The sequence below is a fragment of the Magnolia sinica genome, chromosome 6, assembly GCF_029962835.1.
Source record: "Magnolia sinica isolate HGM2019 chromosome 6, MsV1, whole genome shotgun sequence".
Lineage (NCBI taxonomy): Eukaryota > Viridiplantae > Streptophyta > Magnoliopsida > Magnoliales > Magnoliaceae > Magnolia > Magnolia sinica.
Genome location: NC_080578.1, coordinates 32,616,846 through 32,688,934, shown reverse-complemented (window position 1 = coordinate 32,688,934; position 72,089 = coordinate 32,616,846). Strand labels below are relative to the sequence as shown.

The window sequence follows — 72,089 nt, the reverse complement described above, 5'->3', positions numbered from 1 at the left end:
TCTTCCGGATCCTTAGACTTTTTGACCCTTACTAGAATGGATTGTTAATTGTCTTTCCGCTCTTAAGAATGGTGATAGACTTAGCTTGCTCTATTTGATTTGAAGAGCTTGTGTCACAATTTCATATTGCTATTTTGGATTTGGTAGAAGTTGGGCTAGAAGAATCCCTTTCTCTCCAATTGTTAAGTGTGATTCAATCCGTTGAATGACCTTAGTAAGGTCTTCAAAGGCTTATAATGTGCCTTGATTCAAAAGCTCTTGGTTTTGGATATGTTTTAAAACTGGATCCTTATGAGGGCTATTTTGATTTAAGAGTTGAGTCAGAGCCTCTTGAGGGTTAGTCTCATTTATCCATTCCTCCAACTGAAATTTGGATGGTTCCTTGTAAAGGCCGAGCTAAAAGTCCTAGAGGGGGGAGGGGGGCGGTGAATAGAACTATGCCAAATTAAAAAATTAACAGCGAAATTTAAACAAATAAATAGAGATAACGCATAAACAATTCCACAATACTAAAATGAATAACAACCTCAAATGTACAAATATTGAGAGGTTGATACAGAAGTTATTCTAAGGACAACCTTACACCAAAAACCAAAGGTTTATGGTAGGACAACCTGATTCCTAGAATGGTTTGTGTATCAAAAACTCAAACTAATACAGAGGAATAAAGAAATAAATAGCAAAGAAAATAACTAAGCTATTACAATTTTCCTACACTTGCATAAAAGAAATTACAACATTCTCCACACATGCATAAACAAAAATTATAACATCCACAAAATGAAATAAACAATCAATCACCACAAGACCAGAAGTTTTAGTGGTTCGTTTATGTGTACACCAACTGTTTTAGAAAAACAGCCACACAACTACTCCACTCCTAATATCTTCACACAGTGGATATTAGCGTTCACTATGAAATAGGTTTTTCATGGTTCACCTAAAACCCTCACAATTGTGTCTTTCAAGTGGGCTTACACAATTCAAAAACCCCACACTCTAAGTTTTCTGGATCACCTCAAATAAACCAAAACAGAGATTTTCCTGGCACAATCTCAAAAACCAAAACAAAAATTTATAAAAAAAGTAAATAAACTTATCTGGATATTCTCCTTTGATGTAGCCCGGTAGAATCAAATTGGAGTAGAAGTTCCATGTTCACACTCACTTGTGAAATGGTTCTAAGTTTTAAATTGATTTCAAATTAAATCACCTTAGGCTAGCTTGATTTGATTTTGATTCCAAGAAATGAGAAAACTTAAATACCTCTTTCAAATAAGATTGGAATGCAGAATACAAAATCAAATGTGGAAAGCAAATTAAAGAGAATATAAAATGAGCACTAAATAGCTTAAGAATATTACTAACTTATCTCTCAGAGTGTTGTCTTGAATTTCCTTGAATTGGATATCAAACTCTGAAATTCATGCTCTATTTATAAGTGCAGAAATCTTATCTTCGACTGGTCCTGAAGTCAGCACGACAGTCGTAGGATCAACAAACTTTTGAAAATTTGGGCACAATAAGGTAGGGCCGTTCCACGACTGATCGAAGGACGTGTTCGACCGGTCGAGTCTTGTCTACGACTAATCATGTGGGACTCATTTTAGTTATTGGACTTTGAGTCGAGCCTGCAGGACTGGTCGAGCATAGGTCGAGCACTGTTCATACGACCGATCGAGCAGTCTCCAGGACTGGACGAGGTAATAACAAAAAATCCTGAAAATAAGAAACAAACTTAGGACTGATCAAGCTAGTACTAGGACTAGTCGAACTTAGTCCAAGACTAGTCGAGAAATAGTCTATGTACTTATAAAGTGACCCAATTTAAATTATGTATTTAAAACGACCTGCCTTATAGTCAATCTAGGGTCATTCATACCTTATACATGATGTATGAACATTAAATCTTCTTTTGCTTCAGTTGATAGTTGATCTTTAAAGTTCATGAAGCTTGATATCTAGTCTTATGATGAAGCTTGAACTTGAGACTTCTGAATCTTGAATTTGAGGTTCAAAGTATAGGAACTTTGTCTTGACTTGGATGAAGCTTTGAAAACTTGAACTATTGAACCTTGAACGATTGAATTCACACTTGATGTTGTACTTGAACATGAACATGTAATCTTTCATTTGAAGTTCTTGAAGTAAAGACCTTTATCCTTGTACATGAGATGCACTATCTTGTATATGTAGATGCGATACACAAGACATAGATTCCAAGTGATTTTGGCACTACAAGATTTGATAATCATAGGAGCTAGATACCATAGCACTTACATTCCTCCAACTAGAATTGTATGTATTTGAGGTGGGTCTATTGAAATGTCTTTGGTAGTTGTTCAAGGCATTCGATTACTCATTTAATATTTCTTGAAAAGCAGGCATTGTTCAACAATTTTCAGTTGTATTTATGTTGCAACCACAAATACCACAAACAACTTCCTTAGTCTTATCCTTCTTAAGTTCTATGGCCTCAATTTTCCTTGTGAGATTGACCAATTTAGCATTTATATCATCTTCCTCTTTCAAAATATATATTCCTCCCCTCTCCTTTGATTGAGTACGCTTAGAAGTGGTGTTAGGTCTTAGGGAAATGTCCCACGATTGTGCGTTTTCAGCAAGTTTTTCAAAGTAATCCCACACATCCTTGATGTCTTTGTTCATGAGTTCTCCATTGCACATCATCTCGACCAATTGGCGCATGGAAGATGTAAGTCCATCGTAGAAGAAATTCATTATGAGCCACATTTCAAAGCCATGTTGTGGGCATAAACTGACAAGATCCTTGAATCGCTTCCAACATTGGAAGAATGTCTCATATTCCTTTTGGGTGAAATTCATGGTCGACTTCTTGATGGTATTCGTCTTATGTTATGAGAAGAATTTCTTTATGAACTCTTTTGTCACGTTGTTCCATCTACTAATGGATCGTGGTTGTAGTGATGTAACTTAGTCTTGGCCTTTTCTTTAAGGAGAAGGGAACGAGTTTCAACCTGATCATATCCTCAGACACATTAGGAAAGTGTAAAGTGGCTATTATCTTATTAAACTTTTTCATGTGTAGATATGGACTTTCAGATTCAAGTCCATGAAACTTCGGAAGGAGTTGGATCACCCCAGGTTTAATATTAATATTTCCTGCATTGTCTGGAAAAATCATGCAGGAAGGTGTGGTCACCCTCGCCGGTTGTAAATAATCTCATAGAGTACGAGGTGGGGGTGCATGATGCACTTCATTCTCATCATGAGCTTCCTCAATTGGGTGTTGAGGTTGATATGTAGCCATCACTTCTATTGATTGAGAGGATCTCAAGTGGCATTTAATCTGGTAATGGATAGGTAACCCTTTGACTAATCCTCCTTCACTTAAGAGATGAAGAGTGTTATCACGAATCCACTTGGGCATGAAACACTCTCAGCCCTCAAGTAACTAAACAATTAAATCTAAAAATAAAACTAGAAAAACTAAAACATAAGAGATCTAGAAAAGATAAGAGAGAGGGTTGGAGCAAAATTACCGAATAAGAGTTACTATGTTAGGATCCTACAAAATAAAAAACAATGTTGGTTTTAAAAAAAATAAAAAAATCATAACTTAAAAACAAAGCAAAAAGTTAACCCTAATCTTAACCTAATTTTATTACCAATTAATTCCAAAAAAATGTACCCGTAGTCCTGGGTAGCAGCGCCAAAAACTTGTTCACAACCCTAAGTATAGGGTCGCAATGTAGTACTAACTCGATAAGACCGAGGTCGAATTCACAGGGACTAAACTTGTACATATTCTGAAATAACTAGAAGTAGAACTAGAAAAAGATCTAAATCTAAATTCGGAATAAAGGAGAGTAATTGTGAATGAAATTGATTAAAACTTGTGAATTTAAAGGTGAAAACTAGGGTGCCAAGGATCCACTTGTAGCTATCAAGGTGATACCTTACTTGATTCAAAGACACAATTGGAATTGGAGTCCTATCCTATCCAATTGAAGATAAAACAATTAAATCAAATCTGAACTTTTCATTAGCCTAATTCTCAATGGAAGAGAATTGTGATAAATGGAAGGGATTTCGTCACCCTACCATGTCCAAGAGACAGTGGTGAACAACAGGATTTACCAATCTCACAATCTCAGAATGGAAAAGAAGATACTCAAAGCTATCACACCATTTATTATAATTTGAGTCACAGTAAATGATAGAAAACTAAAAATATTCCTTAAATTCAAACTAGAAGTTAATGAAGTTCAACGTAAAAAAGAATCAAAGCAAAATAAATATCCAAACACGCTACAAGCTTCACTTCTTAACCTTAGCTAAGAGGTTTAGCCAACCAAAGACATGATTGAATTAAAAAACTCTTAAACAAAACATAAAAAACTAGAAGAAGAAGATTGAGGAAGAAGGAAGGACTTCTTGAAGTTCTCCAACACTTTGCTCCACTATTCCAACCCTAATTCATGCTTAGAAACAATTAAAAGACCCATATTTATAGTATTTGTTTGGAATGACTTTGAAACCGCCTCAAATTTGCATAAAAAGTTACGCTTCGGTTGGATCGAATTAAAGCTGAAAATCACACTTTCTCGTTGGACAAAACTATGTGATCTCGGTCGGACCAAACTAAGGCTAAAAATTATGTTTCTCTTTGGACTATTTCGCCCGATTTCGGTTGGACCAATATTGCACTTCGGTCAGACTGAAAGTCTGTTTTAAGAAAATTCTGCTTTAAACTCAGAATTTTAGAATATGTTTTTTTAGGATAATTTTCAGGAATCTTCTTTTTTTAGGACAATTTTCAGGATTGCTTTTCTTTTCTTCAAATCTTCGATTCTCTTCATTCCTTGGTTTTCTTGGATCTTTGGCATGTGAATTCTTTATTAATGACTTTCAAATCTCCAAATCTTCATTTAGTAATCTTTTGAGCATAAATCTTCCTTTTGGCATAAATTTCACCTTAAGCTCTCGAAATCACCTCGCACATGAAAACGTGGATAATTATATCGATTAAGCACTATCATGTTTATAAAACTAAAGTATAAATAGAAAAAAATATACAATATTTCACACTCGACACTTACTATAAATAGTAAACTTACTATTTATAGAGGGTTGCGATGTCTACTAATGTGCAAGGTTTTCGGCCAAAAATAGTAAGTTTCCTATTTGGCTTCACCAAGCTGTTCTCCTAATTATTTTAAGCACTTCTTGCGTTGGGCATAACTCCTAAAGCCCAACGGATGAAGAGTTATAATCAAATTAAAACTTATTATTTATAGTAAAAATGAAATTAAAATAGGGAAACGATCATTGATCTGGTGGATTTCATAAATCTAGCTTCTGTAACATGGTATAGAGGGATTAAGTGGCTAAAGTAGCTCGTCCTACCCTAAAATTATATATTTTACATCCGATAACTCATTCCGGTTTGCGAGATACGCTCGATTTAAGATCCGACAGTCCGGATCACTTCTGTCATTGACCGGGCCTTTTTTGATCCATCTTGGCCATGAAACTGTCTGCGAACTACTCTACATCAGTCCCCTCCACTTTAAAAGAACTCGTCTTGCTCTGGTTCATGATACTCGGTCAGGTCCGTGACGTTGAAAGTCTGTGAGATTGCCATATCATCTGGAAGATCAACAACGTAAGCATTGTCATTAATGTTTTGGATGATTGGTACCGGTCCAATCTTCTTATTCTTTAATTTTTTGTACATCCTGATAAGAAATCTTTCTTTGCACAGATAGACCATAACGTGGTCACCCACCTTAAACACTTTTTATCGCCGATCCTTATCCTCTTTTGAGGCATGTAGCTTGGTGTGCACCTCTGCATGAATGCCCATGATCCTATCTGCGATATGTTTTGCTGCAATGCTTATGCTTGGAAGTTTAGGAAAAGGGACCAAGTGAAGTCTGTGGCGAGGCACTCGTCCATAAATAATTTAAAATGGGGATTTCTCTGTCGAGCGGTTTACCATGTTGTTGAGTGCAAACTCCGCTTGAGACAAGGCCAAATCCCACTACTTCGATTTTTCTCCTAAAATACATCGAGGAAGGTTTCCTAACATGTGATTCACAACCTCGATCTGCCCATCAGTCTGTGGGTGGTAGGTGCTATTGAATTAAAGTCGTGTATTGAATTGAGTCCATAAAGTCCACCAAAAGTGGTTAATGACTTCGTGTTACATCGAGAGTCTTCTTACATAAGATAAAGTGCTCCATCTTGGAGAAACGATCTACCATCACGAATACTGAATTCATTCCACATTGTGTTCATGGTAGACCAAGCACGAAGTCCATAGATAAATTCTCCCAAGGGCCGTCAAGCATAGGTCACGGGGTGTAGAGGCCCGTATTCTGAGATTGCCCCTTAGAGGTCTGACAAATGATAATGTTGTACTGCTTTTCTTACATCATGTACCAATTGTGGCTAATAATATTGCTCTTCTATAAGAGCTCGTGTCTTGTCTCGCCCAAGGTGTCTGCCAAGGTCACTTCCATGTAGCTCTTGAATAATCTACTCCCTCAGAGAACTTTCGGGGATGCACAATCGATTCCCTTTGAAGAGGAAACTGTCTTGTATATGTATGACATTAGATAACCTTCTTGATACTTCATCTAAGAATCTTTGAAGTCTTCATCCTCGACATACAACTCCTTGAGACATTCGAAGCCGACCACTTCATTGCTCATTGTAACAAGTAGTGATGCACGATAGCTAAGTGCATTAGCCACCTTGTTTTGCTGCCCTGACTTGTGCTTCAGAATGAACGTGAATTCATGTAAAAATGCAACCCGTCTAGCGTACATACGATTCACGTTAGTCTGACTATTAATAAACTTGAATGCTTGATAGTCAGTGTATAGAATAAACTCTCTTTGAATCAGATAATACAGCTAAAATTATAGCGCCGAAATAACCACATATAATTCAAGCTCATACGTCGACCACTTCTTTTGAGCTTCACTGAGCTTCTCGATGTAGAAGGCTACGGGCCTGCCTTCTTGTGATAATACTCCTCTAATTTCGACATATGAAGCGTCACACTTAACTTCAACAACTTGCCAAAATTAGGAAGAACTAAGACCGGTGTTGTAGATAACTAATGCTTGATATCATGAAAGCTCATGTCAGCCTCATCGGTCCACTAAAACGGCCTTTTTTTCATGCAATCCGTAATAGGTGCGACTATCGTGCTAAAATTTCACACGAATCGACAATAGAAGGTCGCTAACCCATGGAAACTCCTTAGTTCATGAATTTTTGTTGGGATTAGCCATTGCCTAATGGCTCGCACCTTTTCATCGTCCACATAGATGCTCATGGATGTTACAACAAATCCTACGAATAACAGGTTGTCCATTAAAAAACTATACTTTTTAAAGTTGAGGTACAACTTGTTAACTTGTAGGACATGCAAAACCTACCTAAGATGTTCTCGTGCTTTGTCTTATTTTAGCTATATATCCGGATGTCATTAAAATATACTTCGACAAATTGCTTAGTGGACGGTTTTAGTACTTGATTCATTAAACACATAAAAGTACTTGGTGCGTTCGATAGACCGAAGGGCATGACTAGCCACTCATACAACCCTTCCCTGGTCTTAAATGTTGTCTTTCACTCGTCACTGGGTCAGATGCAAATCTAATGGTGCTTGTTCCTCAAGTCTAGCTTAGAGAACACCTTGACCCCTTCTAACATATCGAGAATGTCATCCAACCATGGTATTGGGAACGATATTTGATGGTAATTTTGTTGGTTGTCTGGCTATCGACACATATGCGCCAGCTCCCATTTTTTTGGCGTTAATAATGCTGATATGACACACGGGCTCATGCTTTCTCTCAAAAGACCCTCACGAATCAATTCCTCCACTTGCCCATGAAGTATCTCGCTCCTTCGGACTTATCCGATAATGAGGGCGATTATGCAGGCTAGCCCTAGGGATGAGGTCTATGTGATGTTGGATGTCCCTCATGGGAGCAGTCCATTAGGTAAATCTTTAGGCCAGACTTCTTTAAATTCATTTAGCAATCGTCTTAAACCTGGATGAAAGTTTGAGGGCTCTAATTCCTCACCATTCACCACTACAATGTATACTTCGCTTGTTTCCTTGGATTCCTCCATGAAATTTCGAATGATCAAGAGGGAACTCCCCTTCACTTTAGAGGCTTTAGGGTAGTTATCTGGTGCCATAGGGGCAAGGATTATTTTTTGACTATTCTTGATGAAGACGTAAATATTGTCGCATCCCCTGTGGGTCGTATCATGGTCTGATTGCCATAGTCGACTGAGTAACATATGACATGCTTACATGTCGACCACGTCACAAAGTATTCGATTCTTATAATTTTTCCCAATTAAAAATAAGACAGTGCATTGTTCAATTACCTTGGTCTCATTCTCCTTTTTTATCTAGCCAATTAAGTATAGGGAAGGATGTTTGTCATTGGTAGATGCAACTTGTCCACCATCACTCTTGAAACGATGTTCTCGCTACTGCCACTGTCTATGATTACATCACAGACTTTTCCATTGACGGTGCACTGCATACAAAATATATTGTGTTGTAGATGTAATTCCTTCTGTGAGGTGTACAGTAATCGCCTCACAACTAGAGATTCGCCACGATCCTCGCTTGTCCATTCATCATCATCTGCTCTTTCTTCAGTGGCTTGTTCATGTTTATCAGAGCCAGTATCTTCTTCTACGGCCTTACATTCAGTAACCCCTTCATTTATGGTCAAGTGTGCTGCGGGACGTTGAGGACAAATGTTTGATAAGTGGACCAGTTAGCCACAACAGTAACACCTTGGCTGAACATAAGGATTTGAAATCCTACTCGGGCCTTTTGTTGCGAGTGCTATACGTTGAGGCCTAAATGAGTCGTTCCCCATAATATGGTTTACGGTTGCAAGAGGTTGAGGATGTTCTCCTACTGGTTTTGTTCTTCATGCTAGCACTAGATCCTGTATAAGATCCATCATAAGAGGTCGAGTTGAAGGATAAGACCGATTAGAGACTCTCGCAAGTTGCATTTCTGCCCTACCTACCAACTGAACTGCTTCATTCATGGTCCTGACTGAGTGCATCTGAACTCGATTTTGAATTGTCGAACATAACCCACCTATAAACTGTGCTACCTTCTGTAATTCAAATTCTGATATATTATTTCGTGTTGCCAACCACTAGAATTCTTCAGTGTAATTTGTGATGGTTTGATTTCCTTGTCGGCAATTCTGGTATTGCTAGAATAATATTTTCTCATAATCACTAGGGAGGAATCGTGATCAAAGAAGGCGTCTCATCTATGGCCATGAAGAGATGGGCACCTTGTTTTGTCGGGCATATGAGAGTTGTAATTACTTCTACTATGCAGAAGCACCAGATTTTAATTTAAATGCTACCAATTTCACCTTTTTATAATTTGCCACATATATGTAATCAAAATATCTCTCTACTTTGGTTAGCCAATCGAGGAAATCTTCTTTGCGTAATAAACCATTAAAAATAGGAAGTTCGGCCTTACTTTAATAGTATCTTTTAGCACAATCTAGATGATTGCCTTCATGAATTGGTTGTCGGGCAAAGTCTTCATTAAGATCCTCATCGCTAGAACTTGAATCATTTGGTGTAGCCCTACGATTTACCACTGGTAGTGCTCTATGAAAATTGGAGTTGTGCCATACAGCAACCATGGGCGGTGGAGCAACCAGAGGCGGTGGAGTATCGCTTAAGGCTCGGGATGGAAGTAGCACATTTACAAGATAGTCGAGGGTTGCCTGCAACCCTTGCATGGTCAACTGACTCTCTCGGTGGAAAGTTTCAATTCTTTCCGAAAGATAGCGAATCCCTAGATCACTGTCCACAGGATTTTGATTCATACCTTTGTTTTTTGCCATCGGCCCGAGGAGAATCTTCGATATGATACCAATTGACGCAAGGATGAACGTGATGAGGTCGATCACCGTGTTCCTCAAGGATAAGTACTTCGAATCCATGGAGCTTCTCTTGACTCCTCACAGAGACTTCTTGAGTCCAAGAGGAAAGAAAACAAGAAATTAGAAATAAATTCTAATAAATTCGTAAATTGATTGATGAATGAAAACACAAGTTCACAACCCTTTAAATAGGGACACCAAGCAACGGGAGAGAAATTAGAATCAAAGTACAACTAAAACTCCTAGAATTCATAACTTACTATAAATGGCAAACTTACTATTTATAGACAGTCATAATGTCTACAAGTGCACAAGGATTTTGGCTAAAAATAGTAAGTTTCCTATTTGTCTTTACCAAGCTGTTCTCCTAATTATTCTAAGAACTTCTCGCGTTGGGCGCAACTCCTAAAGCCCAACGGATGAAGATTTATAATCAAACTAAAACTTATTATTTATAGTAAAAATAGAATTAAAATAGGGAAACGACCGTTGATATGGTTGTATTCATAAATACGGCTTACGTAACTTCACATAGAGAGTTTGGGTGGCTAAAGTAGCTCGTCCTACCCAAAAATTTTATATTTTACGTCCGATAACTCATTCTGGTTTGCGAGATACGCCCGATTTAAGGTTCGATGGTTCGGATCACTTTTGTCGTTGACATGGCCTTTTTGGATCCATCTTGTTAGAGTTTATGCTCGTGCCCGAGAAAACCGGGTGTTAATAATGTATAAATTGGATGCTTTAAGAATCGTACCTTATTTTTTTTTCCATTTGGATCATATCCAGATACATTCATGAAGGTAACGTTCATGAGAATAAAATTGACTATATTGATTATTTCTTCAGAGTAAAAGAATAATCAAATGCTGTCACGCCCCAAACCCGGAGATCGGACTCATAGGAATCCCGATCATCGAAATCTGGTGCCGATAGCCTCCATAATACCCCATTCTCGGTTCCCAGCGCCTATATGCTAGATTCCAATCCTGGGATCCTATAAGGAGGATTTTCCAACGTACATTTATCTCGTAAGAAGCATAACCATGAGTTTACCCAAATCGTAAAGGCAACATCATCATCACAAATCCACTAATATAAACATTTAAATATAATGTTGAAAGGGAAATACATATGTCGAAAATTAAAGCTCCAGAGGTCTGCTGCATGGTCCAAGCTCAACGCTACTACAACCTAATGCCACTTGCATGCATCTATCGTGCATAAGCTTATAGAAAGCTTAGTGGGTGGTGAAAGTGTGTGCACAAGGTAAGTGCCAAGTAAGCAATATCAGAGTAATTAGAGTAAGCGGAAGTACTGACAAGTCCATGAGTCATACAATATCAGGGTATGCATAAATATACTGATATGCTCATAAATACCACCAGCCTTATTCAGGCTATGCGATGCAGAAATATAATAAAAATAGTATCATATACTGATAAGTCTATGAGTGTCATCAGCCGTACCAAGGCTATGCGATGCAAGGCATGAATGTTAACGTCCATATCAATGCAGAAACATAGCCACCCAAAATGCTAAGTACTGCGGATGCAATGTAATTTGCGGTGTGAATGAAATGACCAAGCTGGAGTGAAGTCAGGATGATAGTACATAGTATCGCAGGCTATAGCGTCCATCATAAGGGACTTCTATCCAAACCAGTCCCATACCTAAATTTGGATAACCAGACTCAATGTAGTAGACTCTTGATCTTAGATTAGTCGCGCGCCCAACCGAAATCCTGGCCATGCCAAGGTACACGTAACAAATAATTGCGCACCACCAGCCCGAGTGGATAGTGAATGAATGAATGAATAAGTATGCAATTCCTGCTCAATAAGTCCACAAATCAGTATGGTTCCTCTCTGAAAAATCATCGAGGTCTATTATACTCCAAACCAGATTGCCGCCCCATGGCGCGCAACAAAGTGAGTGGAGGAGACCTCACTATTCGCCTGCCAATATTAGGCCCGGCTCGTCGATAGCGGACCCAGTCCTTGAGTTGGTCAGACTTAGCCTAGAATTGTCCCCTCCTCTCGGGCAGGTAAGGTCGTACCCCTTTCCAATTGACCACGACACAGTGGGAGATGTGGCCTAACGGTATGCTGTCCTTATGCCCTCATGCATCCACTCGGTCTAGAAGTTGGAGTAACCTCTGCAACCAAGAGGGTTTAAGGACTTTCAACTAGAGATATCTATACCACCCCATGTAGAACAGATTTCCTATGTCCCATCTGGCCATTCACGAAATACATGTGGAGGCTATGACCCTGATGTCGCTAGGGCATACAGTAATCATAACACGTAATGTAAGATGCATGAGTCATATAATCCAGTCATGCATCAATCCTGCGCATACCTTGTACTCATGTGAGACAATCTTCGCCTATCAGGGAGTCTCATAACAACTTGCTCAATGACATATGCAATGATCAACAACATCTCATAACAAACATGTATATGATGCGTATGGGCATGTATTGTGATGTTATGCTGTCACATACTCATAATTGGTATGAATAACCAGCACCGACAATAGGCATCGACAATCGGCCTCGACAATGTGGACATTTAACCAACATTGCCCCCAACAAGTGGCCCACATAGGGTCAAACATATAATGGACCTGTGGCCTCATAAAGGGCCTGATATATAACACCATGGGCCTCACTCAAGAGCTTAATACACATCACGATGGGCCTAACATACATCACAATGGGCTCCATCGCCTAGCCCTCAAATGCCTCATAATGGGCCTCATCACATAGGCCTCGACAATTGGCCTCAACAATCAAAATCGGCCTTGACAAACGAAATCAGCCTCAACAATCGAAATCGACACTCAAAATCGGCCTCGACACTCGGTCTCGACAATCGGCCTCGACAAATCAGAATCGGCCTCGATTCTTAGCCTCGACAATCGGAATCGGCCTATACAATTGGCCTCAAAAATCAGAATCGGCCCTGATACTAGGCCTTGACAATTGGAATCTGTATCGACAATTGAAATCGGCCTTGACAATTGGAATCTGTATCGACAATTGGAATCGGCCTTGATAATCAGAATCGGCCTCAATTATCGAAATCGATCGATAATTGGAATCGGCAAATCGGTTATGATAATCAGCCTCGATAGCTAATCGGCAATCAGCTACGACAATCGAAATCGATCGATAATCAGAATCGGTAAATTGGTCACGTCAATCAGAATTGGAAATCGGTCACAACAATCAGGATCAATCGATAATCAGAATCAGCAAATTGGTCACGTTAATCGGAATCGACAATCGGTCAGGACAATCGGAATCGATTGATAATCAGAATCGGCAAATCGGTTACGTCAATCAGAATCGGTAATTAGTCATGACAATCGAAATCGGTTGATAATCGGAATCGATAATCAGTTACGTCAATCAGAATCACAATCGATCATGACAAACGGAATCTGTCGATAATTAGAATCGGTAAATCGGTTACGTCAATCAGAATCGGCAATCGGTCATGAAAATCAAAAGCAGTCGATAATCAAAATTGGCAAATCGATTACGTCAATTAGAATCGGCAATCGATCATGACAATCGGAATCAGTTGATAATTAGAATCGACAAATTAGTTTGTTAATCAGAATCGACAATCGATCATGATAATTGGAATCGGTCAATAATCCAAATCGACAAATCGGTTACGTTAATCAGAATTGGTAGTCGGTCATGACAATCGAAATTGGTAAGAATGGGCTTAATAAGGCTTAAGGGAAGGTCAAAATGAGGACATCTAACCATCATTGCCTATCAATGTGGACATCTAACCAACATTGCTCCCAAGGAGTGGCCCACATAAGGGATTCAAACGCAACATAACGTCCCTGCATACATCACATCAGGCCTCACCTATGGGCCTTAAATATATCACAATGGGCCACAACCCATTGGCCTCGAATACACAATAGGTGGGCCCTACACCTGGGTCTCATATGCATCAAATGGGCCACGTATCTAGGTCTCGAATACATCAAATGGGCCACGAGTCATGGGCCTAATACACGTCACAATGGGCCGCACAATAAGGGCCCAATACACATCATAATGGGCCTCATGTATATCAAGTCGGGCCTCATCAATAGGCCTCATATACGCCAAGTGGGCCGCATCAATGGGCCACACTAATGGGCCTCATACACATCAAGTGGGCTGCATCAATGGGCCGCACTAATGGGCCACAAATACATCAAGTGAGCTGCATCAATGGGCCACAACAATTGGCCTCATATACATCAAGTGGGCCACATCAATGGGGCTCATACACATCAAGTGGGCTGCATCAATGGGTCGCACTAATGGGCCTCATAAACATCAAGTGGGCCGCATTAATGGGTCACACCAATGGGCCTCAAATACATCAAGGTGGGCCTCGTAAATGGGCTACAAATACATTAAGGTGGGCCTCGTAAATGGGCTATAAATACATCAAGGTGGGCCTCATTAATGGGCTACAAATACATCAAGGTGGGCCTCGTTAATGGGCTACAAATACATCAAGGTGGGCCTCGTTAATGGACCTCACGACAGGTGGACCCACACCTTCCAAATGGGCCCATTATATGAACAACATGGATGTTCAACACATACATCAAGTGGGCCACATGTCCAGCGAACTGGACGGCGTGGTTAAAACATACATCATGGGCTGGCCTCACACAAAGGCCTCATCACCATGTGGGGTTCGCCGATTGGATGGTGCGGATGAAACTCACACATCATGCCGGGGCCACGAGGAAGGATGGTGTGAATATATAATGCACCACAAGGCAAGCCCCACCCATCCAGCCTATGGATGGTATAAATAGTGCACATACATCATGGTGCATCCCACTCAACTGGCAGGTAGATGGCGTGTATAAGACACATACCTCACAGTTGGCCCCCACATGCATGGACGGTGTGGGGACAAAATATATACAGTAAGGTGGGCTCCCCACCCCACACGTGCCATACGTGCGGCGTGGGCCCACGTCTAAGATAAATAGACGGTGTGTATATAAACACATACACGAAAGTAGGGTCCACCATCCCAAAACGGGCGAACGGTCTGGATGGAATACATACATCAAAGTGGGTTCCCACCCCACACGTCTGACACGTGTGGGTGGGTCTCACATTCAATGCAGATGGTTGGACGGTGTGGTATAATACATACCTCATGGGGACCACAGAACTTGGCGACGTCAATTGTTGGTGGGACCCACGGAGCTTGCTGTGTCAAAGCAGCAGTTGCAGCTGCTGGCACACAGCCAAGTGGATGGATGGATGTAACATATACGTCATATAGGTCCCACACACGTGTGGCCTACACCATGGTGATAAAACACCTACATCACTGTGCGTCCCTCACATATGGACGGCGCGGATTCTGCACACGTGCATGATGGTGGGCCTTGTAAATGGAGGCGTGGATGAAATACAAACATCATGTGGACCACGTCCATAGAACTTGTTGTCATAGTACAACATCTTTGCTACTGGGATCCACCGTCCCTCCAACGGACAGTGTGGATACAGAATGCATACATTGATGTGGACCCCACCTCCACATGTGCAGCACGTGTGGAGTGGGTCCCACGGCAACAAAAAATGGACGGATGGTATAGATATAACATATGCATCATGGTGGGGTCCAGACACGTGGACAGGATGGCATTAGCTAAGCACATATATCATGGTGAGGCTCCACACACGTGGCCACACCTGATATACATATATGTATCTATATATATATATATAATTTTATTATCTTTCTTTTCTTTGCAAAAACAACATCCAGCGTCCTTCCAGGTTTGGATGCTGGATGCACACATACATCATGGCGGGTTCCACCATTCTCAAACGGTTGGACGGTAGGGTACAAGGTGGACCCCACGTGTACGGAATACATACATCTGAGGTGGGTCTACTCGTGTGGACCCACAAGCTTTGGAGGAAGCTAATGTTTGTGTTTTACCCATCCACACATCAGGTGGGTATTGTCCAATGGACGGACGGTGATGGATGATACACCCATCGAGGTGGGCCATTATTCATAGGGAACGAGAGGGAGAAGGAAAGAGAGAATTTGAGAGATTTGATGGCGGAGGGGCCCCGCCACTATGGGCCCCTCTTTAATGCAAAGCATATATCAAGGTGGGTCCCATTACATGTGGGCCCTTAAATTACAAAACTAAAATAGAATAAAATGACAAAGATGTAGATCCAAGATCACCCACCTTTGATCTCCTCTTCCTTCTTTCGCCAACATGATCTAGAGCTCCCAGGGGTGCGATTCAACGGTCAAGATGGACTTTAGATGGTGGAGATGGGAGGTACGAAGGTGGACCACACCAAGCTTCTCTCTTGGAGCTTGGAAGCTCATATGTTGGAGCTTGGTTTGCTTGAAAAATGGAGAAAATGAGAGAGATAAGAGAGATGAGAGAGAGAGGTGTAAGAGCGAGAGGCATGGGTGAGTGATGGGGTGTGATGGGTGAGAGATGGGTGATGGGTGATGGATGTGTACTTATGTAAGAGAGAGTGTTGACTTTTGGGGAGGGTGGTTGTACTTGGGATAGAATGGAGTGATAGGTTGTACTTTGATTGATTGATGTGACGTGTCATAGAGATTCTTTAGGAATTGCAATGCGCTGTATTTTTCTCGAACTAAACGCGGGCCCACATCTACTGGCCCGGGTATCGCGTTGGCGTGCGAGATGGGGCATCGGAACTGCGGCGATGATGCGGTCGCAGGAGTATAACTCTCGGGTCACACCGACTCTGATATACGGGACACAACTCAGGATCACGCGCAAATGTCGGTAACTGGGTCGTCGGAATTCGACCGGGAGGACCGCAGAATCCTACGGAACAGTACGGTATAGGATACGAGCCTTATAGCTCTCCCCATCTAATAAAAATTTCATCCTCAAAATTTGCAGAACAAAAAAAGGGAGAGGAAACATCATCAAGTATATAAGTTAAGGCACAATCAATCTACCAAAGTATAAAGATAGCGCTCTCTAATCTCGACCTCGCCCTCCCAAGATGAATCATCATCATTATGGTGACTCTACTAAACCTTGAATCCTTGATCAGAAATGATTGAAGCTGGATTACTATGCACCCTCATAATCTCAACATTAGGGAGCTATATCTTAAAATCTCTAAGTTATTCGAATTCGGGGATCTAACTATTCTAAGTTCTCAACAATCATATAGTGAAGGGTAGCTATCAGCAGATATGTGATGTTATCTTCAGGTATTCCCAAGTTATGCTCTGACACCAACTTATGTCACACCCCAAACCTGGAGATCAGACTCATAGGAATCCCGATTGTCTAAATGCGGTGCCGACAGCCTCCGTAATACCCCATTCTCTGCTCCCAGCACCTATACGCTAGATTCCGATCCTGGGATCCTACAAGGAGGATTTTCCAACGTACATTTATCTCGTAAGAAGCATAACCATGAGTTTACCCAAATCACAAAGGCAACATTATAATCATAAATCCACTAATATAAACATTTAAATATAATGTTAAAAGGGAAATACATATGTCGAAAATTAAAGCTCTAGAGGTCCACTGCATGCTCCAAGCTCTATGCTGCTATAACCTAACGCCACCTACACGCATCTATTGTGCATAAGCTTATAGAAACCTTAGTGGGTGGTAAAAGTGTGTGCATAAGGTAAGTGCCAAGTAAGCAATATCAGAGTAATCAGAGTAAGCGGAAGTACTGACAAGTCCATTAGTCATACAATATCAGGGTACGCAATGCAAATCAGCTATGCAAATGAGGAGTCAAAGAGAGCAAAATATTAGATGTCGAGGATACAATGTCATGAATTATACATTATCGAAATAAGCGAAAATATACCGATAAATCTATGAGTGTCATCAGCCATACCAAGGCTATGCGATGTAAGGCATGGATGCTAACGGGCATATCAATGCAGAAACATGGCAACCTAAAATGCTAAGTACTGCGGATACAATGTAATATGCGGTGCAAATGAAATGGCTAAGCTGGAGTGAAGTCGGGATGATAGTATGTAGTATTGCAGGCTATGGGTCCATCACAAGGGAATTCTATCCAGACTAGTCCCATACCTAAATTTGGATAGCCAGACTCAATGTAGTAGACTCCTAATCTCAAGTTAGTCGCGTGCCCAACCGAAATCCTGGCCATGCGAAGGTACACGTAATAAATAGTTGTGCACCACTAGCCCGAGTGGATAGTGAATGAATGAATGAATGAGTATGCAATTCCTACTCAATAAGTCCACATATCAGTATGGTTCCTCTCTGGGAAATCACTGGGGTTTATTACAGTACAAACTAGATTGCCGCCCCATCGTGCGCAACAAGGTGAGTGGAAGAGACCGCACTATCCGCCGGCCAATATCGGGCCTAACTCGTCGATAATGGACCCATTCCTCGAGCTGGTCAGACTCAGCCGAGCATTGTCCCCTCCTCTCGGGTAGGTAAAGTTGCACCCCCTTCCAACCGACCACGACATAGTGGGAGACGCGGCCTAACAGTTTGCGGCCCTCATGCGCTCATGCATCCACTCGGTCTAGATGTTGGAGTAACCTCTGGAACCAAGAGAGTTTAAGGACTTTCACCCAGGGTTATCTATAGCACCCCATGTAGAATAGATTTTCGGTGTCCCATTTGACCATCTATGAAATACTTGTAGAGGCTACGATCCTGATGCTGCTAGGGCGTATAGTAATCACAACACACAATGTAAAATGCATGAGTCATACAATCCAGTCATGCATCAATCCTGCGCATACCGTGTACTCATGTGAGACAATCTCCGTGTAACGCCTTAAAATTTAGGGGTCAAGCATAACTCAGCTCCCAAGTTTCAAAACATCACTTATGTAACATATGCAATGATGGATGTATGTTGTCTGTATGAGTGCATAAAACATGGAGTAGATTAAGCCAAACTGCAAACATAATCCAAGTATAGGTGAAATATGCAAGCGGAAGACTGAAGAAACACATGTGTATAGCTATATAAGTCCCTGAGATATGTGTGCTTTGCCAAGTCATAATTACAAGTGTTTGTTTCAAAATATAAGTATCAAAATGAAATCATCCATTACAAAATAAATCCAGAATCCCCATAGCTCAGGATACGGCTCACATGAACCCGCCTGAGAACTGCATAAAAGAAAACGCGTCCTCGGCATCCTCATACTCCTGCTCTGCCTCGGGGGTCGCATCATCATCTACATCTAAGACAGAGTCTGGTTGGTGTTGAAACACCATCCCAGAATGTGGGAGTGAGTGATCAACTCAGTGAAACTATACAGTAAAAGTTAACATATTATCAATTCAATCAAGCAGTAGTGATAAGGCAATACAATCAAACACGTCCTAATTAATCTTGGTAATGCAAGGATGTATGCAGAAATGATGCATGCTCTCGCCTCCACTCCCTTAACGTCTTCATCTTACGATACGTATGACAAACTCCCGCAGTGCTCCACGATGCCAAAGCACATGCAATGCGGTGCATGAACATGATTACCAAGTTGTTATTAGTCCTTTTCATATAGCAGGATTGGGAAGCTAAGGTACCTTCCTCATATCAATTCCCAAACGGTGATCCATTCTAGGGTCGTCAGTCCTAGACAATCTCATACGATATTGTGGTTCTAGGTTGCTGCAAAGGGCTCATCACCAATCAATGCATGCCTATCATACCTTAGTTACTACCCTAAGGCTCGTCGCCTCAACGCAGTATTAAGGTATGCTCGAGGTCACTACAAAGGGCTCGTCACTAGTCAATGTAGGCCGACAGCATGAATATAGTGTCCCATACCACTATAATCAGCTCACGAGTCTGAATTACTCACTAGTCACTACGGGGAGGCTCGTCACCCTAGTGTAGGTAGACAGCTCGACCACGGTATCCCATACCACCATGCCCGGCTCATGAGTCTTAGCGGATCGAGGTACCATAGTTTACGGGATTGCACTGGTAAGTTTGGTACCCTAGATTCAAACAATAACGTCCATACATGGTGCACATCCACCGGGACAATCAGGTTACTTGACGATCTTGATTAGCACGAGTGCACGTTGAGTTGAACGACATGAAGTACGTAAACGCCCCGTGTGGCCAAACCACTGCCGACAACCTTAATACGACTCGGGTTCGTCAAACACGTCCTACGTGGCGAAAACAACCTCGACCACGAACTCAAGGTTTGTTACCGATTCCTTGGACTATTTCATGGTCCCAAACACATTCAATATAATAGATATTCATACCAGCAATTCAGAACAGTAATGGATCAACAATTCTAATCATACAAGTATGTGAGCATTTGTTGAATATCAACTTAACATGAATTTACATGTAAGTAACGTCTAAGTTAAACAGACAAAGAATATAGATTGTGTGGAGGAAATCATACACATCATTAAGATAGTTGAGAATCTCTTCTCAATGCCCATAAAAGTACAATATATGACACACTTATTTATTCAGACATTTCTACAAATACTTAGGCTACATATTCCAACATACATGACGTATGTTGGTGATAGCTCACCTTAGGACAATTCCTCTTGCCAAGGAGTTGCTACACATACAACTAGCATAAACATGCGACGATTAATCATGGCAAACACATACTCATATTGCATACGTATACGATACTTTCTACGTATACATGGAATATACAAATCTCAATATAGTTCATATATATCAAAAATGCAATACAAACATCGCATTTGGCATGTGAAATTGCACCCACAACAATAATAAACCATTAACCGACATTGAAAGCCTTGAAAACCATAACCTATACGAATATAGTCCGCACCTTAAACCAGAAAGTGCGCAACAGATCTGATTCAGACGATAAGTCTTCGTCAACGGGGACTAGATAACTTAAGGCAGGATTGAAATGAGCTACATCAATACTTAGACTATTCTAATCTCCAAAACAGGTTAGGGTTTGATTGACTTACCTAAGAATGAACTTAGAATCGCTGGAATAACGATTCAGATGCGATGGTTTAGGTACGCAGAGTAACAGGGAAGAATCTCAAGATGATTTACCAACTTCTCTCTCACTTTCTCTCTCTTTTCCTCTCTCTCTCTTAGCTAGGGTTTGGAAAATTCGTATGGAATTTGAGAGTGAGGGTTTAAGGTCTTTATATAGGCCTAATATTGATGAAATAGCCCCAGGGCCAAGGTATACTTAGGTTAAACTAATTCGGGTCTATTTCGTTCCAACGGAGCACTTCTGGTGGTCCCTTTTCCACGTGCGGTCGGACTTAAGCTCACTGACCATGGATCTAGGTCAGGCTGAGTTTTTGTACCGATCGGATTTACAAATCAGTCGTGGCGGACCAGTTTCAATTCAACGGTAACCGAAACTCGATCAGGTTCACTGACACCTTGACATGTATGGGCCATCTTCCCTGATCCGAGGGTAAATTTGGCTCAGATTCTGACGGTCAGAATGCTTAATATCGGCACGTAAGCGACATGACTCAGATTTCTTAAATTCATATTTAATTTCTAAATAATTTCACCTTTCTCACACTCCTCACTCCAGACTCAAGCAAATCGTCTCAGGACATCATCTGGACTTGATTTTTGAGGTAATTGTCAAGCCCAACAAGGTAATCATAATTATCTAAGATCATCGCTATCGAACTTTCGATGCGCGGTCCAAGTCCGATATAAAGTTTCCAAGTACTCTCGAGAGCAACTGGATTTAGCGTTGAATCCTAGATTTCAGGGTAACATAGTGCTAACGATTCTACAGGTTTTGAGTCATGCAGATCAAATTTAAAGTGATTGATGCTAATTTCACTGACAATCGAGTTTAGTGCTAGCTATTTCACATTTAACTTCTAAAGGATTGAGTCCTAAGGGAAACCTAATTGAGGTGGTGCTAGGGTCCTTGCATAAAATTTTTCGGGATGTTACACTCTGCCTATCAGGGAGTCTCATAATAACATGCTCAATGACATATGCAATGGTCAACCACATCTCATAACAAACATGCAGATGATGCATATGAGCATGTATCGTGATGCTATGCTGTCATATACTCATAATCGGTATCAATAACCGGCACCAACAATCGACATCAACAATCGGCCTCGATAATGTGGACATTTAACCAACATTGCCCCGAAGGAGTGGCCTACATAGGGTCAAACATAGAGTGGACCCATGGCCTCACAAAGGGCCTGATATACAACACCATGGGCCTCAGTCAAGAGCTTAATACACATCACGATGGGCCTAACATACATCACAATGGGCTCTATTTCCTGGCCCTCAAATGCATCACAATGGGCCTCATCATATAGGCCTCGACAATCGGCCTTAGCAATCAAAATCAGCATCGACAAACGAAATCGGCCTCAATAATCAGAATCGACAATCAGAATCAGCCTCGACAAATCAGAATCGGCCTCGATGCTCAGCCTCGATAATCGGAATCGGCCTATACAATCAGCTTCGACAATTGGAATCGGCTCCGATACTCGGCCTTGACAATCGGAATCTGTATCGACAATCGGAATCGGCCTCATCAACCAGAATCGCCCTCGACAATTAGAATCGGCCTCAATTATCGAAATCGATCGATAATCGGAATCGGCAAATCAGTCATGATAATCGGCCTTGATCGCTAATCGGCAATCGGCCACGACAATCGAAATCAATCGATAATCGGAATCGACAAATCAGTCACGTCAATCGAAATTGGCAATCAGTCACGACAATCAGGATTAATCGATAATTACAATCGGCAAATCGGTGATGTCAATCGGAATCGGCAATCGGTCAGGACAATCGGAATCGATCGATAATCTGAATCGATAAATTGGTCACGTCAATCAGAATCGGCAATCGGTCATGACAATCGGAATCAATCGATAATCAGAATCGACAAATCAGTTACGTCAATCAGAATCGACAATCGCTCATGACAATCGAAATCTGTTGATTATCAGAATCGGCAAACGGGTTATGTCAATCAGAATCGGCAATCGATCATGGCAATCGGAATCGGTAGATAATCAGAATCGATAAATCAGTTATGTCAATCAGAATCGGCAATCAAACATGACAATTGAAATCGATCAATAATCAGAATTAGCAAATCGGTTACGTCAATCAGAATCGGTAATCGGTCATGACAATTGAAATCGGTAGATAATCAGAATAGGCAAATCAGTTATGTCAATCAGAATCGGCAATCATTCATGACAATCGAAATCGGTCGATAATCAGAATCTGCAAATCGGTTACGTCAATCAAAATCGACAATCGGTCATGACAATTAGAATTGATCGATAATCAGAATCGGCAAATCAGTTACGTCAATCAGAATCGGCAATCGGTCTTGACAATTGGAATCGGTCAATAATCAGAATTGGCAAATCGGTTACGTCAATTAGAATTGACAATCGGTTGTGACAATCGAAATCGGTCAATAATCAGAATTGGCAAATCGATTACGTCAATCATAATCGGTAGTCGGTCATGGGAATCGGAATTGGTAAGAATGGCTTAACAAGGCTTGAGGGAAGGTCATAATGAGGACATCTAACCATCATTGCTTATCAATGTGGACATCTAACCAATATTGCTCCCAAGGAGTGGCCCACATAAGGGATTCATACCCAATGTAACGACCCCACATACATCACATCGGGCCGGCCTTAGATATGTCACAATGGGCCACAACCCATTGGCCTTGGTGGGCCCTACACCTGGGTCTCATATGCATCAAATGGGCCACGTATCTAGGTCTCGAATACATTAAATGGGCCACGCATCATAGGCCTAATACACGTCACAATGGGCCACACGATAAGGGCCTGATACACATCATAATGGGCCTCCTATACATTAAGTTAGGCCTCATTAATAGGCCTCATATATGCCAAGTGGGCTGCATCAATGGGCCGCACTAATGGGTCTCATACACATCAAGTGGGCTGCATCAATGGGTCGCACTAATGGGCCACAAATACATCGAGTGGGCCGCATCAATCGGCCACAACAATGGGCCTCATATACATCAAGTGGGTCGCATCAATAGGCCTCATACACATCAAGTGGGCTGCATCAATGGGCCGCACTAATGGGCCTCATAAACATCAACTGGGTCGCATTAACGGGTCGCACCAATGAGCCTCAAATACATCAAAGTGGGCCTCGTAAATGGGTTACAAATACATCAAGGTGGGCCTCGTAAATGGGCTACGAATACATCAAGGTGGGCCTCATTAATGGGCTACAAATACATCAAGGTGGGCCTACAAATACATCGAGGTGGGCCTCATTAATGGGCCTCACAACAGGTGGACCCGTTCCTTCCAAATGGTTCCACCATATGAACAACATGGATGTTCAACACATACATCAAGTGGGCTGCATGTCCAGCGAACTGGACGGCGTGGCTAAAACATACATCATGGGCTGGCCTCACACAAAGGCCTCATCACCATGTAGGGTTCGCGGATTGGATGGTGCGGATGAAACTCACACAACATGCCGGGGCCATAAGGAAGGATGGTGTGAATATACAATGCACCACAAGGTAGGCCCCACCCATCCAGCCTATGGATGGTATAAATAGTGCACATACATCATGGTGCATCCCACTCAACTGGCAGGTGGATGGCGTGTAAAAGACACATACCTCACAGCTGGTACCCACATGCATGGACGGTGTGGGGACAAAATATATACAGTAAGGTGGGTTCCCACCCCCACACGTGCCATATGTGGGGTGGGCCTACGTCCAAGATAAATAGACGGTGTGTATATAAACACATACACCAAAGTGGGGTCCACCGTCCCAAAACGGGTGAATGGTCTAGATGGAAGAATACATACATCAAGGTGGGTTCCCACCTCACACGTGTGATACGTGTGGGTGGGTCTCACATTCAAGGCAGATGGTTGGACGGTGTGGTATAATACATACCTCATGGGGACTACAAAACTTGGTGACGTCCATTGTTGGTGGGACCCACGAAGCTTGCTGTGTCAAAGCAGCAGCTACAGCTGCTGGCACACAGCCAAGTGGATGGATGGATGTAACATATACGTCATATAGGTCCCACACACGTGTGGCCTACACCATGGTGATAAATCACCTACATCACTGTGTGTCCCTCACATGTGGATGGCGTGGATTCTGCACACGTGCATGATGGTGGGCCTTATAGATGGAGGGCGTGGATGAAATACAAACATCATGTGGACCACGTCCTTAGAACTTGCTGTCATAGTACAACATCTTTGCTGCTCGGATCCACCATCCTTCTAACGGACAGCGTGGTTACAGAATGCGTACATCGATGTGGACCCCACCTCCACATGTGCAGCACGTGTGGAGTGGGTCCTGCGGTTGCCAAAAATGGATGGATGGTATAGATATAACATATGCATCATGGTGGGGTGCAGACACGTGGACAGGACGACATTGGCTAAGCACATATATCATGGTGAGGCTCCACACACATGGCCACACCTGATATACATACATATATATATATATATGTATATATATTATAATATATATATTTATATTTTATTTTAATATCTTTCTTTTTTTACAAAAACAACATCCAGTGTCCTTCCAAGTCTGGACGCTGGATGCACACATACATCATGGCGGGGTCCACCATTCTCAAATGGTTGGACGGTAGGGTACAAGGTGGACCCCACGTGTACGGAATACATACATCTGAGGTGGGTCTACTTGTGTGGACCCACAAGCTTTGGAGGAAGCTAATGTTTGTGTTTTACCCATCCACACATCAGGTGGGTCCTGTCCAATGGATAGACGGTGATGGATGATACACCCATCGAGGTGGGCCATTATTCATAGGTAAAGAGAGGGAGGAGGAAAGAGAGAATTAGAGAGATCGTGATGACGGAGGGGCCCCACCACTATGGGACCCTCTTTAATACAAAGCATACATCAAGGTGGGTCCCAATACATGTGGGCCCTTAAATCACAAAACTAAAATAGAATAAAATGACAAAGATGTAGATCCAAGATCACCCACCTTTGATCTCCTCTTCCTTCTTTCGCCAACATGATCTAGAGCTCCATGGGGTGTGATTCAACGGTCAAGATGGACTGTGGATGGTGGAGATGAGAGGTAGGAAGGTGGGCCATACCAAGCTTCTCTCATGGAGCTTGAAAGCTCATACGTTGGAGCTTGGTTTACTTGAAAATTGGAGAAAATGAGAGAGATGAGAGAGAGAGAGGTGTAAGAGAGAGAGGCATGGGTGAGTGATGGGGTGTGATGGGTGATGGGTGATGGATGTGTACTGGTGTAAGAGAGAGTGTTGACTTTTGGGGAGGGTGGTTGTACTTGGGATAGGATGGAGTGATGGGTTGTACTTTGATTGATTGATGTGACGTGTCGTAGAGATTATCTAGGAATTGTAACACGCGGTATTTTTCTCAAACTAAGCGCGGGCCCACATCTCTTGGCTCGGGTATCACGTCAGTGTGCGAGACACGACGTCTGAACCGTGGCGATGGCCCAGTCATAGGGGTACAAGTCTCAGCTCAAGCCGACTCTGATATACGGGATAAGACTCAGGATCGCGCCCAAATGCCGGTAATTGGGTTGTCGAAATTCGATCGGGAGGACCGTGGAAGCCTACGGAATGATACGGTTTAGCATACCGGCCTTACAAATGCCTTCTCAATGGGTGCTTATTACATTTATCAAGATCGCAGTGAAAGTATAAAACTAATTCATAAAATTATCTTCTTATTCATTTAGCATAATCTTCCATAGGGAGATTGTCCTCTGGGTCTTCAATCTATACATCACCTGCATTATGTGTACGGTTGGAGAGGGTAAACGCCCTACTTATAGTGATGGTCATATTTCAAGATTAACAATAATTCAAGAGATTCATAAAAGTAATATAAAAGTTCTGATACATCTCGTACTTAACAACTATGTGATGCATCAATATGTGCAAGCAACCTACATGAGATGTATGCCTAGCAAAGTATATGCAGTTCATCACACTTAGCGATCGTCACAATGTGAAGTATGATTATAGTTATCCAACTCGCCCCACAACTCATTTTAAGGAAATTCGCTGGCATGTCCTATGTTTAACATGATTTTACGTAGTTATCCCAAGATGAACACAACACATGACTGGATGAATTACATGACATGATTTTTTCAGGGAGCGACTATTTGTGACAGCCAATCCCAGAAGTGATATAACACGTATCGCGAATTACTTACATCGATTTGTGCACCATTACCCATGAAACATGGAATTACGCGTCGCCTCAAGGGCTGTTACCGAAAACGCATTACGTCCACGATATTTATTCGATCACTAGAAGTGGGATATCCGTCATAGTACTTGCACCCAATAGAGAAACCCATTGAATCATGGGAGTTTTGGAATTCAATATATATGCCCAAGCCATAAGGGTAAATAACACAAGGCTAGCATAATAAAGGAGATGAGTAGCAATAGCTAACTCAACAAAGAGAAGAGTGGCAATGGCCAACTCAATAACAAAAGAGTAGCAATGGCTAACTCAATAAATAGAAGAGTGGCAATGACCTGCTCAATAATAAGGAGAGTGGTAACGACCAACTCAATATAGAGAAGAGTAGCAAGGGCTAACTCAACAAATTGATAAAGGCAAGGGCAGGGCCCGTATCCATCGCTCCACATAAATTCATAAAGATAACTTGTAATAAACATCATTTCATAATTCCTGAAAGGATAAAAAATTATTGATGATAAGTTAAATAATTACAAGAAAGAAACCACAATAATATGAAAACATAGTATGTAACAGGTAAGATAAAGCATATCAACTTAAAGTATCGTAAGCTTAAAGGATAAAACCCTCACCTTGTGTTATTTGATTGTTCCCTCCTAAGATTAAATGTTAAGAGGTACTTTGACATTTACCTTAATTTCTCCTGATTGGATTTTGTTAGAGCATGTGTCAGACTTAATCTATGCTTAGAGAGTTTTCAGAAACTTCATTGATAAACTGAGTTGACTCAGTTCGACATGGTGGTATTCTTTATCCCCATTGTTGGGAAAAGGAAAGAAAACTAATCTTTAAAAAAGAAAAAGAAAGAACTAGATAGGGTCCTGATTTGTATTTGGGGGCAATAGCTAAATAACCCGTTCATCCTTTTCTTTCCTCCCTTTCTTCTCTTTCTATCTCTCTATCTTGTTTCTTTCCTTCCCTTCTTTCCTTGCTGGTACGTCCAGCAGAGAAAACTTCCTCTCTCTCTCTCTCTCTCTCTCTCTCTCTCTCTCTCTCTCTCTCTTCTTTTCTTTATTTTCTTTAATTGTCCTGTCCCACCATTGGACGAGAAGGGTTTTTACAGGCTTAAGACATTCTAGAAGTTTCTTGCGTAAACTTGTGCGTAATCCCTACGCTGTGTATTGTGCTGCATTCACGCAACCCTGTTTTTCTGCGCAGCACTATCGGAGGCAGCGTGCTGTCTTTTGTTTTCATTTCCAATCATAACTGCCAATGTGGGAGGGATCGAGTCCCACCTTTCTATAGCCTGGACGGTTCGGGTCGAAGCCACTAGTTCAATTCCGATCACCTTGCGTGCGTAGAGTCCGAACACATCCGATTCTTTCTCTACTTGTGTCGGTTGTGGAATAGGCTCATCTGTGCTGCTTGGTGGGGCCCACGATCTTGGGTATCTGGGAAATCCAATCCTTCCATTAGCTTTGTATTGAGATCTTGATCCAGGAGGGTGTGGTTTGGATTGGTTCTAGGTGGCCCATTAGTTTGTTCTTGACGTGATTCCCTTAATGTCCGAACGGATGGATGTTTGCTTTTGCTTTCCTTCTGGTAAGTATTCTTTTAGGCTTTGATCAGAAGGTCCGTCCGTGCCTGATGGACGGTTCAGATCTATCAGATGGGTCGAGTTGGTGGCCCAGGAGTGATGCTAGCGGCATCCATTTGAATCTCATTGCGGCGGGAACGTTGTTACAGAGAGGACTCTCTCTTTCATTTAAAAACATGGGTCAAACCTAGTTTGGCCGTGCTTAAGGATTTAATGTACTACGGGTGCGCGTGTCTTGTGCACACGCACCTTGCATATGGGGTCCACAGTGGATGCCTTTGATAAATCCAGTCTGTAAGTCTATCTTGCAAGACCATATTAGGGTAGAGGATTGAAAATGGGGCAGATCTAAGGCTTAGGTGGACCATATCGACTGTGATATAACAGTTAAGTGTTATTTATCATCTATCTGACGGTTGGATTAGTTGGTTGTGATAGTCAAGTGAGGGTATTTGGTTATATAATGATCATATCTCGAAAATCAACGGTCAGATGAGTTACTCTATGGATGGAGGTCATTCCCAATGGTTAAATTCGTGTTTGGAGAATAGATGTATGGCTAGGATGGTAAGGTTGATGTGGTACACATGTACATAGTATGCTAAATTTCATAGTAATACTCGAGAACTTTCAATACTTGGGTATTGAAATGTTCGGGGTGTTACAATCTACCCCCTTTAAATAAAATTTCTTTCCCGAAATTTATTTATTTGTTCCACTTGCACTGATCCGTTATGTTTAATATTTCATTATATTCCTCGTGAGGTAGATGTATATGTCCAAGTGTTTGTGTAATTGGCTAATGAAAATTGAGATGCTACAATCTACCCCCCTTTAAAGAAAAATCTCGACCCCTAGATTTGGTAATTGGATTAAACCGCTTATGCCTTGCTAGGGTATGGTTTGTAAATCCATGGTCCTGATCACTTTATGTCCTTGGGGAATATGATAAAAGTCTTTGTTTCACCTTAAAGCATCCTAGGTTTCATAAAGGATAGGCCAAATCATCCATTCATTATTGAACGTAGACTTTAGTGTATCATGAATGGTTGTAGATTCCAAAAATCATTTTTATATTGATAACTTGTTAATTACCAAAATTTAATTTCTAATTGTTACATTTGATTTATTCAAAATTTGGAGCCTAAAGCCCTAACTTTATTCTTGACACTCTAGAAAATTCACGAAGCAAGATTCCACAGTTCGGGGGGTGTTTCACCCTTGTGAGGTGTATAAAAGCATGCTGTCCAACAACAATTTCTACTTATTTTTGCTATTGCCAAATTTATATAGAATTGTTTATACATCCAATTGGGTTGAAATTTTAGGGAGAGATTTATAAGGACCTAAGTGAGGTACCAGAAAAGTATTAAAATTTTCCAACAAGTATACCTACTGAGACCAGCGTAAGTTTCCTAATGTGTCAGTTTTCATCGAAACGATAACAAAATTTAGAAAAATTGGAAAATATCCTATTCCGGTTTGGGAAACTAGTTTCTCTTGCTTGAAAATTTGTTTAAGGATGAATTTTAGTTCATAACAAGTTTATTTGGGATTTTGAGAAATTTTTTTTCTAAAGGTACCTAGGTTCATAGTCTTTAAATTCCACATCTAATATTTCCAATGGGGAACTTAAATATGGGTTTCTAATTCCTCAACTTCCTAGTTCTATTGGGAATCTAATTAAGTATATATTTTTAATTCATGATCCTATCCTAGTCGTGTAAAGTTTATGATGGTCCATTCCCTTCGGCCCAATTAATCTCATTCTCATGCTCTGATACCAACTGTAACATCCTGAATTTTCACGATCAGAGTTTATACTCATGCCTAAGAAAACTGGGTGTTAAAAATGTATAAATTGGATGCTTCAAAAATCGCACCTTATTTTTTTTCCATTTGGATCACATCTAGATACATTCATGAAGGTAACGTTCACGAGAATAAAATTGACTGTTCTGATTATTTGATCAGAGTAAAAGAATAATTAAATGCCCTCTCAATAGGAGGTAATTACATTTATCGAGTTCGCAGTGAAAGTTTAAAACTAAATCATAAAACTATCTTCTTATTCTTTTAGCATAATCTTCCATAGGGAGATTGTGCTCTAGGTCTTTGTTCACAACCCTAAGTGGAGGGTCGCAATGTAGTAATAATCTCGGTAAGATTGAGGTTGAATCCACATGGATTAAACTTGTGTGTATTCTGAAAGTAACTAGAATTAGAACTAGAGAAAAATCTAAGTTAAAAATATGGAAATAGGGGAAGTAATTGTGAGTAATTTAAGAAAAACTTGTAAATTCAAAGGTCGGAACTAGGGTGCCCAGGGATCCACTTACAGCTATTAGGATGTTTCCTTATTTGATTCAAGGAACATGATTGGAATTGGAGTCTTATCCTATCTAATTGGAAGATATATCAATAAAATCAATTTGAACTTTCATTAACCTAATTCTCAATGGATGAGAATTGTGAGCATTGAAAGGGATTACATCACCAAACCATGACCTAGAAACAATGGCAAACAAACAGGATATACCAATCTCACAATAGAACATAGAAGAATTGTGAAGGTTAGAAAAGATTCCATTACCCAACCATGCCCAAGGGTCGATGGTGAACAAAAAGATATAATATCTTCACAATCTCAAATCAGGAAAAGAAAATACTCAAAGCTATTATATATCTATCATAATTTGAGTCACAACAAACCATTAAAAACTAAAAGCATTCCTTAATCATCAAATTAGAATCAAAGATATTCTACGAGAACAAGAATCATATAAGAAAAATATCCTAATCATGCTACAAGCTTCACCCCTTAGCCCTAGCTAAGGGATTTAGCCAACCATAGACAAGATTGGATATAAAATTTTCAAAGAAAGCATTATAAATTAAGAAGAAGAGAAGAAGAAACTCTTGGGAGATAGCTCCACCCCTTTGCTCTGCTCCTCAAAACCCTAGATAACCTAAAAACACTTAGGAAACCTATATTTATATGCTAGTTTCCACAAAATTGTAAGATCGTATCTAATTTACATAGTCTGTGTAACTCTGCATAATGCTTTCGACGTCATTGAAGGGGTTTGAATTCGGAAGTCGCGCCTTTTCTCCTTTCGCAATGCATAAGTCTCTATGTCATCGAACCTTCCTTCGATGTCATTGATCGTATCTTTGAGTCATCGAACAGGTCCTCGAGTAATCGAAAAAGAGTCCAAAACAATCCAATGAGTTGCTTTGGAATTCTTCAGAAAATTCGATGCCATCGAGTTGTGTTCAATGTCATCAAGTAACTCCTCGATGTCATCGAGAGAGTCTTCTTGTAATCGAGAATAAACCTAATATGTCCAGCGACCAACTTGATTTTCATGTAAAAATTTGATGTCATCGAACCATGGCTTCGATGTCATCGAACAATGGTCGATGATACAGACAAATGAAGTGGATTACAGTACTTTGTTCTTTCGACTTCCTTCTCCACTTAGTTTTCTTGGATCTTGCGGTCTTGAAATCTTCAATCTTGGTCTCTAAAGATCCATTCTATGCCTTAACAATTCTTGAGCATTAAATCTATACTTTTAGTAATCTTTTCAATCCAAGCTCTTAAAATCACATTGTAACACAAATATGTATAAAATACACCATTAAGCATTATCATGTTCACAAAAGCAAGATATAAATGGGGGAAAATATGCAATATTTGAGACTCAACACACTCCCCAACTAGCATTTTGCTAGTCCTAAGCAAAATATGTGTAACATAATCTTCCATCTTCAAAATTTAAAACTTTTTTTTTTTAAAGGAAACAATCTTTTGTGAAATCAAGTATGAATGAGTATAGTTAAGACAAGAAAGTGAGATTTTGAAATCCTAGATCCAAATCACATAAGCAATCAATTAAATAAGTACTTTATCAGTTTTAAAATTATACATTCATGTATCAAGTTTTTCCAATGTGCTTGGTGAATATCAACTTACTTCCCATGAACACACTATCAGTTTATAATGTTAGCCATGTTCATCATATCAAAGTTAGTCAAAAACTCAAGTACTAATTTCAAACATATCCCCCTTTTTCTTCTTTTTCCAGTTTTTGATTTTCTATCGACGGTTACTCCTATTCTTCATTCTTTTTCAGACATTACATCCTTTTTAGGGACCTTTTTCATTCTCCTCAAAGATGTTGTCATTCTTCGTTCTTTTCATCATTCATGGCCTTTTTGTCGATCTCCTATTTTGAACTAATTTTTCACCTTTTAAGGTGGATAACATTCTTCAGACTCAATTCTCAACATCTATTAATGATTCACATGCTAGCAATCAGAAATCCTAGCATGTCCCAAGGAAGCAATTTGAACATCTTTTGCAATTTAGATTAACATGATATACAAATTTCCTTCTTAATCTTTTGAATTCAAGAACTTAGGTGATAGTTTCCTTGGGTGATCAAACTTCAACAATTCAAGATTCAATCTTCATCTTATTATCCCAATCAAGCCATTCTTAATTACATAAACTATCGCTTCCAAACAAGTTTCAGTTTGAAAAATTTAAAAATTTCATTATTTCTGCTCAAAACTAAACAAAATACTGATTAGTTTACCTATTTCACACCCTCAAACCTAAAATCTACGTTGTCCTCTATGTAAAAGAAATAGGCATGTAATGCACACGAGATAACGAAAAGAATGGGAGTAGTGATGGAAAGATATTACCTGGAGGAAGGAATTTGAAGTGTTTCTATGAATCTTAGCATGAAATGGGTTAGCACGAAATTAAATGAAACAAATTGGAAGCAAACCCCTAGTCCTAAATCTTATGAAAGTAATAAACCTAACTATACCTCCATCAGACTAGGAGATCAATCCTAATATACAGGATCACTTAGAGGCATGGACATGTCCTTTGAATCAAATTTCTCAACAAATTTCTTTAACCGATGTCCATTTACTTTAAAAGCATTGCCATTATTTGCATTCATTATCTCAATGACCCCATGAGGATAAACATTACTAACAGTAAAAGGACCAGTCTAACGAGATCGAAGTTTACTCAGAAGAAGATGTAACCGAGAATTATACAAAATGACTTTTTTAACTAGTCAAGAATGATTTTTGAAGGATGATCCTCTCATGGAACACTTTCATCCTGTCCTTGTAAATTCTCGAGTTCTCATATGTGTCATTCCGAATTTCCTCGAGTTCATTTAACTGAAGTTTGCGCAGCAGCCAGTATCGTCCAAGTTGAAATTTAAATTCTTAACAGCCCAATAAGCTCTATGTTCTAACTCCACAGGTAAGTGGCAAGCTTTCCCATATACAAGTCTAAATGGAGACATTCCAATGGGAGTTTTAAAAGCTGTACGATAAGCCCATAAAGCATCGGTCAATTAGAGTGACCAATCTTTAAGGTCAGGGTTAACCATTTTTTCCAAAATATGTTTAATTTTCCTGTTAGAAATCTCAACTTGCCTACTTGATTGTGGGTGGTATGGAGTGCTCAGCTTATGAGAGATGCCATATTTTTTCATTAAGTTTGCAAATGGCCTATTGCAGAAGTCTGAACCTCCATCATTAATGATGGCTCGAGGCGTTTCGAACTGGGAAATGATGTTTTCTTTTAAGAATTTAATGACCGTTTGATGGTCATTATTCCGGCATGGGATCGCTTCAACCTATTTAGTGACATAGTGTATAGCTAGCAAAATATATAAATTTCCAAAGGATTGGGGGAATGGTCCCATGAAATCAATGCCCTAGCAATCAAACGCTTCAATATCAGATTGGGGTTCAGAAGCATCATATTTCGATGCTCCCAAATTTTGACAATGCTCACAAGCTTTGTAAAACTAATAAGTATCTCTAAACATAGTAGGCCAATAGAAGCCACAATGCAGAATTTTGGCTGTGGTCTTTTTAACAGAAAAGTGACCACCATAGGCTTGAGAGTGACAGAAGGAGATGAAATTTTGGTGTTCATTGTTTGGCACACATCTCCTTAGAATCTGGTTTGGGCAATATTTAAATAAATATGGATCATCTCAGAGAATTTGTGTACCTCGGCGAAGAATTTTTTCTTATCTTGCGTAGTCCAATATGTTGGCATGAAACCCGTGGTAAGATAATTAGCAATACCAGCAAACCAAGGTGAGCGAGAGACTTTAAATGATTTTTCGTCAGGGAACATGTCATTTATAGGTGCCGTCTTAAGGGAATTGGGGAAGTGAAGTCTCGAAAGATGGTCATCCACTACGTTTTCTACTTCCTTTTTATCTTTCATTTCCAAATCAAATTCCTGGAGTAGGATGATCTATCTTATTAGGAGGGGCTTAGCATCATTCTTAGAAAGAAGGTGCTTGAGCACCGCATGATCAATGTAGATGATGATCTTAAATGTAATCAAGTAGGATCTAAATTTATCCAAAGCGAATACCACGACCAAGAGTTCCTTTTCCATAGTAGAGTAATTCACTTGAGCATAGTCAGACGCATAATGAATGACATAGGGCTTCTTTTCCTTTTTTTGGCCTAACACCACCCCAATAGCATAGTCAGATGCATCACACATTATCTCAAAAGGAATACTCCAATTGGGTGGCTGCATGATAGGTGCGGTAGTCAACATGCCCTTGAGCTTAGAGAAAGCTTCTTAGCATTGCTCAGTCTACTCATATGGTACATCCTTTTGAACTAGATTACATAAAGGATGAGAGAATTGACTAAAGTCCTTTATGAATCTTCTGTAAAAATATGTGTGTCCTAAGAAGGATCACACATCTCATATGCTCTTGGGTGGAGGTAGGTTAGAGATAAGATCAATTTTCGCCTTATGTACCTCAATTCCCTTAGACAAGATGATATGTCCAAGAACAATTTCATTGCATACCATGAAATGACACTTCTCCCAATTTAATACTAAATTCATTTCCTCACATCGCTTTAACACATATTTATGATTCTCCAAACAATCGTTGAAGGATGGACCAAAGACAGAGAAGTCGTCCATGAAGACCTCTACATATTGCCCTACCATGTCAGAAAAAATACTTATCATGCATCGCTGAAAAGTGGAGGGGGCATTACACACTCTAAATGGCATCCTTCGGTAAGTAAAGGTGCCAAAGGGACATGTGAATGTGGTCTTTTCCTAATCTTCAAGGGCTATCTCTATCTCGTTGTAGCCTAAATACCCGTCAAGGAAATAGTAATAGGAAGGACCAGCTAGCCTTTCCAAAATTTGATCAATGAAGGGTAAAGGAAAGTGGTCTTTTCTCGTGACAGTATTCGATTTCCTGTAGTCAATGCACATTCTCTAACTAGTAGTAACTCTACTTGGCACGAGTTCATTATTGGCATTGGCTACGATGGTGATTCTGGACTTCTTAGGAACCACCTGAGTTGGACTCACCCATTGACTGTCAGATATAGGGTATATGATACCCACATCCAATAATTTAAGTACCTCAGTCTTAACTACTTCCTTCATATTTGGATTTAATCTACATTACGGTTGCTGGGAGGTCTTCACATTATCCTCTAGATAAATGCAGTGAGTATAAATAAAATAGTCAATTCCTTTGAAGTTCGCAGTCGACCATCTAAGGGCTTCTTTACGTTCAATGAGAGTAGAGATATGCATACTCTCCTGTTCTTGCTCAAGGTAGGAGGAGATCACCATAGGTTACGTCTCATCTTGACCTAAATAGACATATTTCAAATGAGTGGGCAAAGGTTTTAGGTCAAACTTCGATGCTTTGAAGCTAAACGGTAGAGACAATACATTAGTTTAGGGCAATTATTCAAATTGTGTCGTTCACCAGTCAACTTCAAGTACCGGTGTAATATCAAGCATGACATCCATCTCCCTAATCATGTCATCATCTAAATCAGGGGAGTGGGCTAAGCACGTCTCTAAAGAGTCAGAGTATAGAGTCAGGCGTGCTCTATCTTCCACGAAAGAATCGATCAAGTTAATATCGTGTGAATCATCATCATCCTCTGACTGTTTGCTTATATAGAAAAATATATTCAGCTCCAATGTCATATTCCTGAAAAATAGGCTCATGACCCCATTCCTACAATTAATAATTGCATTTGATGTAGCAATGAATGGATGACCTAATATGACAGGGATTTGAGTGCTCATGTTTATGATGGGTTAAGTGTCTAAGATGATAAAATCTATTGGATAGTAGAATTTGTCAACCTGGACCAACAATATTTTATTATCCCTCTCGGTACATGAACTGAACGATCACCAAGTTGTAAGGTGGTCATGGTGGGTTTTAATTCACCTAGACCCAGTTGTTCATAAACTGAGTAAGGAATCAGATTTATGATCGCTCTTAAATCAAGAAATGCATGCTCAATCAGGTAGTTCCCAATTACGTAAGCGATGGTTGGGCTATCGGGATCCTCGTATTTTTGTGGCACATCTTGCTTTAGGATGGCACTCACATTTTCAGTCAAAAGATCTTCTTTTGTATGTTTTGTTGTCTTTTGGTAGTGCATATATCTTTCTAGAATTTGGCATATGAAGGAATTTGTTTAACGAAATGCAATAGAGGGATGTTGACCTTCACTTTCTTAAGCACCTCTAGAATATCTCGAGAGTTAGACAGAGGTTTTGGTGTGATCAACCATTGGGGGAATGAAGCAATTGGCTTATCTTGAGGTTTCGGTTCTAAATCTTGTGGAGCAGTGCTAGATCTATCATTATTGTCCTCTTTCGGGTCCTTAGGCTTTTCATCCCTAATCGGAATGGTTTTGTCAATGGTCTTCCCACTCCTAAGAGTGGTGATAGACTTGACTTAGTCCATTTGATTTGAAGAGCTTGGGTCACAACTTCGTATTGTGGTTTAGGATTGGGGAGAGGTTGGGCTGGAAGTAAACCTTTCTCTCTAATTGTCAGGTGTGACTCAATTCATTGCACAACCATGGTATGATCTTGAAAGGCTTGTAGTGTGCCTTGATTAAAAAGCTCTCGATTTTGAATGTGTTTCAATGATGGATCCTCCCGAGGCTTCTTTTAATCTTAAAAATGGTTAGGGATCCCCTATAGAGTAGCAGTTTGTCCATTCCTCCAATTGAAGTTCAGATGGTTTCTCCAGCCGGAGTTGTATATATTGGATGTGGTCCTTTTGAATTGCCTCTAGTTGTTTACGACATTCGATTGCTCATTCAGAATTTTTTGAATAGCAGGTATAGTTGGGCAATTCTCAGTAGTGTGCACATTGCAAGCAAAAATACTACAAACTACTTCCCTAGCCTTGTCCTTCTTAAGTTCTATGGCCTCGATTTTTCTTATGAGATTGGCCACTTTAGCATTTATATCATTTTTCTCTTTCAAAGCATGCATTCCACCCATATCCTTTAATTGAGTTAGTTTAGAAGTGGTATTGGGTTTTGGGGAGATGTCCCATGATTGTGTGTTTTCAGCAAGTCTATCAAAATAATCTCACACATCATCGATATTCTTGTTCATGAATTCCCCATTGCACATTGACTCGACCAATTCGCGCATGGAAGATGTCAGTCCATTGAAAAAAATTTTGTTATGTGCAACATTTCAAAACCGTGTTGTGGGCATGAATTGACAAGATCCTTGAACCACTCATAATATTGGAAGAATGTTTCATCTTCCTATTGGGAGAAGTTCATGATTGACTTTCTGAGGGTGTTCGTTTTATGGTATGTAATGAATTTCTTTATGAACTCCCTTGTCATGTCATTCCATCTACCAATAGATCGTGGATGTAGTGATGTAACCACGTCTTTGCTTTTTCTTTCAAAGAAAATGGAAAAAGTTTCAGCCTGATCGTGTCCTCAGTCACATTAGGAAAGGATAAAGTGACTATAATCTCATCAAACTCCTTCGGGTATAGATATGGACTTTTAGATTCAAGTCCATGAAACTTTCAAAGGAGCTGGATCACTCCTGGCTTGATATCCATATTTCCTGCATTCTTTGAAAAGATCATGCAGGAAGGTGGGCTCACCCCTGCCAGTTGTAAATAATCTCGTAACGTATGGGGCAAGGGTGCTTGATGCACCTCATTCTCATCCTAGGCTTCCTCAACTGGAGGTTAAGGAGGATTTGTAGGATTCACAGGTTGATTTGCAGCCATAACTTCAATTAACTTTGAAGATCTCGAGTGGCGTCTAAAATGGTGATGGATAGGCAACCCTTCGAGCAATCCTCCTTCACTTAAAAGACGTCGAGTGTTGTCACGGAACCACTTGGGCATGAAATGCTCTTAGCCCTCATGTTAAGAAACTAAACCTAAATCTAAAAGAGAAGTAAACTAAAAGAATTAAGAAAGCTAGAAAAGAAAGAAGAGAGAGAATTAGAAAGAGGTTACCAGATTGGAAGTTTCTATGTTAAGATCCTACAAAACAGAAAAGCAAGTTAGTTTCTAAAACAAATCAGAAAATTCTAACCTAAACTTAGAAAGTATATAAATCCTAATCTTAACCTAATTCTAAAACCAATCAATTTCAAGAAAACAAAGTTGTTAGTCCCTGGTAACAGTGCCAAAAAATTGTTCACAACCCCAAGTATAGGGTCGCGATGTAATAATAATCTTGGTAAGACCAAAGTCGAAACCACGGGGACTAAACTTATGGGTATTTTAAAAGTAACTAGAATCAGAACTAGAGAAAGATATAAGTTAAAAATCTGGAAATAAGGGAAGTAATTGTGAGTAATTTTAGAAAAACTTGTAAATTCAAAGGTGGAAACTAGGGTGCCCTAGGATCCACTTGCAGATTTTAGGATGTTTCCTTATTTGATTTAAGGAACACAATTGGAACTGGAGTCTTATCCTATCCATTGGAAGATATATGAATAAAATCAATCTGAACTTTTATTGACCTAATTCTCAATGGATGAGAGTTGTGAGGATTGGAAGGGATTCCATCACCAAACCATGCCCTAGAGACAATGGCAAACAACAGGATATACCAATCCCACAACTGAACATAGAAGAATTGTGAAAGATAGAAGAGATTCCATCACCCAACCATGCCCAAGGGATGATAGTGAACAATAAGATTGACTATCTTCACATTCTCAAAACAATAAAAGAAGATACTCAAAGCTATCGCAGATCTATTGTAATTTGAGTCACAACAAACCATTAAAAACTAAAAGTATTCCTTAGTTATCAAATTAGAATCAAAGAAGTTCAATAAGAACAAGAATCAAACAAGAAAAACATCTCAATCATGCCACAAGCTTCACCCCTTAGCCCTAGTTAAGGGATTTAGCCAACCATAGATATGATTGGATCTAAAATCCTCCAAGAAAGCATTAAAAACAAAGAAGAAGAGAAGAAGAAACTCTTAGGAGATGGCTCCCCCCCTTACTCTTCTCCTCAAAACCCTAAATATCTTTAAAAGACTTAGGAAACCCATATTTATATACTAGTTTACACAAAATTGCAAGATCGTATAAATTTACACAGTCCGCGTAACTCCGCATAATGCCTTCGATGTCATTGAAGGGGTTTGAATCCGGAAGCCGCGTCTTTTCTCCTTTCGTACTGCATAAGTCACTGTGTCATCGAACCTTCCTTCGATGTCATTGAGCATATCTTCGAGTCATCGAACAGGTCCTCGAGTAATCGAAAAAGTGTCTAAAACATTCTAGCAAGTTACTTCAAAATTCTTCAGAAAATTCGATGTCATCGAGCAACTCCTCAATGTCATCGAGAGAGTCTTCAAGTAATTGAGAATGACACCCAATATGTCCAGCGACCAATCTGATTTTCATATAAAAATTTGATGTCATCTAGTTGTGTTCGATGTCATCGAACCATGGCTTCGATGCCATCGAACAGTGGTCGATGACACAGATGAATGAAGTGGATTACAACACTTTGTTCTTTCGACTTACTTCCTTCTCCACTTGGTTTTTTTGGATCTTGGGATCTTGAAATCTTCAATCTTGGTCTCCAAAGATCCATTCTATGCCTTGGCAATTCTCGAGCATTATATCCATGCTTTTAGCAATCTTTTCAATCCATGCTCTTAAAATCAACTTGTAACAAAAACATGTATAAAATATACCATTAAGCATTATCATGTTCACAAAACTAAGATATAAATGGGGAAAAACATGCAATATTTAAGTCTCAATAGTCTTCAATCTGTACGTCACTTGCATCATATATATAGTTGGAGAGGGTCAATGCCCTACTCATGGTGATGGTTATCCTTTATGATTAATAATAACTCAAGAGATTCATAAAAGAAATATAAAGGTTCTGATATGTCCCATATTCCACAACAATGAGACGTATTAATATGTGTAATGTTCACAACCCCAAGTGTAGGGCCGCGATGTAGTAATAACTCAGTGAGATCAAGGTCGAATCCACAGGGACTAATCTCATACGTTTTTGAAAGTAACTAGAACTGGAACTAGAAGAAGATGCAAATCTAAATCTGAATAATTAGAAAGAGTAATTGTGAATGATGTAATTGAAACTTGTGAATTTAAAGGTGGGAACTAGGGTGCCAAGGATCCACTTGCAGCTATCAGGACGCTACCTTACTTGATTCAAGAGACACAATTGGGATTGTAGTCCTATCTTATCCAATTGGAAGATGAGATGATCAAATCTCTAAACTTTCATTGAACTAGTCATCAATGGAGGAGAATTGTGAAGATTGGAAAGGATTTCATCACCCAACCATGCCCAGGAGATAATGGTAAACAACAAGATTTACTAATACCGCAATCTTAAATAAGAAAAGGAGGATATTCAAAGCTATTTGTAACATCCCGAATTTTCACGGATAGATTTGTACTCGCGCCGAGAAAATCGGGTGTTAATAATTTAGAAATTGGATGCTTAAAAGATCACACATTTTTTTTTTCATTTGAATCACATCCACATACATTCATAAAGGTAACATTTATGAAGGTAACATTCACGAGAATAAAATCAACTGTATTAATTATTTCATCAGAGTAAAAAAATAGTCAAATGCCCTCTTAATGGGAGCTTATTACATTTATCAAGTTCGCAGCAGAAGTGTAAAACTCATTCATAAAACTATCTTCTTATTTAATTAGTATAATCTTCTATAGGGAAATGGTCTCTTGGGTCTTCAATTTGTACATCATCTACATCATCTTTACGGTTGGAGAGGGTCAACAACCTACTCATAGTGATGGTTATCATTTAAGATTAACAGTAATTCAAGAGATTCATAAAATCAACATAAAAGTTCTGATATGTCCCGTACTTCAAAACTACAAGAGGTATCAATATGCACAAGTAATCTACATGAGATGCATGTCTAACAAAGTATACATGGTTCATCACACTTAGCAATCACCACAATGTGGAATATGATTAGAGTTATCCGACTAGCCCCGCATCTCATACTACGAAGATTCACCGGCATGTCCCATGTTTAACATAGCTTTATGCGGTTATCCCAAGATGAACACAATACATGATTGGGTGAATCATGCAACCCAGATTGGAGCGACTGGTTGCGACATCTAAGCCCCGAAAAAAAGAAAAGAAATGATGTAACATGTATAACGATTTACATATACCATTTTGTGTACCATCACCCATAAAACATGGAATTACGTGTTGCCCTAGGGCTGCTACTAAAAATGCATTACGTCCCCGATATTTATTCGATTGTTAGAAGAGGGATTCCCAACATAGTACTTGCACCAAAGAGAGAAACCCATTGAATTATGGGAGTTCAGGAATATCACAACACCATGGCCAACTTAGCAATGATAAAAGTGGCAATGGCCAACATAATATAGAGGAGAGAAGCAATGGCTAACTCAACAAAAGGAGAGTGGCAATGGCCAACTCAATAGAGAGAAGAGTGGTAATGACCAACTCAATAAAGAGAAGAGAGGCAAGGGCAAGGTTTGTATCTATAGCCCCACATAAATTCATAAAGATCACTTGTAATCAACATTATACTGTAACCTAAAAGGGTAAATAATTGATGGAAAACCATATAATTACAGGGAGAATTCATAGTAACATGAAGGCATGTAAAAGGCAAGATAATATAAAAACTTAAATTAATGTAAGCTTAAAGGATAAAACCCTCACCTTTCAAGATAAATCGCCTTCTAATTGATACGGTTTGGTGTATTCGTACTTCACGGTCAAGATCTAATCATGATTAACATACTTCCTATGGTTAAATCATAATAACACATGGTTCATACATTATGATAAATGACTAGGGTTAGGCCTGCAATTTAGGTCTAGGGTGATATAATTTAATAATTTAATTTGAAATTTTGAACTAGGTTATTACACAGGTGGATAACTTACCTTGTTCAGCTTTGAGTCTCAACCCGATGGTCCAAATCCAGTGGATTGCCTGTGCAATCACATCTTCTCTTCTTATTCATCTTCTTCTACTTATTCTTCCTGATGGTCGAACAGAGAGTTTAGACGGACTAGACTTCAAATTTGTTTGCTCTCAAATGAGCTAGTTCATTATAGTGCCTGAACTCGCAGCGAGGTGTTCGTCAGTATGGTTGGCGGGCTTTCTCTCTCGGCTTCTTCTTTTTCTCCCTTTTTCTTTCTTTTCTTATGTTTTCCTGTCCTTCTCTTTCCTTTTATTTTATTTTCTTCCTTTCTTTCTTTCTAAGCTGGAACGTCCAACATTGCTTCACACTCTCTTTCTCGTTCTCTCTCTCCCTCTCTCTCTATCTCTCTCTTTTCTCTTTCTTGCTCTGCTCTCCTTCGAACATTGGATTGGGGGGTATATTTATAGGGCATGGACCTTCTGGACCCTTCCCTACATAGCCATACACAGACTATTTGCATAAGAGAGGGAGTTGTGCGGCTTTCGTTACCCGTCTCTGTGTAAAGGATCAGAAGACGTGGATAAAGTGAGGTGATCAGCAACTGTGCGGTAGGATTCTTCATAGCTGCCTCCGGGGGAGGAGTCAGAAATTACTTCATCAAAGTCTTGATGGCTTGGATGAGCTCGTGGATTCCAAAACCAGAAGTTTTGGTGGAGGAATTTTTGTTGTCGTGCAGTATTCGGACGCTGTTATAATGTGTCATAAAAGCCCGGTTGCGGTTCGGTTGCAAGAGCAGGTGGGGTCCACTATGTGAGTTATTGGGAAATATATTCACTTCATCGATTTTGTAGGGTCTTGTTAGTCCAGGGATCAAAATATGGAGTGGATCCGAGTTTTGGGTGGGCCACACCGTTAGTCAACATGTGGGTGATAAATTTCACAAGAAATTACTTACGTAACACGTACCCTTTTCTTTCATCCGGACATAACATGTATATGGGGCTAAGTGGGGTCCACTATGATGCATTTTTGGGAATCCATTCCACTCATCCCCATAGTCACGCTGTGTTGGCCCATGAGTCCAAATATGAAGTAGATTAGGGTCTTGTATAAGCTGATCTTAGAAATTCTCCTAACGGGTGCTAAAAAGGACTTGATCTTGATTAATGGTTTACACTTAATGATTAGGGCCCAAAATGTAGAGGAAATGTGTAGTCAATATATGCAAATAATTAGACAAAATTTGGTAATTGATCGATGGTAGAAAAAGTCTAAGGAAAGGCAAATAATTAGACAAATTTAGAGGAAATATCACCTTTTATGTCAAAAGGAAGGAACTTGTTTCAATGTTCAACGGTGTATGATCATAGATCGAGGTTCAAATTTTGTATGATGTTGTAGTCATGTGAGGCCAAGGTGTGGTCTAAGTTTGAGTTTCGATGAACGGTAAGAAGTCACTAGATTTGAAGATCTAGATTTATAAGGAGTTGATAAGCCTCGAAGGATAACTTCAAACCTAAGGAAAGGCCTACCAAAGTGGGGCCTTCATATTTCACACTTACTCCATATGATAGGCAATCCAAGTCATTCATATGAAGGGAAATATCCAACTACGACTACCCACTTGGTTTCTTCACCCGATGGACACCAAAATCAACGGTTAAGGGGTTGATTTGTCAATTGGGTCACTTTTACAATAATCAAAGGTTAAAATTCATTGTGTATGGTTAATTTATGATACATAGGTATGGTATAAATTTTTACATTAAACGGATAGTGGGAACCATGTGATCTAGAATTCAGGGTCTAGGTTAGTGGCATTTTCATAATTATTGCCAATTTTAGAGTTTTGTGAAATCTAATGGCTCTACATGATTATATGCACATCTCCAAACAATTCTTGCAGAAGAACTTATATCTAAATCATTATGGATAAGGAGTTATTTACCAATTCATTTAATGGAAGGTACGCACGTCAAATCTCATGAAGGATGGTCTTGTCTCAAAATCAATGGTTAGATGGCTTGATCTATGAATAGAGATCATTCCCAATGGTTAGGTTTGTGTCAGGGCAATGATGAAAGGCTAGGATAGTTGGATTGGCATCATACACACGTGTATATTACGTTAAATCTCAAGGCAACACTTGAGAACTTTCATTGCTCGAGTATTGAAAAGTTTGGGACGTTACAATCTACCCCCCTCAAACATAATTTCACCCCCAAAATTTAGTACTTCAATTATCCGAGTCATTTTCCATGCCTCGAAGGATTCCATACTTCCTGTGCTCGAGGTAATATGAATAGATGGTCATATTGGGTTTGACCCTGCTACATAGATCCTTCGCCTGATCAGGGTATCGAGTAATTGAGATTTGCGAGGACTTTAGAATTCGAGTTAAATCGCGTAAATTTCACCTAAACATGGTTTCATCAGTCCATAATCCCGATCATTTTAGACTCCTGAGAAATCTCACATACTCTTGTATTTTTATAAAGGATGAGTCTACGTGGCCTATTACGCTTTCACCGTGTACTCTGATTTTTCAATGTACTACTTGAATTTTGATTTACTTCTATCGTGCTCACTGAGGAGGAAGAAGAAAAACTCTCAGACGGAGGCTCCACCCTTTTGTTCCACTCTTCAAACCCTAGAATATCCTTTAGAGCATTTTAGGAACTCCTAATTATAATTGTGGAACTCTAACTTTTGCACCGAGTTGGAAGAGTCCAGAAATCGCATCAAATTTACGTAGTTATGAAATCCTCGACTGGTCGAGAGTCGCGTGAATTTAGAAGATAATGTTGCTGAAGTTTTTGCCAAAGTTTCCCAGGCTAGTCAAGCTAGAGCCAGGGCTAGTCGAGGTTCACGCAAATTCCTTTTCTTCACTTCAAATCTTCAAGTCTCTTCATTCCTCACTTAGTTTCCTTGGATCTTTGGCAAGTGAATTCTTCAATCTTGGTCTCCTAAGATCCATCCTTTACCTTGGTGATTCTAGAGCATCAAATCTATGCTTTTAACATTCTTTTCAAACTAAGCTCTCAGATTCACCTTGCAACACAAACATGTATAAAATATAACATTAAGCAGTATCATGTTCATAAAACCAAGATATAAATAGGGGAAAATATGCAATATTTGACACTTAACACACTCACCAACCAACATTTTGCTATTCCCGAGCAAAACATGTGTGAAGTAATCTTCAATTCTCAACGTTCAAACCTTTTTTAAAAATTAAGCTTTTGTGCAATCAAGTATGAATGAGTAGAATTAAGGCAAGAAAGTGAGATTTTGAAAACCTAGAGCCGAATCACATCAGCAATCAATCAAGTAGGTTCTTTATCATTTAATTTAGAGCATAGGTTCATATACCAAGTTTTCTAACTTATTTCTCATAAAAATACTATCTTTTCATTATGTTAGCCATACTCATCATTTCAAGATTGGTTGAAAACTCAAGTACTGATTCTGAACTTATCCCCCTTTCCTTCTTTTTCTAGTTTTTTGATTTTATATTGATGGTCACTTTTTATTTATTCATTCTTTTTAGTCTTTTCAGAATTTTTCATTGTTTTTTAGACTTTACATTCTTTCATTCTTTTTCATTCTTTTCACTATACATGACCTTTTTGTCGAACTCCTATTTTTTAATTGGTTCCTTTCATCTTTTAAGGTGGATAAAATTCTCCAGACTCAATTCTCATCATCTTTCAATGATCATCATACTAATAATAAAAAATTCTAATACCATTTACAGAAGGCAAATTGAACGTGTCTTGTGATTTGGATTAACATGATATTCAAACTTCCTCTTAATTAATTGAGTGTAAGAACCGTAAGTGATAGGCTACTTAGTTGATCAAACTCTAACAATTCAAAATTTGATTTCTATCTTATCATCATACTTAAAGCATTCCTAAATACACAGATTATCAATTTCAAAACTGGTTTTATCTTGAAAAATTGAAAAAATTTCACAAATTTTGCTCAAAACTAAGAAAACGCTGATTAGTTTACCTAACCCACACCCCCAACCTAAAATCTACATTGTCCTTAATGTAAAAGATATGAGCATGTAATGCATATAAGGCAATGAAAAGAAAGGAGTAGTGAAAGAAAGGTACTACCTGAAGCAGACGAATTACAGCATTTCCAAGGATCTCAAAAAGAAGATGGGCTAGCACACAGACTAAACAATGGAAAGCAAACTATCCTAGTCCTAAATACTACGAAAGTAATAGACCTAACTACACCTCCATTAGATTAAGAGGTCAATCTAGGTAGACAGGATCAATCAGAGGTATGGACATGTCCTCTGAATCAAACTTCTCAACAAATGGCTTTAAATGATGTCCATTTACTTTAAAAGCATTGCCATTGTTTAGATTCTTTATCTCAACGACTCTATGAGGATAGACATTAGTAATTATGAAAGGGCCAGTCCAATGAGATTGGAATTTACTCGAAAAAAGATATAATCGAGAATTATATAAAAGGACTTTTTAACAAGTCAAGAATGATTTTCGAAGGATGTTCCTGTCATGGAATACCTTCATCCCGTTCTTGTAAATTCTTGAGTTCTCGTATGCATCATTCCGAATTTCTCGAGTTTATTCAATTGGAGCTTGCGCAATGAGCCAGTGTTGTCTAGGTTAAAATTCATATTTTGATAGCTCAGTGGGCTCTATGTTCCAATTCCATAGGTAAGTGGAAAGCTTTCCCATAGACGAGTCTAAAGAGAGACATTTTATTGGGGGTCTTAAAGGCTATACGATAGGCCCATAAAGCATTAGTCAAGAGGATTGACCAATCCTTATGGTCAGGGTTTTCTGTTTTCTCCAGAATGTGTTTAATTTCCCTGTTGGAAATCTCAGCTTGCCTACTTATCTGCGGGTGGAATGGAGTGCTTATCTTATGAGAGATGCCATATTTCTTTATTAAGTTCTCAAATGTCCTATTAAAGAAATGTGAACCTCTATCACTAATGATGGCCCAAGGCGTTTCGAATTTGAAAAGGATGTTTTCTTTTAAGAATCTAATGATTGTCTGATGGTCATTGTTCCGGCAAAGGATCGCTTAGACCCATTTAGTGACATAGTCTACTACTGGAAGAATGTATAAATTCCCAAAGGAATGGGGGAATGACCCCATGAAATTGATACCCCAGCAATCAAATGCGTCAATGATTAGTATGGGATTTAGAGGCATCATATTTCGACGGGACAACGCTCCCAATTTCTGACAACACTCACAAGCTTTGTAGAACTCATGAGTGTCCTTAAACATAGTGGGCCAGTAAAAGCTACACTGCAGAATTTTGGCCGTAGTTGTTTTAGCAAAAGAGTGACCACCATAGGCCTAAGAGTGACAGAAGGAGATAAAACTTTGGTGTTCATTGTTTGATACACTCCTTAGAATTTGGTCTGGACAATATTTGAACAAATATGGATCGTCCTAGAAGAACTTACGTACCTCAGTGAATTTTTTTTATTATCTTGCGTAGTCCAATTTGTCGGCATGAAACCTGTAACAAGATAATTTTCATTGTTAGCGAACCAAGGTAGGTGGGAGAGTTTTAAAAGTTGTTCATTAGGAAACATGTCATTTATGAGTGTCGTCTCAAGGGAATCAGGGAGATCAAGTCTTGAAAGATGGTCAGCCACTATATTCTCTACTCCCTTTTTATCCTTTATTTCTAAATCAAATTTCTGTAGTAGGAGGATCCATCTTATCAAGTGGGGCTTATCATCATTCTTAGAAAGAAGATACTTTAACACCGCATGACCAATGTAGATGATGATCTTAGATCCAATTAAGTAGGACCTAAATTTGTCCAAAGTGAATACTACGACTAAGAGTGTCTTCTCCGTATTAGAGTAATTCAATTGGGCATGATTTAGAGTTCTACTTGCACAATGAATAACGTAGGGCTTCTTCTCTTTTCTCTAGCCTAACATTACCCCAATAACATAGTCAGACGCATCGCACATAATTTCAAAAGGGATGCTCCAATCGGGTGGATGCATTATAAGTGCGGTTGTTAACATGCCCTTGAGCTTAGTGGAAGCTTCCTGGCATTGCCAATCCACTCGTATGATACGTCCTTTTGAAGTAGATTGCATAAAGGACAAGAGAGATGACTAAAGTCCTTTATGAATCTTCTGTAAAATCTGGCATGTCTTAAGAAGGATCGCACTTCTCATATGTTCTTGGGTGGAGGTATGTTAGAGATAAGATCAATTTTATCCTTATCCACCATAATTCCCTTAGACAAGATGATATATCCAAGAACAATTCCCTTACGAACCATGAAATGACACTTCTCCCAATTTAGTACCAAAATGTTTTCCTTGTATCGCTTCAATACGTTTTGCAGATTTTTTGAACATTTGCTGAAGGATGAACTAAAGATAGAGAAATTATCCATGAAGACCTCCAAATATTGCTCCACCATGTCAAAAAAATACTTAACAAGCATCGCTGAAAAGTGAATGGGCCATTATAGAGCCTGAATGATGTCTTTTGGTAAGTAAAGGTGCCATTGTTCAGAACCCCAAGTGTAGGGTCACGATGTACTAATAATCTTGGTAAGACCCCTCAACAATCCATTAGTTAACTCTGTGAATCTCAAGTGGTGTCTAATCCTGTGATGGATAAATAACCCCTTAACCAATCCTTCATCACTCAAGAGACATTGAGTGTTATCACAGGCCCACTTGGGCATTAAACACTCTCTACTCACAATTTCAGAATCTAACCTAAACCTAAAAAGAAAAAAGGAAATAGAAATATAGAAATAGAAAGAGAGATAATTAGAAAGAAGTTACCAAATTAATAGTTTCTATATTGGGATCCTGTAAAAGAAAAAGGAAAACAAATTAGTTTCTAAAAACAAATTAGGAAAGTTTCTAAACAATAGAAAGCAAACTAGTTTTTAAAAACAAAAAAGGAAAGTTTTTATCATTAAATTAGAAAGTAAGTTAATTTCTAAAATAATTCAGAAAAACCCTAACTTAAAAATAGAAGTAAACAAACCTTAATCTTAACCTAATTCCAAAACTAGTTAATCTAAAAAAATGCCACCGTTAATCCTCGACAAAGGTAACAAAAACTTGTTCACAACCCCAAGTTTTGGGTCACGATATAGTAATATTCTTAGTGAGGCTGAGGTCGAATCCACATGGTCTAATCTTGTGTCTTCTAAAAGTAACTTAAAATAGAACTATAAGAAGGTGTGAATCTAAATCAGGAATTAAAGGGAGTAATTGTGAAGTGTTTAATTAGAAACTTAAGAATTCAAAAGTGGGAACTAGGGTTTTCAAGGATCCACTTGAAGCAATTAGGGTGATACTATGCTTGATTCAAGGACACAACTAGTTAATCTAAAAAAATGCCACTGTTAATCCTCGACAACGGTAATAAAAACTTATTCACAACCCCATGTTTTGGGTCACGATGTAGTAATATTCTCGGTGAGGTTGAGGTCGAATCCACATGGTCTAATCTCGTGTGTCTTCTGAAAGTAACTTAAAATAGAACTAGAAGAAGGTGTGAATCTAAATCAGGAATTAAAGGGAGTAATTGTGAAGTGTTTAATTAGAAACTTAAGAATTGAAAAGTGAGAACTAGGGTTTCCAAGGATCCACTTGAAGCAATTAGGGTGATACTATGCTTGATTCAAGGACACAACTGGAATCGGAGTCCTATCTTGTACAATTGGAAGATATATCAATTAATATCAAATCTGAACTTCCATTGACCTAATTCTCAATGGATGAGAGTTATGAGAACTGGACATGATTCCATCACCTAGCCATGCCCAGGAGATAATGGCAAACAATAAGATATACCAATTCCACAATCAATCATAAGAGAATTATGAAGGTTAGAAGGGATTCCATCATCTAACCATGCCCAAGGGACGATGGTGAATAACAGGATTTCCTAATTTCACAATCTCAAAGCATGAAAAGGAAATACTCAAAGATATTGCAGATCTAGTGTAATTTGAGTCACAACAAACCATTAAAAACTGAAAGTATTCCTTAAATATGAAATTAGAATCAAAGAGAGTTCAACATAAACATGAATCAAAGCAATAGGAACATCCCATCACGCTATAAGCTTCATCTCTCAGCCCTAGCTAAGAGGTTTAGCCAACCATAGACATGATTGGATTTAAAACCCTAGAAGAGATCATGAAAACTAAGGAAGAAAGGAAGAAAAACACTTGGTAACGGCTCTCCACCCTTGTGCTTCGCTCCTCCAACCCTTAGATGAATCCCTAAGGATGCCATGGGGTCTCATATTTATAATTGGGGTGCTCCAAGCTTCACACAGACTTTAGAAAGCCAGAAACCACCTCAAATTTACGCACTCCGCGTAACTCTGCGCAAATCATTTGGTGACATCGAACTGCCTTCGATGTCATCGAAGGTGCCTTGAACCCGTGCTTTTTTCTTTCTACGTTACTTCATCCGGACCATGTAACCTTCTATGTCATCGAACTTGCCTTCGATGTCATCGAGAAGGTGTTCGTGGAATCAATAATGTGTCTAAAACAGTCCATAGAGTTAATCCAATTTCTTCAATAAATTCGATGCCATCGAAGAAGCCTTCAATGTTATCGAAGATATCTTTGATATCATTGAGGAGGACTTCGAGTAATCGAACATTGTGCCCAATATGTCTAGTGAGTTTTTAAAAATCCACATAAAATTCGATGACATCGAACAAATCTTCGAGTCATCGAACAAGTCCTCGAGTCATCGAAAAATGTCTTTAATTTGTCCATTGACCAACTTAATTTTCATTCATAAATTCAATGTCATCGACCTGTGTTTGATGTCATCGAACGGTGATCGATGACACGGTCAATGTGAATTCCGCACTTGTTCTTTCGACTTCTTTCCTTCTCCACTTGGTTTTCTTGAATCTTAGGACCTTGAAATCTTCAATCTTTGTCTCCTAAGATCAATTCTTTACCTTGGTGATCTTTGAGTTTTAAATCCATAATTTTAGCACCTTTTCCAATCCAAGCTCTTAAATTCACCTTGCAACACAAATATGAGTAAAATAGGACATTAAGCAGTATCATATTCATAAAACCAAGATATAACTGGGAGATAATATGTAATATTTGACCCTCAACATAATCCCCAACCAGCATTTTACTAGTCTTGAGCAAATTGTGCATCAAATAAACTTTAATGCTCAATGTCCAAAACCTCTCTTGGAAAATAATCTTTTGTACACTCCAGTATGAATGGGTAAAATTAAGACACGATAGTGAGATTTTGAAAACCTAGAGCCAAATCACATAAGCAACCAATCAAATAAGTTCTTTATTCATTAAATCAAAGCATAGTTTGCATATCAAGTTTTTCAATGTGCTTAGAGAAAAATCAACTTACTTCCCGTACGAATACTATCTTTTCATCATGTTAACCATGCTCATCACTTCAAAATAGGTTTGAAACTCAAGTACTGATTTCGAACTTATCTTCTCCTTCTTTTTCTAGTTTTTGATTTTATATCGATGAAAATTTTATATTCTTTTCTAGTCTTTTCATTCTTTTTCATGATCTCTTTATCAATCTCACTATTTTTTAATTGGTTCTTTTATTCATTTAAGGTGGATAAAATTCTCCAGACTCGATTCTTACCATTTATAAATGATTCCCATACTAACAATCAGAACTCTAGCATGTCTTATGGAAGACAAATTAAATGTCTTATGATTTAGATTAACATGATATTCAAACTTCCTCTTAATCAATTGAGCATAAGAACTTAGGTGATAAATTACTTAGTTGATCAAACTCCAACAATCCAAAATTCAATCTCTATCTTATCATACTTAAAGCATTCTTAAGTACACAATTCATCGCTTCCCAAAATAGATTTTCAGCTTGAAACATTGAAATTTTTTTAAAAAATTGCTCAAAACTGAGAAAATACTGATTAGTTTACCTAATCCCCCATCCCCAACCTAAAAATCTACATTATCTTCAATGTAAAAGAAATAAGCATGTAATGCAAAAGAGGCAATGAAAGAAAAGGGAAGTGATGGAAAGGTAATACCTGAAGAAGGAATTTTGAGGCTTTTCCAATGATCTTAGTGTGAAGATGGGTTAACACAAGAATTAAACAAATAAAAAGTAAATTATCCTAAAGAGTGGAAAGAAAACTATCCTAATCCTAACATATATGAAAGCAATAAACCTAACTATACCTTTGTCAGACTAGGAGGTCAATCTTGGTAAACAAGATTAATCAGAGGTATGGACATGTCCTTTGAATCAAATTTCTCAACAAATGACTTTAATTGATGTCCATTCACTTTGAAAATATTGCCATTATTTGGATTCTGAATCTCGACGGCTCCATGAGGATAAACATTAGTATTTGTGAAAGGGCTGGTCCAACAAGATCGAAGTTTACCCGAAAAAAGATGTTACTGAGGATTGTACAAAAGGACCTTTAAACCTGGTGTGAATAATTTCTAAAGAATGTGTTGGTCATGAAACACCTTCATCTTGTCCTTGTAAATTCTTGAGTTCTCGTATGCATCATTCTAGATCGTATCAAGTTTATTCAACTAAAGTTTACGCAGTAAGCCAGCGTTGTCTAAATTGAAGTGTCGATTTTTAATAGCCCAATAGGCCTTATGTTCCAACTCCACAAGTCTAAGGGAAAACATTTCAATAGGGGTCTTAAATGTAGTACGATAAGCTTATAAGGCATCGGTCAATCGGATTGACCAATCCTTACGGTTAGGGTTAATCGTTTTTTTCTAATATATTTAATTTCCCTATTGGAAATATTTTCTTGCTCACTTTTTTATGGGTGGTATGGAGTGCTCACTATGTGGGAAATGCCATATTTCTTCATTAAGTTCGCAAATGACCTATTACAAAAATGTTAATCTCCATCACTAATGATTGCTCGAGGTGTTACAAACTGGGAAAAGATGTTTTCTTTTAAGAATTTAATGACCGTTTGATGATCATTGTTCTGGAATGGAATCACTTTGACCCATTTAGTGACAGTCTACTATGAGCAAAATATAAAAATTCTCAAAAGATTGGGGGAATGGTCCCATGAAATCAATGCCCCAATAATCAAATGCTTCAATGATCAAAATGGGGTTTAAAGGCATCATATTCTGATGGGACAATGCTCCCAATTTCTGACAACGTTTACAAGCTTTGCAAAACTCATAAGTGTCCTTGAACATAGTGGGCTAGTAAAAGCTGCCCTGTAGAATTTTGGCCGTGATATTTTTAGTAAAAAAGTGACCACCACAAGCTAAGAATGACAGAAGGAGATGACACTTTGGTGTTTATTTTCTAGCACACATCTCCTTAAGATTTAGTTTGAGTAATGTTTAAACAAATACTGATCATCCTAGAAGAATTTGCTTACCTCGATGAAGAATTTTTTCTTATCTTGCACCGTCCAATGTGTTAGCATGAAACCTGTAGCAAGATAATTAGCAATGTTCGTAAACTAAGGTGAATGGGAGACTTTAAACAATTGTTCATCAGGGAACATGTCATTTATATGTGTCGTCTCAAGGGAATTGGAGAGATCAAGGCAGGAAAGATGGTTAGCCACTATATTCTCTACTCCCTTCTTATCTTTTATTTCCAAATCAAATTCTTGGAGGAGGAGGATCCATCTTATTAAGCGGGGCTTAGCATCATTCTTAGAAAGAAGATACTTGAGTGTCACATGATCAGTGTAGATGATGATCTTGGATCCTACTAAGTAGGACCTAAATTTGTCCAAAGAGAATATTACGACTAAGAGTTCCTTCTTCGTAGTAGAGTAAATCACTTGGGCAGGATTTAAAGTTCCACTTTCATAATGCATAACATAGGGCTTCTTCCTTTTTCTCTGGCTTAACACTGCCCCAAGAGCATAGGTAGATGTATCACACATTATCTCAAAAGAAATGCTCCAATCTAGTGGTTGCATGATAGGTGCGGTGGTTAACACGCTCGAGTTTAGAAAAAGCTTCCTCGCATTACTCAGTCCACTGGTATGGTACATCCTTTTGAAGTAGATTGTACAAAGGATGAGAGAGGTGACTAAAGTCTTTTATTGAATCTTCAGTAAAATCCGATGTATCCTAGGAAGGATAGCACGTCTCATATGTTCTTGGGTGGAGGTAAGTTAGAGATAAGATCAATCTTATCCTTATTTACTTAAATTCTTTTGGACGAGATGATATGTCTAAGGACAATCCCCTTACGAACCATGAAGTGACACTTTTTCCAATTTAGTACCAAATTCTTTTCCTCACATCGCTTGAGCACACATTTAAGATTCTCCAAACAATCGTTGAAGGATAGATCAAAGACAAAGAAGTCGTCTATGAAGGCCTCTAAATATTTCCCTAACATGTCAGGAAAAATACTCATCATGCATCGTTGAAAATTGGCGGGGGTATTACACAGTCCAAACGGCATCCTTCGGTAAGCAAAGGTGCTAAAGGGACATGTGAATGTAGTCTTTTCCTAATCTTTAGGGATTATCTCTATCTGGTTGTAGCCTGAATACCAGTTAAGGAAACAGTAATTGGAATAATCAGCTAGCCTTTCTAAGATTTGATCAATGAAGGGCAAAGGAAATTGGTCCTTCCTCGTGACAATATTCAATTTCTTGTAGTCAATGCACATCCTCCAACCAGTAGTGACTCTGGTTGGCACGAGTACATTATCGGTATTGGCTACAATGGTGATTCTGAATTTCTTAGGAACCACTTGAGTTGGACTCGCCCATTTGCTATCGGATATAAGGTATATAATAGGCACATCCAATAGCTTAAGAACCTTAGCCTTAACCACTTTCTTCATGTTTGGATTTAATCTACGTTGTGGTTATCGAGAGGTCTTCGAATTATCTTTTGGATAAATGTGGTGAGTACAAATCAAAGGATTAATTCCCTTGAGATCCATAATCGACCATCCAAGGGCTCTTTTGTGCTCAATGAGAGTAGAGATAAGTATTGTCTCTTGTTTTGCTTAAGGTGGGAAGAAATCACCACCGGGTATGTCTCATCATGACCTAAATAGACATATTTCAATTCAAATGGCAAAGATTTTATGTCAAGTTTCAATGCCTTGAGGTTAGATGGTAGAGGCACTACATCAGTTTGGGATAATTTTTCAAATTGTGGCCTTCATCGGTTAACTTCAAGTACCAACACAGTATCAAGCATGGTACTCGTCTCCCTAATCATATCATCATCTAAATCATGGGGTGGGCCAAACATGTCACTAAGGGGTTAGAGGATAAGGTCATCAGAGTTCTATCCTCCATGAAAGAATCAATCCAGTTAATATCGTGGGCATCGTCATCATCCTCTGCCTATTTGCTCATAATGAAAAAGATATTGAGCTCCAATGTCATATTCCCAAAAGATAAATTTATGACTCCATTCCTACAATTGATGATTGCATTTGATGTGGTAAGGAATGAGCGATCAAGAATGATGGAAATTTGAGTGCTCATATCCATGATGGGTTGAGTATCTAGGATAATAAAATCTACTGGGTAATAGAATTTGTCAACCTGGACCAACACATCCTCAGTTACTCCTCTCGGTAAACAAACTAAGTATTGGCAATTTATAATGTAGTCCGGGTGGGTTTTAATTCTCTTAGACCCAATTGTTCGTAGACCAAGTAAGGGATCAGATTTACGCTCTCTTTTAAGTTAAGAAGTGCATGCTCAGTCTGGTAATTTTCAATTATATAAGTGATGGTTGGGCTACCGGGATCTTTGTTCTTTTGTGGTACATCTTGCTTTAGGATGACACTCACTTTTTCTTTCAAGAAGACTTTCTTTTGAATATTTGCCATCTTTTGGTTGTACATAAGTCTTTCAAAAATTTGGCATATGAAGGTATTTATTTAACGACATCTAATAGAGGAATGTTGACCTTCACTTGTTTCAGCACCTTTAGAATGTCCTGAGAGTTAGAAAGAGGTTTTGGTGCAATCAACCGTTAGGGAAATGGAGTAATCAGCTTGCCTTGAGGTTCCAGTTCTAACTCACGTGGAGTGTTGCTAGGTCTATTAGTTTGATTTATTTCTGGGTCCTTAGACTTTTCAGCCCTTATAGGAATAAATTTGTCGATTATTTTAGCTTACTCCATTTGATTTGAAGAGCTCAGGCCGCTGACTTCATATTGCTGTTTTGGATTGGGAAGAGGTTGAATTGGAAGGCTTCCTTTTTTCCCAATCGCATTTTTTGTCTCGAGCCTTTGTATGGCCTTTGTAAGGTCTTGAAAGGCTTGTCATATACTCTGATTGAAACACTCTTGATTTTGAAGATGCTTTAAAACCGGATCCTCTTGAGGTTTCTCTTGATTTAAAATTTGATTAGGGAATCCTTGAGGAGAAGCAGTTTGTCCATTCCTCCAACTAAAGTTTGGATGATTTCCCCAACTAGGATTGTATGTATTTGAAGTGGATCCACTGAAAGGTCTTTGGTAATTATTCATGGTATTAGATTGCTCATTCAGTACCTCTTCAAAAGCAGGTATTGTTTGACAATTTTCAGTTGTGTGAATGTTGAAAGCACGAATACAGCAAACAATTTTTGTAGACTTATCCTTCTTTAGTTCCATGACCTCGAGTTTTCTTGTGAGATTATCCACTTTAGCATTTATATCATCATCTTCTTTCAAAAAATAAATTTCGTTGCTCTTTTGATTGAGTAGGCTTAGAAGTGGTGCTTGATTTTGGGGAGATGTCCCATGATTATGTGTTTTCAACAAACTTGTCAAAATAATTCCACACATCATCAACCTCTTTGTTCATGAATTCTCCATTGCACATTATCTTGACCATTTGGTACATGGAAAAGGTTATCCCATTGTAAAATAAAAACTTGTTATTCACTAAGTTTCAAAACCATGTTGTGGGCATAATTGACAAGATCCTTAAACTGCTCCCAACATTGGAAGAATGTTTCATCTCCCTTTTGTAAGAAGTTCACGATTGATTTTCTAAGGGTGTTCGTTTTATGATATGGGAAAATTTTCATAATAAACTCTCTTATCATGTCGTTCCATCTTCTAATAGATCGTGGATGTAGTGAACGCAACCACGTCTTTTCTTGCTCTTTTAAAGAGAAGGGAAAGTGTTTTAGCCTGACCGTGTCCTCAGACACGTTCGAAAAATATAAAGTGGTTATGATCTCATCAAACTCTTTCATGTGTAAATATGGATTTTTAGATTTAAGTCCATGGAATTTTGAAAGGAGTTGGATGATCCTGGCTTGATATGCATATGTCCCGTGTTTTCTGGAAAAACTATGTATGAAGGTGTGCTCAAACCCACTAGTTGTGAATAATCTCACAAAATACGAGGCGAGGGTGCTTGATGCACCTCATTTTCATCCTGGATTTCCTCAACTCTAGGTTGAGGTGGAATTGGAGGTTGATTAGTCGGTTGATTGGAAGCCATAACTTTAGTTAACTCTGTGGATCTCGAGTGGTGTCTAATCTTATGATGGATAAATAACCCTTCAACTAATCCTCCTTCACTCAAGAGATGTCGAGTGTTATCATGGACCCACTTGGGCATGAAACACTCTCAACCCTCAATTTCAGAATCCAATCTAAACCTAAAAAAGAAAAAGGGAAATATAAATTTAGAAATAGAAAGACAGAGAATTAATAGTTTCTATATTGGGATCCTGCAAAAGAAAAAGGAAAATAAATTACTTTCTAAAACCAAATTAAGAATTTATTTTTTTTAAAAATAGAAGGCAAACTAGTTTCCAAAAAAAAAGGAAAGTTTCTATCCTAGAATTAGAAAGTAAATTAATTTCTAAAAATAATTCAGAAAAACCTCAACCTAAAAATAGAAAGTAAACAATCCCTAATCTTAACCTAATTCCAAAACTAGTTAATCTCAGAAAAACGCAACAGTTAATCCTCGGCAACAGTGTCAAAAACTTGTTCACAACCCCAAGTGTAGGGTCACGAAGTAGTAATAATCTCAGTGAGACCAAGGTCGAATCCACAAGGACTAATCTTGTGTGTATTATGAAAGTAACTAGAAATAGAACAAGAAGAAGATGTGAATCTAAATATGGAATTAAAGAGAGTAATTGTGAAGTGTTTAATTAGAAACTTAAGAATTCAAAAGTAGGAATTAGGGTTTCCAAGGATCCACTTGTAGCAATCAGGGTGATACTATGCTTGATTCAAGGACAACTAGAATTGGAGTCCTATCTTGTCCATTTGGAAGATATAATAATTAAGATCAAATCTGAACTTTCATTGACCTAATTCTCAATGGATGAGAGTTGCGAGAACTAGAAGTGATTCCATCACCTATCCATGCCCAGGATATAATAGCAAACAACAAGATATACCAATTCCACAATCAATCATAAGAGAATTGTGAAGGTTATAAGGGATTCCATCATCCAACCATGCCCAAGGGACGATGGTGAGCAACAGGATTTTCTAATTTCACAATCTCAAAGCATGAAAAGGAAATACTTAAATCTATTGCAGTTCTATTGTAATTTGAGTTACAACAAACCATTTAAAACTGAAAGTATTCCTTAAATATCAAATTAGAATCAAAGAGAGTTCAACATAAACATGAATCAAAGTAATAGAAACATCCCATCACGCTACAAGCTTCACCTCTTAGCCCTAACTAGGAGGTTTAGCCAACCATAAACATGATTGGATATAAAACCCTAGAAGAAAGTATGAAAACTAAGGAAGAAAGGAAGAAAAATCCTTGGTGACGTCTCACGCCCCAAACTCAGAAATCGGATTCACAGGAATCCTGATTGCCGAATCTGGTGCCGACAACCTTTATAGTACCCCATTCTCGGCTCCCAGTGTCCATATGCCAGGTTCCGATCCTGGGATCCTACAAGGAGGATTTTTCAATGTGCATTTATCTCATAAGAGGCATAACCACAAGTTTACCCAAATCACAAAGGCAACATCATCATCACATATCCACTAATATAAACATTTGAATATAATGCTGAAAGGAAAATATATATGTTAAAATTAAAACTCCAGAAGTCAGCTACATGCTCCAAGCTCCATGTGCTGCAACTTAACATCACCTGCACGCATCTATCGTGCATAAGCTCATAAAAAGCTTAGAGGTTGGTGAAAGTGTGTGCGCAAGATAAGTGCCAAGCACACAAATACAACATCATAATCATACAATGTCAGAAAATACATGTAAGATCACGAATCATATGATATCAGAGTAAGCGAAAATATTGACAAGTCCATGAGTGAAATAATATAAGAGTACGCAATATAGATCAGCTATGCAAATAAGGAGTCATAAAGAACCAAATATTAGATGCCGTATCGAGACCACATAAATGCAGAAACACAGTAACCCAAAATACCATTTGCCGCTGATGTAATGCAATATGCGGTGCGAATGGAATGACCATGCTGGAGTGTGAAGTCGGGATGATAGTACGTTGTATCGCAGGCTATGGGGTCCATCACAAGAGACTTCTATCTAAACTAGTCTGATACCTAAATTTGGATAGTCAGACTCAATGTGGTAAACTCCTGATCTCAGGTTAGTGGCGCACCTCAACCGAAATCCTGACCATTGCGAAGGCACACATAACAAATAGTTGCGCACCACATGCCCAAGTAAATAGTGAATGAATGAATGAATGAGTATACAACTCCTGCCCAATAAGTCCACATATCACTACTGTTCATCTTTGGGATCATCACCGGGGTTTAATACACTTTACACCAGCTTGCCGCCCCATCAAGCTCACAATTGGGTAAGTGCAAAAGACCTTACTATCCGCCTGGCTAGTAGTCAGCCAATATCTACCCAGCACATTGACAGTGGACCCATTCACGAGTTGGTTAAACTTAGCCTAACTATGCCTACTCCCTTAGGCGGGTAAGACCACACCCCCTCCCAACTGATCAAGACACAGTGGGAGACGCGGCCTACTGGTATACGGCCCTCATGCGCTCATATATATCCACTTGGCCTCGACGTTGGGGTGTCCACTGATACCAAGAGAGTTTAGAGATTTTTACCTAGGGTCGTTTATGACAGCCCAATGCTAATAACATATTTTTGGTGTCCCATCTGGCCATCCACGATATGCCTGTGGAGGCTACAACCCTTATGTTGATAGGGCGTACAGTAATCACAACACACAATACCAGATGCATGAGTCATACAATCAAGTCATGCATCAATCCTGCGTATACCGTGTGCTTATGTGAGACAATCATCGCCTATCAGGGAGTCTTATAACAACTTACCCAATGACATATGTAATGGTCAACCACATCTCATAACAAACATGCAGATGATGCGTATATGCATGTATCATGATGCTATGATGTCACATACTCATAATCGGTATCAATAATTGGCATCGACAATTGACCTCAACAATGTGGACATTTAACCAACATTGCCTCCAAGAAATGGCCCACGTAAAGCCTAACATATAGTGGACCCATGGCCTCACATAAGGGCCTAATATATAACACCATGGGCCTCACTCAAGACTTTAATATACATCACGATAGGCCTCTCATATGGGCCTAATATACAACACAACGGGCTCCATCGCCTGACCCTCAAATACACCACAATGACCCTCATCACATATGCCTCACATACATTACATAGGCCTCAAATGCATCAAGCCAAGGCCGAATGCTCATCAGAATGGGTCTCAAATATGGGCCGCATATACATCACAATGGGCCTAGGTAATCGGCCTCGATATCCGGCCTCGACAATCGGAGTCAGCCTCGACAATCAGAATTGGCCTCAATAATCAGAATTGGCCTTGATAATAATTGGAATCGCCCTCAGCAATCGGAATCGGCTTTGATAATAATTGAAATTGGCCTCGACAATCGGAATCGGCCTTGATAGTCGGAATCGGCCTCGACAATCGGAATCGGCCTCGATAGTCGAAATTGGCCTTGATAATTAGAATCAGCCTCGATAGTCAGAATCGGCCTCCACAATCAGAATCGGTCTCGATAGTCAGAATTAGACTTGATAATTGGAATTGGCCTCGATAGTCGGAATTGGCCTCAATAATTGGCATTGATAATCGGCCTATAAACAAGGCGGGGTCCATATATGAACAACCGATTGAACCACAATATAAAGATAGGCCTTGGCTGTGGTTATATCAGACCCGATAGTGCGAAACCATCCATTTATGGCGAATGAGGCCCACTGATTAGGGTTAACCCATGAGAGAATGATAAGGAAGGGCTTGATAAGGCTTAAGGGAAGGTCATAATATGGGTGTCTAACCATCATTGCCCATCATTGTGGACCTTTAACCAACATTGCTCCCAAGGAATGATGCTTAAAGGGTCAACCGTATAATGGGTCCACGGTCTCATACAAGGGTCTAATACACATCATCATGGGCCTCGCTTATGGGGTACATACGCATCACATTGGGCCTCACTCATGGGCCAATGTATATAACATCGGGCAATATCAATGGGTCGAATCAAATGGGCTGGTACAAACGAGCCAAATCAATTGGGCCGAGTCAATGGGCTGAATTAAATGGGTCAAGTCAATTGGGTTGATCAAATGGGCTAATACAAATGGGCCGAGTTGATGGGCCGAATCAAATTGGCCAAGTCAATTGGGTCGATCAAATGGGCCGATACAAATGGGTCGAGTCAATGGGCCGAATCAAATGGGCCAAGTCAATTGGGCCGATACAAATGGGCCAAGTCAATGGGCCGAATCAAATGGGCCAAGTCAATTGGGCTGATACAAATGGGCCAATACAATGGGCCAAGTGAATTGGGCCGATACAAATAGGCTGAGTTAATGGGCCGACTCGAATAGGCCGAGTCAAATGGCCGATTCCAATACACTAAACATCCATTGTTAGATACCATTGTAGAGCATAAAAAAATGAATCATGTTCAAAGGATCATTTGGACCGTATCACAATTGGCAGTGGTGATAATGACTTCCATAGTTAAATTCCAATGGGCCCACCATGGTGTTTATTTTCCATCTAGTTTGTTCATAAGGTCACAAGGACCTGAACAGGGAAGGAAAAAAAATATTATATTGATTCAAAACTTTTGTACCCAAAGGGGTTTCAATGGTGGGCTTCATTCTACTATTTTCTGCAGTGTGGTCCATTTGATATGAGTCTGTCTTATTTTTAGTCTCAAGTCTTGAGACATGGTCGCCAAATGGATGTACGGTAGGGATACATGACATGCTTCATGGTGGAGCCATACCTGGCGTGGCACGCCAGTTGATGGATGGTCAGGATGGATGGATAACATGGTATAAAATACATGCATCAAAGGGGCCCACCGTCCAATCCTATGGATGGTGTGGATAAGACCCATACATCATGTGTGGTCCCCACATCCAAATCAATGGGACGACAGGGATACAATACATATATCATGGTGTCCATACCGTGTCCATTGGATGGATGGTCTGGATAACATAACCACTGCACCCTCCAGCAATTGGACGGTGCAGATATAACATACATCATGGTGCGGTCCACATAGTGGCCTACCTATGTAATCTTATTAATATATTATATATAATATAATATGATATTATATACTACATATATCTGCACGTGGCAGGAGGCTGCCCATATACAGCATGATAAAGGTGGGTCCAACGTGGATGTGATTATTTAAATATAAAATATTATATTATTTAATAATAATATATATATATATATATCATATACATATGTATACGTGAATGTGTGGGAGGGTGGGATTGTCAGCATCCAGCGTCTAGAGACGCAGGATGGACAGCTAGATGAAACACATCCATCATGAAGGCTCCACATGGATGGTCTGGATGTCATACACATCCATCATGGTAGGCCCCACATAAATAGATGGTTGCATGCATACAACGAATGGGGCCCACGTGGTGGCCCACTAGAGCTTTGGATTGGTTGATATTTGTGTTTTTACTTCATCCAGTCCAGGCCCATCCATTGGACCAGCATTGAGGTGGGGCCCAACATATGGATGGCCTAGAACAGGTGGGCCACATACATCATTATCACAAAGAAAAAGAAAGGGCGAGAAAGAACAGCGTGAAAGGGGAGGGACCCCGCTACTATTGGGCACTCCCAAATACTATGCATACATCAAGTGGGTCCCATAATAAGTGGCCCTTAGAAATAGAAGTCAACGGTGGATCACCCACCTATCGGCCTTCTTCTTTATCTCCTTGGACTCTTATGCTCCTTGCCTTCCATTTTAATGGAGGTTAATGGAGAATGAGTGGTTGAGATGGGAGATGAGAAGGTGGGTCACACTTAGTTTTGGGAGAGAGCATAGATGTTAGAAGCTCTCATGGGATTTGGGAATTGCTTAAAGAATGAGAGGGAGAGAGGAATGATGGATTGATATGGGATGGGTGTTGTAAGGAAGGGGATGGAGAGGTAAGGTTTTGTTTGAAATTTGGGAAAAGAGGGATGGGTAGGGAGAGAGAGTGTTGACTTGTGGGAAAAGAGGGAGTGGTCATTTGTACTTGGGATAGGGTGAGGTGGCATTGAGGTTTGGTGGTATACTTGACTTAATTTAATGTGACATGTCGTAGAGATTCTCTTGGAATTCACAACGCGTAGCGTTTCTTCGGAATGAATGCGGACCCACATCTCCTGACTCGGGTATCGGATCAGTGCGCGAGTCACTGCATTGGAACTGCAGCGATGGCACGGTTGCTAAGGTACAAGTTTCGGGTCGAGCTGATTTTGGTATGCAGAACTCGGCTTAGGATTGCCTGCAAACGTCGGATACGGGTCGAGGGTTACTGGAATTCGACCAGGAGGACCACGAAAACCTACGAAATGGTACGGTCTAGGATACGAGTCTTACATTACGTCTCTCCACCCTTGTGCTTCGCTCCTCTAACCCCTAGATGAATCCACAGGGATGCCCTGAGGTTTCCTATTTATAATTGGGGTGCACTAAGCTTCACACTGACTTAAGAAATCTAGAAACCGCCTCAAATTTACGTACTCTGTATAACTCTGCGTAAATCGTTCATTGATATTGAACTGCCTTTGATGTCATTGAGAAGGTGTACGAGGAATCGATAATGCATCCAAAATAGTCCAGAGAGTTAATCTAATTTCTTCAATAAATTCGATGCCATCGAAGATTCCTTTGATGTCATCGAACATGTATTCGATATCATCGAGGAGGACTTCGAGTATTTGAATATTGTGCCCAATATGTCCAGCGAGTTTTTCTGAAAATTCACATAAAGTTTGATGTCATCGATCTTGCTTTGATGCCATCGAACAAAGCCTCAAGTCATCGAACAAGTCCTCAAGTCATCGAAAATGTCTTTAGTTTGTCTAGTGACCAACTCGATTTTCATTCATAAATTTGATGTCATTGACCCATGTTCAATGTCATCATATGTGTCTTCGATGTTATCGAATGGTGATCGATGACATAGTTAATGTGAATTCCGCACTTGTTCTTTCGACTTCTTTCCTTCTCCACTTGGTTTTCTTGATTCTCCGGACCTTGAAATCTTCAATCTTTAACTCCTAAGATCCATTCTTAGCCTTGGTAATCTTTAAGCATCAAATCTATGCTTTTAGCACCTTTTCCAATCCAAGCTCTTAAATTCATCTTGCAACATAAACATGAGTAAAATAGGACATTAAGAAGTATCAAATTCATAAAACGAAGATATAACTTGGGGATAATATGCAATATTTGACTCTCAACAGCCATAAGGGCATGTGAATGTAGTTTTCTCTTGATTTTTAGGGGCTATCTCTATCTAATTGTAGCCTAAATACCCATCAAGGAAGCAATAATAAGAGTGACCAGCTAGCCTTTCTAAGTTTTGATCGATATAGGGTAAAGGGAAGTGGCCCTTCCTAGTGACGGTATTCAACTTCCTGTAGTCAATGTACATTCTCCAGCCAGTGATAACTCTAGTTGGCACGAGTTCATTGTCAGCATTTACTACGATGGTGATTCTGGACTTCTTGGGAACCACTTAAGTTGGACTCACCCATTGACCATCGGGTATAGGGTATATGATACCCACATCCATTAACTTAAGAACCTCAACCTTAACCACTTCTTTCATATTTGGATTTAATCGATGTTGTGGTTGTCAAGAGGTCTTCACATTATCCTCAAGATGAATGTGGTGACTACAAATCAAAGGATCAATTCCCTAGAGGTTCGCAATAGACCATCCATTGGCCCCTTTGTGCTCAATGAGAGTGGAAATAAGCACACTCTCCTGTTCTTTCTCAAGGTGGGAAGAAATCACTATGTCTCATCTTAACCCAAGTAGATAAATTTGAGATCAGCGAGCAAAGGTTTTAGGTCGAGCTTCAGTGCCTTGAGGCTGAGGTAGAGGCACTATATCAGTTTAGGGTAATTTCTCAAATTATGGCCTCCAGCAGTTAACTTTAAGTATCGGTGTAGCATCAAGCATGAGATCCATCTCCCTAATCATGTCGTCATCTAAATTAGGGGAGTGGGCCAAGCACGTCTCTAGAGGGTCAGAATATAAAGTCAGAAATGCTCTATCTTCCACAAAAGAATTGATCAGATTAATGTCCTGTTTACTCATGTTGAAAAAGATATTCAGCTTCGATGTCATATTTTTATAAGATAGATACATGATTCTATTCCTACAATTAATGATAGCATTTGATGTAGCAAGGAATGGATGACCCAGAATGACAGGAATTTGAGTGCTCATATCCATGATGGGTTGAGTATCTAAGATGATAAAATCTACTGGATAGTAGAATTTTTCAACCTGGACCAACACATCCTCAATAATCCCTCTCAATACATGAACTGATCGATCGACAGGTTGTAATGTGGTCCGGGTGGGTTTTAATTCACCTAAACCCAATTGTTTGTAAACTGAGTAGGGAATTAGATTCACACTCACCCCCAAGTCTAGAAGTGTGTGCTCAATCCGGTAGTTCCTAATTACACAAGTGATGGTTGGGCTACTGGATCCTTGTATTTTTGTGGCACATCTTACGTGAGGATGGCACTCACTTTTTCTGTGAGAAATTTTTTCTTTTGAATACTCTGCCACCTCTTAGTAGTACATAGGTCTTTCAGAAATTTAGCATATGAATGAATTTATTTAACAGCATCCAGTAGAGGGATGCTGACCTTCACTTGTTTAAGCGCCTTTAGAATATCCTGAGAGTTGGATAGAGGTTTTGCTGCACTCAACCACTGAGGGAATGGAGCAATTGGCTTGCCTTGAGGTTCTGGCTTGTCTTCTTCCGGGTCCTTATGCTTTTCAGCACTTACCAGAATGGACTTGTGAATTGTCTTTCCACTCCCAAGGGTGGTGATAGACATAGCCTGCTCCATGTGATTTGAAGATCTTAGATCACTTATTTAGTATTGCAGTTTATGATTGGGGAGAGGTTGGGTTGGAAGCATCCCTTTCTCCCCACTCGCTAAGTGTGATTCCATCCTTTGCATGGACGTTGCAAGCATTCCCAATGTGGTTTTGATATCTTAGAATGTTTGTTCCGTCTTCTGATTGTATAGCTCTTGGTCTTGAATATGTTTTAGGACCGGATCCTCTTGAGGTTTCCCTTGATATAGAAACTGGTTAGGAAATCATTGAGGAGTAGTAGCTTGTCCATCCCTATAGATGAAGTTTGGATGATTTCTCCAACTAGGATTATAAGTATTGGAGGTGGGTCCCTTAAAAGGTCTTTGGTAATTATTTATGGCATTCGATAGCTCTTTAAAAGTAGGTATTGTTGGACAATTTTCACTTGTATATATGTTGCAAGCATAAATACTACAAACAACTTCCTTAACCTTATCCTTCTTAAGTTCCATGGCCTTGAGTTTCTTGGTGAGACTGGCCACTTTAGCATTTATATCATCTTCCTCTTTTAAAAGACACATTCTACCCTTCTCCTTTGATGAAGTAGTCTTAGAAGTGGTGCTAGGTTTTGGGGAGATGTCCCATGATTATGTATTTTCAACAACCTTGTCAAAATAATCCCACACATCATCGACATCTTTGTTCATGAATTCCCCAATTGTCTCGACCATTTGTCGTATGGAAGATGTCAGCCCATCATAGAAGAAACTTGTTATGCACCACATTTCAAAACCGTATTGTGGGCATGAACTGACAAGATCCTTGAACTGCTCCCAACATTGGAAGAATGTTTCATCTTCCTTTTAGGAGAAGTTCATGATTGACTTTTTGAGGGTGGTCATTTTATGATATGGGAAAATTTTCTTAATGAACTCCCTTAAAATGTCGTTCCATTTGCCAATCGATCATAGACGTAGTGAGTGCAACCACGTCTTAGCCTTTTCTTTTAAGGAGAAGGGATAAAGTTTCAGCCTTATTATGTCTTCAGACACATTAGGAAAGTATAAAGTTTCTATTATCTCATCAAACTCTTTTAAGTGTAGATATGAATTTTCAAATTCAAGTCCATGAAACTTTGTAAGGAATTAGATCACTCCTGACTTGATATCTATATGTCCTGCATTCTTTGGAAAGATCACGCTAGACGATGGGCTCACCCCCGCCGGTTGTAGATAATCTCATAAAGTACGAGGCGAGGGTGCATGATGCACCTCATTCTTATCCACAGCTTCCTTAACCAGAGGTTTTGGTTGATTTGCAGGTTGATTCGCAACCATCACTTCTATTAACTCAGAGGACCTTAAGTAGTGTCTAATCCTGTAATGGATAGGCATCCTTTCAACTAATCCTCCTTCACTCAAGAGACGTAGAGTATTATCACGAACCCACCTGGGCATGAAACACTCTCAGCCCTTGTTGAGTGTTAAATATTGCATATTCTCCCCTATTATATATTGGTTTTATGCACATGATACTACTTAATGGTATATTCTATACATGTTTGTGTTGCAAGGTGAATCTAAGAGCTTGGATTGAAAAGAATGTTACAAGCATGGATTTGATGCTCATGAATCACCAAAGCAAAGGATGGATCTTAGGAGACCAAGATTGAAGAATTCACATGCCAAAGATCCAAGGAAACCAAGTGATTCTCGACTAGCTTAGCCCCTGCTTCGATCAATCTAAGCTCTGTCTCAACTAGTCGAAGATTCTTCGACTCGAACTCTAACAACATTATCTTTTAAAATTTGTGCGATCCTCAACTCCTCGAAGATTGCCTTTGACTCGTCGAAGATCTTGTTCAACTTGTTGAAGGTTACACAGACAGAAAATGGACTGTGTAAATTTGAGGTGGTTCCAAGGTCGGTTTGTAAATTTTTAAGGTTAGTTCGCAAGAGGGTGTGACACAACTATAAATAGGAGTCCCTAGGATGTTCCTAAGCATCTTCTAGGGTTTAAGGAGTGGAACAAAAGTGCGGAGAGCCACCATCAAGATACTTTCTTCTTCTTCCTTAGTTGTTTTTATGCTTTTCTTAAAAGATTTTAGTTCAATCATGTTTATGGATGGCTAAACCTCTTAGTTAGGGCTAAGAGGTGAAGCTTGTGGCGTGATTGAGATGTTTAGTTTGCCTTGATTCATATTTTTATTGAACCTTATGGATTCTAGTTCTTATTTAAGAAATATTTTTAGTTTTTAATGGTTTTTTGTGACAAATTACAATAGATCTGCAGTTGCTTTGAATATCTTCTTTTCCTGATTTGAGATCGTGAAAGTAGTAAGTCCCGTTGTTCACCATCGTCCCTTTTGGCATGGTAGGGTGATGGAATCCTTCCTAATCTTCACAATTCTCCTATGATTGGTTGTGGGATTGGTATATCTTGTTGTTTGCCATTGTCTCTCGGGCATGGTTGGATGATAAAATCACTTCCAATTCTCACAATTCTCATTCGTTGAGATTAGGTTATGAGAAGTTCAAAGATTCAATTATTCTTTTTTTTCCCAATTGGATAGGATAGGACTCCAATTCCAGTTGGATTTTCTTAATCAAGTAAGGTAGCATCCTGAGAAGCTACCAGTGAATCCTTGTTACCCTAGTTCCTTTTAATTGATAGTTTTCACCTTAATCACAATTATTCAATTTATTCTAGATTTACTTCTTCTTTTAGTTCTAGTTCTAGTTACTTTCAGAAACATACAAGTTCAATCCCTGTTGATTCGACCTCGATCTCACCGAGATTATTACTACATCGTGACCCTACACTTGAGGTTGTGAACAAGTTTTTGGCACCGTTGCCGGGGACTAATAGTTGTATTTTTCTAAGATAAATTAGTTTTGGAATTAAGTTAAGATTAGGTTTTATTTACTTTCTATTTTTAGGTTAGAATTTTCCTGATTTATTTTTAGAAACTAACTTATTTTTCTATTTTGTAGGATCTTAACATAGAAATTTCAAATCTGGTAACCTCTTTCTAATTCTCTCCTTTTCCTTTATAAATTTCTTATTTTTCTTAGGGTTCTTTCCTTTTAGGGTTAGGTTAGATTTTAAAATTAAGACTTGAGAGTGTTTCATGCCCAAGTGGGTCCGTGATAACACTTGACGTCTCTTAAGTGAAGAAGGATTGTTCGAAGGGTTGTATATCCATCACCGGATTAGACACCACTTGAGATCCTCAAAGTCAACTGAAGTTATGGCTGTAAATCAACCTGTAAATCCTTCAAATTCTCCTCAACCTTGGGTTAAGGAAATTCAGGATGAAGATGAGGTGCATCAAGCACCCCTGCCTCGTACTTTATGAAATTATTTACAACCAGTGGGGGGTGAGTATACCTTCATGCATGGTTTTTCTAAAAAATACAGGACATATGGATATCAAGCTAGGAGTGACCTAACTCCTTCTAAAATTTCATGGACTTGAATATGAAAATCCATACTTACACTTGAAAGAGTTTGATGAGATCATAACCACTTTATATTTTCCCAACGCGTCCGAGGATACGATCAGGCTAAAACTCTTTCCTTCTTTTTGAAAGAGAAACCTAAGACGTGGTTGCATTCACTATGTACACGATCTATTAGTAGATAGAACGACATGAAAATGGAATCCATAAAGAAATTATTCCCATACCATAAAACGAACACCCTCAGAAAGTCGATCATGAACTTCGCCCAAAAGGAAGATAAAACATTCTTCCAATGTTGGGAGAGGTTCAAGGATCTTGTTAGTTCATGCTCACAACACGGTTTTGAAACGTGGCGCATCACAAACTTCTTCTATGATGGACTGATGTACATATCGTAACCTCGCAAGACCTTCCATACACTTCTACTTAAACAATGACATGTTCCCAGCGGACCAGATCTACAAGTTTCGATCATTACCCTACATGATGTATGTATTATATCCACTCCATTCATCCATCTTATCATACCATGTTAGGCCATGAGCTTAAAGCTCAGGTTGATCCAGATCTCAGATGGGTCATACTATAGGGTAATGTGGGGGTAGAAACCTCTTGGACTTGAGATTTCTTAGTTTTGGGATCCCTTACACTTGGGAATCCCTAGTTTTGGGGATCCATTAGACTTGGGAATATTTGGAATCGATATCCCTTAGGTCTTTCGTTATATTTGGCATCTTTAATTCAAATCCTTAAAATAGTTGACGTGTGAATGTTGAAACTATGTTTTTATTAAATCCATTTTGGCATATACTTTGCCTGAACTATGAAGTCCCAAGACTCAGATGGGCCACAAACATATGATCACATCCTAGTGACTAACCAATGATCTGTAACCATCAATTTACATTAGTAATGATTAGACGATGCAGATCATTCTACTAAAGTAATTATACTGATGCCATTGTTAATCTGATTATTTTGGGACATCATTAGTGGGCCATGTGCCCAAATGGATTGGTAACCTAGTGAAAGATGTGTTGTACAAGTGGGTGTCCATCT

General features: G+C 39.2%; 4 non-coding genes and 1 pseudogene across 4 annotated transcripts; 3 read left to right on the top strand and 2 right to left on the bottom strand.

Moving 5' to 3' along the window:
• Positions 1–35,173: 35,173 nt before the first annotated feature.
• Positions 35,174–54,874, bottom strand: LOC131249586 (uncharacterized; annotated as a pseudogene).
• LOC131250392 (small nucleolar RNA R71) lies at positions 38,435–38,541 on the top strand. The gene has a single exon (XR_009173317.1). It is a non-coding gene; the product is annotated as a small nucleolar RNA R71 (small nucleolar RNA).
• Positions 54,875–58,098: 3,224 nt separating the features above from the next.
• LOC131250321 (small nucleolar RNA R71) lies at positions 58,099–58,204 on the top strand. The gene has a single exon (XR_009173244.1). It is a non-coding gene; the product is annotated as a small nucleolar RNA R71 (small nucleolar RNA).
• Positions 58,205–68,355: 10,151 nt separating this feature from the next.
• LOC131250446 (small nucleolar RNA R71) lies at positions 68,356–68,462 on the top strand. The gene has a single exon (XR_009173373.1). It is a non-coding gene; the product is annotated as a small nucleolar RNA R71 (small nucleolar RNA).
• Positions 68,463–71,266: 2,804 nt separating this feature from the next.
• Positions 71,267–71,373, bottom strand: LOC131250411 (small nucleolar RNA R71). The gene has a single exon (XR_009173337.1). It is a non-coding gene; the product is annotated as a small nucleolar RNA R71 (small nucleolar RNA).
• Positions 71,374–72,089: the final 716 nt, after the last annotated feature.